This window comes from Aphelocoma coerulescens, chromosome 7, assembly GCF_041296385.1.
Source record: "Aphelocoma coerulescens isolate FSJ_1873_10779 chromosome 7, UR_Acoe_1.0, whole genome shotgun sequence".
NCBI lineage: Eukaryota > Metazoa > Chordata > Aves > Passeriformes > Corvidae > Aphelocoma > Aphelocoma coerulescens.
In genome coordinates, this window is record NC_091021.1 from 10,397,693 (window position 1) to 10,455,578 (window position 57,886).

A 57,886-nucleotide genomic window follows, 5' to 3' on the forward strand; every position below is an offset into this window, starting at 1 on the left:
TATGTGGTTTTTGGACTCTTACAGATAACTTTTGTTTGGTTGCTAAAGCAACAAGTAATCCTTTACGTGTCACCAAGCAAATAATCACATAACTTTGGGAGGCTTTTGGGGTGGATAACCATGGGGTATGGCTTGGACTTCAGACAGGACTAGGACAGGACAGGACTGCGGCTCTGCCAGGCCATACTTACGGTAGTAGTGGCGTGAATCATCCGTTTTAACAAAGGAGCGTTTCCAGAAACAATTAGGTTCGTTCAATTCAGTAATGTAAGAGTCTAAACGAAAAATGTGTGCCTCCTTAAGAAATAAAGGGAAGGTCGATTTGCTTTTAGATGCATTCTAGATACATAGCAGGCTTCTGCTAGATTCAAGCCTGATATGGAAACACCAGCTATTTTTGGAGGAAAATGTAATGAAAATTGTATGCAAATTTCTCCAAGAGAAAAATGAAACAGTCTAAAACTTATCTGAAGCATTCCTATAACTGCACTTCAGCCTTTGAATGTGCTTCCTATCAATAACCATTACAAAACATGCTGGTCTATTTTAAAATATGATTTGTTGTGAAAGACTTCACTATATTGTAGCTCTTACGTTATAAACCAAAATGTCCTCTGATGCTCGGCGTTGAGCTAGCGAGGGTTTTGATTTACACAAGGTTTGGTTTGGGGGCTTTATTTAGCTCTGTAGTTGTTGTCTAGGAATGAAGTGTGCCGTGACGAGGGGCTCCACCTCGGGAGACGTTTATCGCCGCCACAGGGTTTGGTGCCACGAGCAAGCCTGACAGGAGTTTCTGGAGTTAAATAAACGGGGGTTAATGCGCATCCCGGCCTCGAAACGTACCTCGATAGGAAGGTACGAAATGCCCCGTTGTTGCTGACGGACCCTCTCGCCAGGCGGCTGCAGAGGCGGCAGCTCAGCCCCGGCCCCGCGGGCCCGGCTCCCCCGAGCCGCCCAGCCCGGGCTCCCTCAGCCGGGACACGGCCGGCGGCCGCTCTCCCCCGGGGCTCCCTCCGGCGCTCTCCGGGCTGCGCGGCCACGGCCGAGCCGTGCGCGGAGCCGCCGCAGCGAGGGGCGGGCAGGCAGGGCCGCTACGCCACTTTCGTAGCGGTGGAGGAAATGGCTGCGCATTGGGCAGCGCGGGCTGCGGGGCCGCGTGTGCAGGGCGAGCGCGGCGTAGCCGGGTCTGTGAATAGCGCCGGCGGAGCGGCAGGAGGAGGAGGAGGAGGCGCCGCGGCGGTTTGGTACCGAGCGGAGAGGGAGATGCACACGGCACTCGAGTGAGGTAGCTATAAAACCCCATTTGTTTACATGCCCTCCCCCACAGCCGCCCGGCGCCGCGGAGCGGGTGGCGGCCGGCCCGGGCCGTGCCGGGGCGGGGGGGCGGCGGTGCGGGCGAGGAGCCGCAGCGGGGACCGACCGGCGGTAGCGGACACCACCTCGCCCGCGATGCGGAGCGGCGAGAGGGGCGCGCGGCGGCACGGCCGCCTCATCACGTGGCGGCGGGGCCCGAGGCCGCGGGGTGGGCGCAGAGGGCCGGGGGGCGGCGGGCGGGGGGGCCGCGCCTGGGCTCCCCCCGAGGCGGCGGAGCACGAGGCGCCGCCGCGGCCCTGGCGCATCCCCCCACCCCCTTTCTTCCTCTGCTCGTGAGGCGACCATGCGGCAGGTAAATCCTCCCCGCCCCCGCTCCCGGAACGGGGGGCCCGGGACGTGGCGGCGGGGCTGCGGCTGCCTTGGCTGCTCGGGCGGAGAGAGAAAGGGGGGCGGCAAGGTGCGGCGGGGGTCGGGGGGCGCGGCGGGCCCCCGTGGCCCGGCGGGTTCGAGCCGTACGGAGCTGCCCGGCGCCCGCTCTCCCACTTTCCTCTCGCAGCCTTCCTGCCGAGAGTGCGGCTTTGGGCGCGCCCCGGCCCTGCCGAGCTCCCTCGCTCTCGGTGCAGCCACGTGGAGGCCGCGGGTGCGGGTGGAAGGTGGCGGCCCTGCCCGCCCGGAGTGGGTGTGCTGAGTCCCCCGCAGGAACTGGCGATATTTGGGGGTAGTACCCTGGCGGTGGGTGATGAACAAGGCACGCAATTAAATCTTGTAGAGCTTAGGGTTGGGATTTATCGTTAACACCTGTGGAAAAATCATTCGGGCTGTAGCGTAATGTGCACGTACCCTTAAACAAGGGTAAGAGTGGAAGGGGTCAGGAGTCTTTGTCGCTGTACTATACAGACACAGAAATGGTGAGCGAAAATAATTGATTTTCTGTTCTCAGCTCTCTGTGCTGCTTGTGCTGCATCCTTTGGAAATACACACTAAATGTTGAAACTGCGGAATAAAATTGCTCTTCAAAATCTCTAGCTATCTTTGTCATTTTTGGGCCTCTCTGTAGAATTGTTCATGCCTGCTCGCTCTTAAAACTGAGCAAGAGTTGCCGAGTACAAATACTTCTGTTTTCTAGCACTCCTAACGCTGTATGTCTGTAAGTAGCAATCATAATGTGTTTTTTTTATTAAGGTAGGATCTTGTACCGTAACATCAAGGGAGCCTGTGGTAACCTCGAGCCTGATACAGAACTGAGAAATGCACACTGGAAGACCTGGTTAGTTTTCAGAGGAGCGGAAGCAGTTGTCATCTAGTTAACAAAAGTAATTCCTGGCATGTTCCAGCGGGTATGTTCTTGTATCCCCTTGGGTAGTAGTAACTGACACAGTGACATTAGAATAGAAAACTATTTCTATATTAAAAAGATACATGAGGTTTTTAAAATTCGATTTTTAACAGAGAATACACTGTGATTTTCTCCAGTGCTTTGCCTTAGATGTGTAGAGAAATAGGAATTCGGTGTGAGCTGGACTGAGGCACGCTATGCAACTCCAAAGTGAGAGACTAATGGTTACTATGTAGGCTAATAATTTGGCATGATAATGTGAGAAAATAAAGTGTAAAAGCTCTGGTTCCCAAGAACATTGACCAGTGTCACTGTAGACTTCGCCAGCTAAATTCCTGTCCTAAATTAATGGTTAAGATAGGATTGGTGGTGGTGTCCTGCAGCACTTTTAATTTTAAATTGATTTTAACTCGTACTTACAAGAAAAAAAGTATACAGCCGTGCTATCTATTTCTAAAGAATAGGGCCTAGATATATAGATAGACTGTGCATTAATTGTGTAATTTTGATGAGATTAATCGCGGCAGTTCCACATGGGCGTTACGTTAGTGTCCGTGGGTGGGTGTAGGGGGGTTATACATCGTTACCTATCTGGAATAGGCAATGTGGCTGGAGAGTCTGGCTACAGAAAAAAAGTTCTCCAAAACAATGAGCTTCGTTTCAATTAATATTTGTGTAGGTCTTTGTGCTTTCCAGGTTGGCTTACATAAAACCCGGGTTTTAAGTTTGCAGCATGTATCCAGTCGGTCATAAAATGTACAGTTACAGCAGAGTTGTGGTTTAAAGTTTTTCTAATATGCTCACAGGCTTTGTCTTAACAGATGTTTTTCCCACTGCAAGAAAATAATTTAATGAAATTGGATCATCAGGGTAATTCAGACATGTTCTAGAAAGTTTACTTGTCATGAAAAAGTACATGCTGACCATCATTAGATGGTGTGACAGAAATGTATAATATGGCAAAATTAATATATCCAACTTGGCATAGGTTTTCTTCATGGTCTTCACTAAGTCAAGCAACTGTTTACTCTTTCTATTCATAATACATTTTCTGCAAAGCAATGGCTGATTCAAGTCTGAAGAGACTTTTTAAGTAGTGCCTAGACCACATGGACTTCAAGCTTGTGTGTATATAGTCCCAAAGGAAGTGTGTTTGGACTTGTTTGCCTTGGCTGTCCAGTTTCAATGTCGTTTGATCATGATTGTGCCTATTGTAAGGACTTATTCCTGTTTCTCTCACAGTTTTTACAGAAGTGGAAGTTTTGTTTCGAATGTATGATGGGCGCTTGATAAATCAGCGATAAAGTAAATGAATTGGAGAACACTTACGTGTTTTCATCAGATGGAATTGCTGATTAAAATTACACAAGCTACTTAAAAGCTAAACTCCATGAAAGTTTTTCTGCAAGTTATGATTTGGTTTTTACTCTAGTGAAACTTGGTAGAAGAATGGTGGTATCTGTACAGACTGTTGGACAGTAGGAAGATGGACAGACATAACTGCATGTGTCAGCAATGAAAATGATACCGAACGAGAAAATCTCATTCCATTTTCTTCTCAGTTCGACAGTCAACTGCCAGAAGACTTGGTATTTCATAGCATGTTCTTTTATAGCATGTTTTCAGAATTGTCTAATGTACCTTGACTTTCTGTAACACATTTAAAAATGCCAGAAGTTTCAGAGAAGGGAAGTTTAATGGCAGTTCTGTTCCTTGGGCAAGTATGCTTTTCACAGGATTGAGTGTTATTTATGTGCAGGGTGAGTTCTGTGAATACTGAGAATTTATGCCTTTTGAAAGCAATTTCTATTCTAATGTGAAGAGAATCAGTATAACTTCCTGGTTTTCTGTGGGAGTCCAACTTAATTTAGAGAGCAATTATTTGAAACAATTTTATCCTACAAAAAGTATTATCTTTGGGGGTGGGCTACTGAAGTTACCTTAAATGAAACTTGTAATCTAATCTTGCTGATAAAGGCGTGAACTAACACTTGATGCAGAAAGAATTTGACTGCTCTTAAATAATTTTTAATTACAGCTGAGGTATTACTTGAAATACACCTAATAAGGTCTGGTAAGGAAATGTGTACCTATTAGGTAAAGCTAATAAAACCGTTTTTTTTCTAAATTTCAAAAACTGATTGATATGCTGGAAACCGTGTTCTGCCATGGTGTAACCTCCTAAAGGAAAGAAAGGTATGTGCTGCATCAGTCTGCCTATTTGTAGTGTTTTAAGTGCTATTGAATCAGTGCCATCCCTCCAGGCTTTTTGGATGTAATAAAAATCTGAGGACTAAAGTAGTTAAATGGTTGTTTGAAGTCACTTTTGTTACCTCTTGTGATAGTCCAAAGTCTGTACAGGTTTTAATACCCAGAAAGCTGGAAAGCAGCATGAAAGACTTGGAAGATGATGGTTTGCTGATGTCAGTCTCTAAAGCTTCTGAGAAGAAGGGGATGTTGGAATTACATGTAGGGTGTTGTACCCATGCTGGGGGACATGATTCATTAGACTGGAAATGTTCTCATCTTTTATCACATTGTGCTGCCTCATCTCCCTTTCCATTCCCTGGCTGCTTTTTCTGTTGCTGCAGAGGAGGAATGACTCAGCTGCTGTCTTTTCTCTCCCAGCTGTCAGTGACCCAGGAGCTTCATTCTCATCTGGCTGTCACCTTTCTGTAGCCTCATAAAGTTTGTGAGAGAAACCTGCCCCTCTTTTTGTTCTGTGTTGACAGTCACATCAGTATTAAACAAAGTAGTGTGTCTATACAAAATGTGGAATATTAACAGAGTTAAAACTCCAGAGAGAGAGAGTTTCTGGAGTGTTAAGAGGTACAGAAAGTTGTATAAGCATTCCATTTGGTGCTTAAGTGATAAAGACACACAGTTCTGAAGTCACTGAGGTAGCTAAACCAGTTTAGATTTGGGAGAGTGTGTAGTACTGGAAGGTGATGTATAACTGATCATGTCTGAAAGTCATCAATCTAAGTCGTGGTTGGTTAGATAAGGTAAAATGCATATGTGAGATAAAATGCTCTTCAGGTTAAGAATGTATGAAAGAAGTTTTATGCAGCATTTGCATAAAATTGTAAATACAACCAAGAGAGACTTTGTGCAGTGTTTCTGCATGTAGGTTATAAATGCTTTAGAAATAGTTTCTAATCACAGTTCCTAGTAAAGACCACTGTAATACAACATGAATTCCAGACAGGTGTTGTCATACAGTTTATGTATAAAGACAGAGGTCTCAAGATGACCTGATCTCTACCACATCAGTAAATTGCTCTTTAGGATGATGATTATTAATGGAAAAACAATAATACATTGAATTCTCAAAGATAACTGTAAATGATAAATTATTTACAGCTGGTGATTTGATATCTATAAATAATTCCTCTTTAACCCAGGTAATTGCTGATAATAGCATGCAAGCATACTGAGATTGGAGTATCAAAGAAAAACAAAGGAAAAATATATGTAATCTTCAAGGTATTCTCTTTCAGTAGACATTGTTCAACATTATTGTTTTTGTGGGTTTTTTTTTTATGTAATATCTTTGTTAATATTGTTTTGCATTTTAAATAGGATTGAGTAGCACTGCATCCCATCTAGGATTGTCATGGCAGCCACATGTCATTCGTACAGCTGGCAGCTGAGTTCAGTTCATCTTACAAAATAACTAATAATGCCACAAGTGTTTCTGCAAGGGGGAGTAGTGAGCCAGGTGTGCTTCTCAGTCCTGCTTTGCCACTGCAGGCACTGCTTCATTCATATCATGTACAGAGCAGTCCAGAAAAATCTGCTCTACTGTCAAGTGGAAGATTGTACTCTGTGTTTCACATGATGGTTACATTGCTTCTCAGGGCTCTGTGCAATTTCTGTAATCCATTCCTGTCAGGGAAGGTCTCTTTCCATCAGGGCTCTGCTACCTTGATAAGTACTCTCATTTAAATGCACACAGTATCATATAGGCCAAATATATATTGTCTGGTGCTGTTTGCAGAATATAGAAGCGTTTTTTTTGTGCTGACCTGAACATCAGTCTCTAGAAGACAGTGTCTCAGCCTAAAAGTACAGTTTTAAATTGTACTAGCATACATTAAAACTTAAGAATTTACTACTTAGCTGCAGTCCAAATAACGTGGTCGCCTTGCAATACTAATTTCTTATGCTAAATATAAAATACTCCTCTTTATTAGATGTCTGATACAATACATTAACAGGATAGATTTCCATCCTTGCTGTTCTGAGCTATGTTTTGAGGCAATTGTCCAGCAGAGGCATTGCATTATATTAACAAGGCCCACTTGCTCCCAGACCGTACATTCAGTAAACAAATACACAGTAGCTGCAGCAGCATGTATATATAAAATTTTGCTTTTCATTGTAGTATGCCCACAGCTAGTTATTTTTTCACTGAGTTGCTGTCTTTGTACTCCTGATAATAGATTGAGTTTTGTAAAGTGTGTAGTCTAAGTTTATGCATATGTATCTTGAAGAGTGTGATACTGAGTCCCAGAAGTTCATTTTTGGTGTCTTTAGGCAAAGATTTTTATGCTGGCTTTTGCTAACTATGTATGTTCAGTCGTAGGGAGAGGAATTTGAGGGGTTAATGCTGACTCTTAAGAGAACTGATGAAGATGAGATGCTTTAATAAGAATGCAGCAAGTATAGCAAATTATTATTCTGTTTCCATTGTATCAAACTTTGTCGTTCAGATTAATTGCAGTAAACAGTTACACTGAGCAATGTAAAATACTTACACAGTCTTGGAAGACCATACTTTGCCTTGTATTGTACTGTTGTTGAGTTCTTAAAACAGGAATAAGAAAGGCAAATTGTCACTTATTCATGGAAAATCCTGGGAGTTTCTATAAGTAAATTAATTTCCAGGAGTTTTCTCCATTACTGTAGCTTAATTGTTAACAGTAAATTGGCAAAGACAAAGGATTAGCTATATATTTATAAACAAAACATTCTCAAAGTGAAGCATCTAGAGGAGTACATTGTTCTTCACATGAAAGGAATGTATTTTAACTGTTGGAAAACCCCACATTTTTTGCTGACTTTTTGCACATATCCTATGAAAAATGTGTTACAGGAGTTCCTCGTATTCAATCAAGGAGTGATTGAATAATAGTGAAATGACAAAATTATGCCACACCTGCTCTGGAGTTTTTTATTTTGGACATGCAGTTACAGTTTGCTTCAGTTTTACTTCCCTTGACAATAAGCAATTCCAGACCCTTGACATTTCTGCCTCACATATTGCCAGTAACATTGTGTTTCCTTGCCCCTCTTCTGTTTTTAATCTTGCACTAAGGGTAATATTGGGTATTAAATACTACATTTTCATTATTTCACCTCAAACTTGTGTCCCTTCTGAGTTAATACCTTGCTAAGAAAGGTTTATAGTTCGTGGTGAGTGATTTTTGAAGCCAGTCAGTATTTGTATCAGTTTGAATGGTTGCCTCCATCACCACACAAACCTGTAATGAGTAGCCGTGTAGATCTTTCAGAATAATCTTGGTTAAAATAAATGATGGCTAGGAAGTGGTGTGACTTCTGTTGAGGTCTCGCTTGGAATGTGGTGAAAATGACAGATAACTGGTTCAGCTGGGCATTTTCTTTGTGGATTTGCCTGTTGAAATATGTACAGCTGTTTTATGTCCTTTGTCAGACTGGTTAAGTGTTACCTTTGAATCTGCCAAGATGTCTTGACAAACTCCTTTGTCTCCCACAATTACTGAACAAAGACACATTTGGGAGCCCACTTATTCAAGATGTCAGTGGTTCCAGTAGCTGCCTGCTCTCTAGGAGTAGTAGTTCTCCTGGTTTCTTCTCTTGACTGAGTAACTTTGCTAAGAGGAATTTGAGTGGCATGTTGACAGAGCACCTTATAAAAGTCTGTGATGGTAGTTCATTAACTAAATCTCTTATTTAGAAATACAGATTTGATTCAATGGTGCATGTTGTCAAGTAAAGAATTTGAAACCTCCTCATTCTAGGAATAGCCTTCACAATCAGTAAGGCACTAATTTGGCATAGCACATATAAGAAAAGTATGCTTTAGTCTCGTGTTCCAATGGACTTCCATAATTGACAGCTTTTCTAAATTTATTTTTCTATTTTTTTCAAGTGAGAGAAGTCATCGGCTTAGTAGTAGGCGTGAAATTCCTTTTTGGATTGTAGCTGTGATAGAGAGGGGTTTATTACAATGATTTAGGTATTAAACACTCATCCAAGATACGCCTTTTATGCCTTCTAACATACCACAAGTATTATAATGTAGTGCAAGGATGAAATACTTACAGTGGTGTAAGTTATAAGAACAATAAAAGTACTACAACTGGTTTTAACACTTTATTAGAAATACTGTTAGATTGTGTTTTGAAGGGAAAGTTATTCTCAAATAGGAGAAATTATTCTCAAATGGCTTTCAATAGGAAATGTGTCCACTGCTGTTTTTTCAGTGTTACTTGAGTGCATTTTGAGGTGGGCAGTTATTTTATTTGTGCTCTGTCAAAATATTCTGTTAGACTGAAGATCAACCAGATCGGTAACTGGTGTTCCCACCTAAAGCTGGGTGGCTCTTTTTTTGTGTGGACTGTGGTGTTTGTGCAGCTGCACAGTGAGCCAGATAGGAAAAGTAATCTGTCTTGAAAATAATCTCTTTTTTTTTCTTTTTCTAGGCGGTTTTTCAGCAGAATGTAGTTGTACAGCTGCACGGTGAACAGATCAGCAAACAAATGTGCTGGTATCCAAAAATGGTTTTGTGGGAATGAGAACGAGAGAGTGAAGCAGTGGGGGAGGGCAGGACTGCTGCTTTAAGTGCAACACCATCTTAAAATACTTGTTGAACTTCAGCCTTGGTTCTAACCAGAACAATTTGCTTACTTTCAGTGGAAAAATGAAATATTAAAATGCAGCTGTAACTGCTTCATCTTTTCAAGTATGTCATTCTTACAAGCACTGGTTGGTATCTTAATAGGACCTAATTGAACAGTAGAATATTGGCACAAAAGTAAATTAGCTCTGTTATCAATTCAATGCATTAATAGGTGTTTCATGGACCACATCCAATTTATATATTAAAGACTGCAAATTAGATCCTGGTGAGCAGAACTAGTACTTACAGAATTTCCAGCTATTTTGAAGTTTTTATATTCTTTTGAGCTCTGAGAAGGATCCTGTACTCAGCAATTTCTTATAAATAACTGACCCTTTGAAGAAGGCTGTCCAGGTTTTTTATGTTCAAAGTAAATGCTCCTTTCTGTATAACTGAGCTGGTAGATTGCTGCTGTATTGGTTCAAGATCATTGTACTATGCTGGGGACTTGGCTTTTCAAATACTTCACAGTTCAGATTTTTAAGAAGTATTCATGGTGTGTTCAGTTATGCATAAATGCTTTCTGTGCTCTTTAAGTCTTATCTGGTATTAACTTAGCAAATAGGGCTTGGATCAAGTAGTTAATGGTGTGTTCTTACAAAGTGCCCCTCCTACTGGGCTGTAGGTTTTCAAATGAATGAGTTTTACTGAAATCCACAAACCTGTTTCACTGCAACTGAAGAGGGAAGAAAATACAGGAGATGGGTGAGAACTTAAGTTAGAAATGTTTCATTTTAACTTTATTGATCTGTAGCATGTTTTCCTGTTTGTATGTGCAGAAGCTAATGTCAGCATAAGACTGATAAAAACAGGTTGTTACTTAGTTTAAATGGTTTTATGGCTTTTTTAAAATGTTTTTCAGTAACTACAATATATTGATTTCACATTAATTTTTCAAAAAACAACTCACCTTAAAAATGTGTGCTAGATTAATAGGATTTTGTATTCTAGTAGTTGTTAAAAATGTGAAATTTTAAAAATGGAGAGTAGGTTCATTAGGGTTTTCAGATTCCAGCCTTCTTTTTGAATCAAATACTTGTATGAAGTATTTGCACAGTTTGGGATGGGGGGAAAAGCTGCACACATCTCTCCTGCATGTACATTGGAGTGAATACCTGCAATAGAGAAAAGAAGTTAAATTTCTAGGAATTGTAAGAAAAACTGTCTTTATGTAGTCAATAACTTTATTTCAAGAAATATTTCTCTTTTTAAGAAATTGGCATTTCTCATAGAAATGTTACTCTGAGAAGTTCTTAATAGAAATTAATTACACAAGTGCTGAACTTCTTACTACCTCACAGCAAGAATGCCTTCGTTTGGTAAGGCATTCCTTGTCCTTATTTTTAGCACCTCTTGTCTCTCTGGGTTCGCTCTTGCCTTAGCTGGAGCATGTGGTGCAACTTATGAAATCTTGCTAAGGCACTTTACTCTCCATGGCATTCAAGCCTAGTAACTTAGAGGAGTCAGAGATGTTTTTTGTAGATGAGCAGAACATTCTGCAGAGAAAACAAGGATAAGAAAGTTGAACAACAAGGAGGAGAAACTGAAATTACTTGGGAAGGAGCGTGGGAAGGGAAGAAATCAGTGCATTTATATTAGAAATATTTCAGGTTATTAAAATTGTTGGGAGCAGACAAGAAAAAGGGTTAAGGGAAGAAAGTTGGGCGCTTAAAGTATTCTAGTCAGCATTGTGCACTGAAAAAATGCTGTACTGCATGGGCTGCAAATGCTGGAATAACAGATGGGGCTTTCATTTGAGTTTGAATTTTGTATGACCACATTATTTGAATCCAAGTTTGTTGTTTTAAGTAAAGCCTAACTCTTGAACTAGTTTTCTAGTCTCAGTGAAGCAGTTGGTGATAAATAAACAAAGGTGTCCCCCCAAATCATGTTCATATTCCAGGCTTTAAGGCATAAAGTGCTATATATGAAGAACAGTTGAAATAGTAAGCCCGGTGGATATATTTCAGAAATCCAAGGGAAATTGAATGAAAAAAGGATTTTAAAAGGAAGCAAAACCAAACCCAACTCTGATCACAGGTGCCTTTGCTTAAGTAGCTGAAACACTCTAGGCAGACAGTGGTTTGCATAGAGATGTGCTGAGTTTTCCACGCAGAGAAGGTATCTACGTACTGCTCAGGTGCTTTGACCTCAAGCCTCTGTGTGTGTGTGGATGGTTCAATCTCTCTGCATTTGCTGGGAATGATGTCTCACGCTGCTGAGTGGGGAGGGGATGGGGTGCACTGGGCAGCACCCCGGATGCTTTTGTGAAATGTCCTCTGGTGGGACACACTTCATCTTTGCCCCTGCAAATGTACACATTCTAATTTTGGAGCTTGGCTTGGGGTGGGGTTGTCCCGCTGCCTGAGGTGACAGGAAGGACTCCACTTGTTGCAGCTCAGGGAAAATGTAGCAGGTGCTGTTATTTCAGCCGTGCCCTTTACGGGTGCTGTAGTTTCTTACCAACCCACAGCTTGGAGTGGTTTTCTCTCCTGTCTGGCTGGGATTGCATTCCTGCCTGTCAGGAGCTTTGGAGGGGAGGAGGGGAGGCAGCAGGGAATCAAAGGAGTCAACAGAAATAGGCAAAGGCTGGCAGCAGTAATAGGCAGAATCCTTTTCAACTTTGGTGTAGCCTTGTCCTCAGGCTGCCCTTGCATATTCTCTTGAGGGGATTTGAGGGTCTTAGTGTTCCTATAATGAGATCAGCTATATAAAATTTTGTGCCACTGTAGTGTATAGAACTTGGAATTCAGCTTTCCAGTATTATACACATATGAGTACTGCCTGACAGGTTAAACGTGACAGCTATTTACAGTTGCCTAGAGAATAATGAAGCTTGTTTAAAAAGAAAGAAAGAATTAACTCTTTCTGCTTGTTCTTTTGGAAACTTTTTATTATGGGTACATTTATTTTTTTAAGTATCAGTTCCATAACAAGATTTGCAATAGAAGATACAGAATATTATACAATAGAAGATCAAAATACTTTGCTAGGGTTATTACTGTTTAAACTGAAAACAGACAAGTAATTGATTTTGAAATTTGTCTGATACTGCTCAGCTCTTGTTTTTCATCAATGAATCACAATCCTAGGTTACAAACTATTTTAACCATTAGGGCATGGAGAAAAGGTACCATTCGAAGCTAAACCACAATTATGGATGCATGACTAAAGTTTCCATGTAATATATTAGTAGTATTGTATGAGACAGTCACGTGGGAAAGATCATGAGGTTGTGAAAAGGATTATGAGCATGCTTTAGACATGAATTTCCTGGTAGAGATATTTTAGTCTGGATCATGCTTGTTTAAATGAAAATAATTTAATTTTGCTTGTTCTGGTTCTATTACCATTATGTGGCAAAGGGGGAGAAAAGGTGTCTTACCTACAAAAGTAGTATTGCTTAATATATATATTAATACATGAAAACAATATTTCAGTAAATTTTGGGGATGAATTTATCATACTGAACTACTTGAAAAAGTTTATCGCGGCCCTGAAATCAGTAACTGGAATGTAGGGGATTGAACTGGAGAGAAACCATGGTCATTCCAGACTGATGATTGAACATCAGTTGTTTATAAAAATAAACCACGAATGTACAATGAGTAGCCATTGACCTGTCTGATGTCGGTGGAATCAATTTTGATGCAGATGCCTCCATTTGACAGATATTCTTCTGGGCTTATATTTTTGCAAAGAGAGTTTTGCTTTTCTAAAAAATTCCGTAAGTGTTTGAAGCTCCTTTGAAAAGTGAATTTTCATATTTTGGATTTGTAGAGGTTAACAGGAGAAAGGTCTTCTGTGTTGACACGTCTTTTTGCCATGTGAAGTCCTAAGAAGGCAGCTCCTTCCTTTTCTTTGCCAGCCTGTTACAAGTGTAGGAGCTTCCAACAGATTTTTTGTGTGTGCGTGCAATAATGTGGTTACAAGTGTTGAAGCACAAAACAGCAAGCTGGAATTTTAGGAGAATAAGATGGACTTCAAATGTTTGTGGTTTGCTGCAGAGCACTTTCCTGGCCGATTTCACAAAGCACATTTTAGTGAGCAGCTGTGGGGGGCTTGGGAAGGACAACCAGATTTCTCCTGTCTTGTGTGAGAGTCAGTGGCACTTCAGGATGTGCTGACCAGGTCACTCGTGCCCGTGAATGTAGGGCCAGTGGCAGCTCTAGTCAAGGTGCACATCAGGAACTAAAACTGCTGGCAGTGTTAAAAGCTTAAAGCACAGCTGGCCTGTTTCTTGTTCCCTTACATCCTTGCATTTGCTGCAATGGTGAAAATGTAAAATGGTGAATTGTTTTCAATTCTGAACACATTTTTTGAAATTTTGCAGTGTCTTCTTCATAACCTGGTGTTGAATTGCAAGTATTTTACGTGTAACACTAAATTGAAAACCACATTGTCAACACTAAATTGAAAACCACATTGTCTCAATGATATAATTTCTAAAAATCAGCACTAACTGCTTTCAGCTTGACAGTTGTCAGCAATAACAGTATTTTTTGAGTTGCATAAGCAGGTTTTTTCCATATAACCCTACTTTTAAATAGATGTCCACGTAGATCTTTGAAGTCAGTAAACCAAAGTAAAAAGTACTAAAATATGAATATTTAAGCAATACATTGAAGCTGGTTAATGACAACTTGTTTTTACATTGGTAATGGCCGATTTCAAAATAGGGAATTGTGCAGTGTGTGTTGAGTGGAGGCACTTCAGCAGCACAAAAGAGAACAAATGGTATGTGGGTTTTCAGCTGTATTACCTGCCTGTCACTTCAGTGAACAGGAAAACACAGCGTTGTTATTTAAAAAGAATTTTTATTCTCTTGTAGCTTGTGTTTTATCAAGATTTTCAGTATTGTAGGTTATCATAAGCATAGATGCCTCTGAAAATATGCACAAAAATGTTCTGATATCACACTGTAAATGTTGTTAATCTTTTTCTTATCATTGCCTCCTGTAAGTATGGTTTGTAAAACAGCATCTATAAAATACACAGAGTTTGTCTCACTGTTGGATAAGAAAAGTACATTAATACAATTTCTGCAGTAAAAGTACTTCAATTGCTATTTTATTGCCAATATCTAAAAAGTTTTGTGAGTGATTCAGTTGGCATAAGTACCAAACTGGTATGCCATATAAATTGACATTGAGATTGCTTTTACAGCTAAGTGCTTCCCTTTGTGTTTCTTGTAGGAAACAGAGATGAAGGTACACATGCACACAAAATTTTGCATCATTTGTTTGCTGACATTTATTTTTCATCAGTGCAATCATTGCCATGGAGATGGACATAACAATGGTCCCAAAAAGGATCGTGTACACGACCATAATGACTATCAGATCTCAAATGAATCGTACTTCCAGAATGGAGGAACAGAATCTATGCCCAGTAAATTTTCAACATTGGAAGCAGAAAATGAACAAAAATACTACATTGAAAAGATTTTTGATCGCTATGGTGAAAATGGAAGATTATCTTTTTTTGGCCTGGAAAAACTGTTAATAAGCCTTGGTTTGGGAGAGGTAAAAGTAGTCATGATAAATCATGATGATATTGGCCACGACCACGTTTCTCACTTGTATGCTTTGGAAGTGCAGGAAGGAAAGCATTTTCATCCTCATAACCATGCTCACAGCCACTCAGATTCAGAAAACCAGACCACGGCTGGTGTGTCTGCAAAGAGGAATCATAAATGTGACACCGGGAGAGATGCAGTGGTGCCCTCAGTGAAGGAGGACGGCAAACACGTTCATAACCAAAGCCGCCGTCACCACCACCACCACTCGCGCCCGCACCGGCACGAGCACAACGGCACGCGCCACTCTCGCAATGATTCCATCACTCACAGTGACCATGCAGAGCAGAGCCACGAACCTTCCACAGAGACAAACACGACTCAGGACCAGCCAGAACGGAAACAACGGAAACAGAAGAAGAAGCAAAAGAAGATCAGCGAGACGTCGGGAGATGCCACATGGGATTATGCCCCAGAGCATGACCCTGGTGATCAGTACGAGCACAATCGTGTTCATAAACATGACCATGTCCATGATGCCTCTCACTTGCATGTGCACCACCATGACCACAGCAGTGACCGCTCTGCCAGCCACGGCCACCAGGATGGCAGTTTGGGCAGTGCCGATGGGCACCGCCACACCAGCAAGCGAGAGGCGTCTCACAAGCAGATCAGTGTGAGGAAACATGCTCTTCCTGCAGCACGTGGTCACAAGGATCATAGTGAAGATGAGCACGAGCATGAAGAGGTGAGTATGAAATGGAGAGCTGGTAAGCTGAGTTTCAGTGCTGTCACATAATAATTGAAGGTGCATACCCACAAATAACAGAGAGGCACGTTTGGGGCTGTAGTGTAATACAGGTAGCAGAGTGACAGTGCTAGAGGTCACTGCCACAGTTCTGAGCTTTATCTGTCTGCATTTCTGTGCGCCCATCACCCATCTTTTCTCAGAGACCTGTCATCATGCCTATTTATCTGCATGAAGTTGATCCTTAAAGCTTTCTGAGATACCCTGCTTACAGGTGAGGTTTTCTCCCTTCCCAGTAATCAGGAATACTGCCATCACACACACCTTTTTTGGACTTCTTTCTGAATCTGAGATCATTACCATTTTTGAAAACTGCACAGACACTCTTTCCTAAAACACCTGCATCTTTTCAGCACACCTCTGATACCTTTGTCCTAAGAGATTAAGAAGCAATTGCAGGTGTACCTTCAGTAGCACTGTGGTCGGTGGAAGCTCTTCTGTTTTGTCCCTTAGCATCCATTATTTCTGCAAGCACCATAAATCCCTTCCCCTTACAGTTAATTGCAGATGCAGGACCTTGTGATGTCATAATTTTAAACTAGAAGGATGGGGAGGGAGTGCTGAGTTCGAGGTTTCAAACTGCATTAAAAAGTGAAACTTAAAACACAGAAGGTTGGTAGGTAAACAGAAGGGTTTAAAAACCTGTTTTGGATTTACATTTTTCCACTCTTCACCTGTTGCTCTTTCTTCATTGCTTGTACTGTGCAAAGAATATGGAAACTCCTTTTCATTGACATTTATCAAAAGTTATGTAGGTGTTGGGAGACTTGAGTTTGCAGTGCAGATATTTTTACTGTTTCTTTCCCCTCATAAACCACTTAGATCAGTAAGACATGTTTTAGCACTGGTGGAATGCTTGGACCAAAGTTTCTGCTTTGTTTGTGTTCTCAAATAATATGCTGTATTTTCCATAAGTAGAAATAGATGCTTTTATATTTAATTTGTTTGTACAATTTGCTTGCAGTGCTTAAATGCTACACAGCTGTTACGGTACTATGGTCTGGAAGCCAGCTCTCTAATATCTCCTGAGCTGTTCGTGTACATGTGTCCTGCTCTGCTATACCAGATTGAGAGAAGGCTTTGCATTGTACATTATGATGAGCTGGAAGATTTTACGAAAAGTAAAAATGCATCAGTCGAGAATAATGATAAAACAGGTGCATCAGGTAGGTGTGTAACATCTGAAGCTTTCAAAATTATTTGCACTGTAAATATAAACTTCAGAGTCACAGCAGCCTGGTAGGTGGTGTGACTGCTTCTCCTTGGTAACCATGGATCAAGGAGGCACCTTTTGGGTTTGTACCTTTTCATCTTTTTAAACTATTATTTCCACTACTTTATGTTTGCTTGTGGTTTGTGTTGTTGTTTTTTGTTTGGTTTTTTTCCCCTCTATTATTGAGGCCTAACCTCTTATCGTTGGGCCTGGGCATTTTGGCCTGTATATTCTTCCAACATAACTTGAAATGCTGAATACTTGTAGTAGCAACACGGGCAAGGAACAGAATCTTTGGAGACAAAAGCACCTCTGGGGATGAGCAAGTCCACCCACAGTTTGGATTATTGCCATTATTTAATATATGTTACGTCTTTTTTTCGTAGTGGGACTGAGGTGGTCCATATGTTTATCTCAAAGTTGGAAAGTTGCAGTGTTACTCTGACATTAAATTTCTTAATAAATTTGACCTGGACCTGTTAATTTGTGAATAGAAAACAACACTTTGATAACAGTTCAATCACTGGAAAATAAGATATGAGGTGTTACCATTTTTACATTTTAGCAGTGATACAAATTTGTAGAATTGACATCCAGAATTTTTGGTGAACTTAAGAAATAAGCAAGTACAAGAGCATTTTAACTGCCATTTCTGACACTTCCCTTTTCTTATTCCAGTGTCAATTACTCTGTACTGTTTCTCTCTAAGCACATGAAAATTTTTCCATCAAAATCCTCTGTTGGCAGTTTCAATTTTTTTTGTGTGTACCTTGAGTAAAACTGAGTAGACTTCTTATCTCATTGCCATAGTTCTAAGCTAAAAGTATTTTTACTGCTGTTGAAGCAGTGACTTTAAGGGCAGAACCCATTGTTGTGATTTCATAACCGAATGTACTTTTCAAATACATGTTTGCCACTGCTATCTTTCATAAATGATAATGGTACTGTTGATGTTTAGTTGCATTAAAATATTATAAATCTAAAAAACCTTGGGTATGATGTCAGTGTTTTGAAAATAAAAGTAGTGTTACTATTGATTAGTACATAGGTGCTTATTAGCATCATTAGAAATAAAGCTTGAAGTTAACTCCATTCTCATAGATGTTAACAACTGTTGGAAGAATGCATTGCTGGTAATCTTTCTTAACAATTCTCGAGTCATTAGCGTAATTAACTTCCTACAGATAAATCTCCTCTAGTGACCCATCTCCTATCTTGTTAGCTGTTCAGAGATTGCTGTAACCCAGACAGTGTGTGTTTTGTATGACAGCAAATTGCTTTGTGGTGTGGTCTCAGTGTAGTAAGAGCTGACCCCTGCCTTATTACCAAGAGCATTGCTAGAGTAGCTCTAAGCATCTGCCAATTAAAATGTTAAAACCCTATACAAAACTGTCATGTTCCACATGCTTTGAACCAGTTTAATTAGGAAGCTTCTACAGATGAGTGCTTCATTTTAAAAGATTGCATTTTATTTCTCTGTAATGAGAAAGGGAGTTGATGAATAACTCAGCTTAGAGACTTTTAACATTTTAAGAGACTTAATTTGCAAAATTAGTGAAGCTTATTGTGAATGTTTAACATGTTTTGTGGCATCTGATACCTTGAGTATAAGTAACACCTTTGCCAGTTAGTTGTAAAAATTTGGGTTCAAACTCATTGATTTGTCTCTCAAACAGTAACCTCCAGAACAGATCAGCTTGATTAGGTAATGATAAATCATTCTTCTTGACAATTTCCTGTATTCTCTTGTATTAACTACGGCAAGATTTCAGTTGATATGATTATAATTGTTCCTTCTTATGTGAGGAAATGAATCACAAAATAATAACTCCTAATTTGAGTATGGGGAGTGTAGGAGGTGTAGGGCAAATGTCTGTAAGAGTAACTTAACCTATAGGTTGTAGGATTGTACTAAAATGAAAGCTTGTGCCCACCTGAGCTAATATAAACATTTTTAGATAGAAGTATTCCCCAAAGTTAGGAGGATGCAGTCACTTTTAAACATGAGCTTTCTGAGGTTTACTTTACTTTTAGTTAAAGTTTTCAAAAAATCATAACAGGCTAGTGTTGCTTCTGTTCATTGATACCAACCTGTGAGTTTTCCATTACCTCTGCTAGTGTGGTTTTCTAAAGGAAGGTAATTTAATTAACTGATGGCCAAAAACTTATGAAGCCATGTTGGGTTTTCTTCCTGTAATTTAAGATAGTTCTGCAACATCATCTAGGCTTATCCATAGAATTGAGCTTTCACAGTGTACCTGCTGGAAGAGGGGGCATTGTCACCACTGAGGACTCCTGGAAAGGACAGGCACACCCTGCTAGGAATGAAGCCAGTAGAAGTCACACGAGTAAACAGGAGCTGTTTGTTTAAAGATGGAGATGGCTCTGAGCTGTTGATTAGATGTATTTCAGATCAGATACAAGCTGTAACTCTGCCTGTGCAGATGCCAGTGCTCCCTGGAGCTCAGTCCAAGAGGGGCACAGATACCATATTCTAATCTCATGGGCCTTATCTTAGTCATGGTGCCATGTTTAGGTCCTGTAGCATTCACAGGAGTATTCCAGCCCCTCAGAGGTGTGTCTGCCAAATCTGCTGTGATAGATGAAACTTAAGCCTTCCCGTTTTTCTCCATGTAAGGCTGTTGATCATCTAACCTGGCACTTAGCACCAGAGTATGTCCAGGCTGGGGGCAGCCTCCTGCCCAATGGCTGTGTCATTTTTATTTGGGCTGCTTGTGCATGTGTTCTTGGTTGAGCATTGAGGGACAGGTCCACATACTCTGGGTTTCAGCAGAGCCTGTCAATCCAGGGTACGTGGCTGAAGTGCTCTGGGGATCAGTCAGTTTTGGTTATTGGGGTCCTGCTATTCCTGTTGTCCAACCTGTGTTTTTTGGTTCCTCATCTGACAGCAGACTTTGCCTTACCACCAACTCTTTTTCTCTGGTCTCATGTCTGTCAGTGCACACCTCATACTGTCTAAAGCTTTTTCCAGTCATTTCCTCCCAGTGGATGTGGCCTGTACACCTTGCATTTCAGTTGGACTGTTTCCTTTTGTGCAGTGTTGTGGAATGACAGCTACAGACTTTATAAGAATGGATATCCCAAAATAAAATTTGAAGCAGCAGATGTGAGCTTTGGTGTTGAACCAGACTGAGCCTGCAGCATCCACACTTCTGTTGGCAAATTCTAGTCAAATCTGCTCCATAGTGGGTTTGGTACAGACAGAATTCTTGGGATGTTTCACCCTGATGTTGACACTGAGCAGCTACAACATACTTGTTCCTTTTTTCTTCTCCTCTCACCCATACCCTGCCCCATTTTCCAGGATGTTTTCCCCTACTTGTGGACCCTCATAGATGCAAGGAAAGTCAAATCATGCTGTGAAATGTGGAAATGTTAGTGATTTTGAATCAGGAGTTGTTAACTTGTATTAAAGTTGGCAAGTTATATAGACGCTTTTGATTAAAAATGGAGCTAGGAAAAAACCCTGGAAGAAAATCAAAGCCTTTATGCTAAAACTTAAAGAAAACATTTTATTAGGTTGGGATGCTGACTGCAAGAGCCATGTCTCTTTGTTTATAGGATCTGTTTCTTGTGTAATTCCTTCTTTTCAATGTCATGTAGAAATTTTCACATCTTCCCTAATTACCAGGAATATGTTGGGTGTACCACATTGCATTATCACTTCTTCTGATGGCAGCAGCAGAGATTCTCAGACAAAATAAATGCTGCTATTTGGTGGTAGCAAGTTGCTTTCAGCTTTTCAAGCTCTTATTGTAGCATTCGATTTTAGAGTTCCTCTGCCAAAGGTTGAGGCTTCTCATGAATAAAAATGTATGTTTCAAAGCACTAGGTGAAATAAGTAGTGTTAAACTAAATATGTGACTCCAAACAGGGGAAGAAATATGGAATCCAGAAAAATTTTGCATCAGAACCATATTAAAAACAACTGTTAAATTCACATTAGTGCTTATAGTGCCCTAGTAAGTTAAGTAGCAGAGGTGGTTTTGTTCTGATATGAAACCTTTTGCTTTTTGTTTCATAAAGGGCTACAAAGCTAAGCCTGAAACTTAACAGTCAGGAAGAATTGCTGGGCTCTTTTTAGCTAGTTGTCTTCTCATGTCTCACTGTATTATACTGTACTGTGAGTAAGCCTGTGTATTTTTTTTTGCTGTGAACTTCAGTATTGCCTTTGTATTTTTCAGCACCTTTTGAATGAATAATCACACAACGTAGGTTAAAGGAAAGTCACCTTCTTAAGAGATTGTTGAAAGTCATTAATCAGTCTTAAAAGTTTTCCAGGTGTTGTTCTGATAATCTTTCTGTGTTCATTTCTTCCCACAGCCTGGTTTTGTGGTATCATCTCTATCACCGTCATTAGCCTGCTTTCCTTGCTAGGTGTGATCTTGGTTCCCATCATTAACCAATGGTGCTTCAAATTTCTTCTAACTTTCTTGGTAGCTCTGGCTGTAGGAACAATGAGTGGAGATGCACTGCTCCATCTCTTGCCACATGTAAGTATTGCCTCCTTAACCTTTTATTCTTAACTGTAAATGAGTCTAGAATTTTCAAACAACTGTTTGATAGTGTCAATAAATAAATGTTCACTGATGCACACATAGGTTGACTTGACTGTGAAAGACACCCTGAAACACTGTTGGAGACTTTCTGCTAAGAAAAAGAAAGAAAATGTGTTCCCCAACCCCCCCCCAAAAAAAAGGCGGGGGGGAGGGGAGGAAGTAGTTGTGTATTCATAGTTGAACTGATGTCACACTATTCTAAAACACTCATGAGCCCAACAAGAGTATTTTAAAGTTAGCAGTATTGCTGTCTCTTGTTTACTGATAGTTGTGTATCAGTACCACCTAAAAGTATTTCCTGGGGATTAACCTGCCTGGTTACTACATTTGGGGGAGAAAGTAACCTCTAATGTATTGAATCAAGCAATTGCCAAGTTCCTGGGAGGGTAAGCACCTTTTAATTTGTGATGGTGTACTGTAATTCTAAAAAGGGGAAATGTCCTAAAGTTTTGTTACCTCATTTGTTTAGCACAAAGACTAATATTTTCATGTTTTCTTTGTATAATTCTAATATACATTTTTGGTCATGGTTTTGGGGGTTTTTTTAAGTTTATATTTCAGTTTATATTCAGATCAGATATTTATATTTAAGTTTATATTCAGATCAGAATTAAGGTTGTAATTGACTGTAATGGTTTAAAAAATCATAAGGCTTGGTTGCTAATGGGAGTGTAAGAATGGTAATTCCTTGTCACATTTCTGACTGTTAGTCTCATCTTCAGCACTGTGAGAGAAAAGCTGAAGCTAGATTATTTACCTGCCTCAAAAAAAAAGAAAAATTCCCAGAGGAATTATTTTAATTGATTAGTGTAGTGAATAGTCATTTGAAAAACATACATGGCAAAATGTTTTAGTGTGAAGCAAAGCCAAAAAAGGGTGGGGGTTTCTGTTATTTTTTCTGGCCCAGTGCCACGTTGTTTCACCTGAGCTCAGTGCCATTTCAGTGTCAGATTGCCCCAGTGGAGTCACTGTTGTCTCTCCCACCAGTCCCATGGAGGCCACAACCACAGCCACCACCATGGCCAAGGCCATGTGCACGAGCACAGGCGCTCCCACCGGCACAGCCACGCACACGCGGCACACGCTGAGGGCTTTCTGGAGGAAAATGACCCAGTGCTCAAAGGGCTCTTGGCACTTGGAGGCATTTATGTTCTGTTCATCATTGAGCATTGTATAAGAATGTACAAACATTACAATAAGCAAAAGGTAGGTACTAAAATTGTTGGCTGTTTAAAAATGCATTACCTAAAGTTACCGTGTGAGTGCTGAGGAATTGTCTGCTTCACTCTGTGAACGAGTGCTGCTGCTCTGTATTCTGTCTGATGGTACGTGATGGATCCCTTTCCTACAGAAGTTGCTTTTCTCAACAAGGTAACTTGGGAAAACAGTGTAGAAATCTGATGGAGGAAGCTGCAGCTTTCTGGCCGCTGCATCTAGAGGCAGATCTAAGTAAAAGAGTTTGCAGCTCTTCCTCTAAAGCACCCTGGAGTTTTTTGCAGAAACGGGAGAAGCAGTGTGTAAGGAGCACCTGGTTATAGAGCCAGCAATCGCCAGACAATTTACAAGAAATTCAGCAGTATGCTAATATCTAACAATGCCAGTGTAACAGAGCTATCCAGGTCTTCCACATCAGAAAAATGCTAAAATTTTCAGACCTCCTGCTTTCTATAAATTGTCAGTCAAATTTTAACTTGTTTTTCTGAAAATTATTGGATTCTTAGTGCTTGGGGCATTCTGTGTTTATGATGGGGGTATAAAAGGAGAGCAGGTACCCTGGCGGGTGTGAGTGTGTATGGAAATTCAGTTTTAGCTTTTGCCTTTATCATTCAGCTTAGAGAAGAAAATTATTTTGGTGAAACTCCAACTGCTTCTCTCAAAATGACTGTGAAAACTTTTCAGGTTCTCTGTTTGCACATCAGACTTGCTGTCTGAGCTGGACAGGCAGCAAAAGATTTTCTGTGTTGGAGGAGGCATGTCTTAGATCTTCTGATAGGGATACAAACTGTCACATTGGGCATATCTTCTTTGAGATTAATTAATAATTAAATCCCCTAGGCTGCTTTGGCAAATCCTTGGGGTCTGCTGTATGGGCTGCAGATAGAGAAAAGCTTGCTGCTGTCTTAAAGGAAAATACAAGGAAGTTACAGGAATATAAAACAAAATAATGAACAAATTAGAGGAGCTGTTCTTGCTGCATGTTTGCTTTCTTGAACAAATCTTAATAGCTGCATGGGAGTATTTCTGGGCTGTGAGAGCAGTCCTTGTCAGAATGTCCCTTCTTACTAAAGTGAAATATATCTGTGTGTGTGTTTGGGCGTGAGATTCCGTGGTAGGTAGCTAAGAACTCCCACTGGGATAGGTGTTGTTGCTGAGCCTTAAAGATCAATATTCTGAAGTAACATTTTTCTGTTATGCATGGTAAGAGAGAGTAGCTTAGTCTATTTAGAAGAGAATTTTGGACAGCGTTTCAGTTCCTGTTATTTCCATCAATGTCCTATGACAAACCAAATGTTACCTGTTTTCTGTTGCAGAGTAAGCAGAAATGGTGCAAAAAAAACCAGACTGAAGAGTCACCAATTGGAAGGAAACTTTCTGATCACAAATTAAATAACAGACCAGATGCTGACTGGCTCCAGCTGAAACCCCTTGCAGGTAGGCAGTTACTGTCAGAATTCTCTCCAATTGTGAGATCCAAAGTAGGAGCAGGTTACTGGGGCATGGTGTGTGGCATGTAACCTCTTGTACAGTTTTGCTGCTATTATGCAAATTATTGTTAATAAGACTTAATAGGCTTTTCCCTATTAAATCAGTTTTTGTTTTCCTTAGATCTGAGAGCACTCTGAACATTTCCTAATACGCCATACAGATGGTTCTCAGACTTCTGAAGCAGTCATGTTTTGGGTGGCTGTGGGTCTTTGGGAGTTTGTTTGTTTGTTTGTTTTCAGGGTGTGTTTTTCAGAGCCTTGCTAGCTCAGCCCTGGCAAAAATTAGATCAAAAATGAACACCCACACAATGAATGGGGATATCTGTTCCACTTTGAAGATTCCAGCATCTGACCAGTCACAGATAAACAAAATCTGTTTCTTTCCATAAATACAACTGAGTATCCTGAATATTCCTCAAGTCTCCAAAACAACTTTTGCACACTGTTCCTTCATGACAGCCTGTGAATGCTCATGCTGTGTGTACCCAGAAGAAATGCTCTATCCCCCTTCTCACAGGGTGAGAGAAGGGCAAAAGCTTTGCTTCATAACCTTCCCATTCTGTTCCCTTGCATGGCTGCAGAATTAATTTCTTGATGAAGAACCTATACAAATTAGTATTTTTACAAATTAGGTTTATTTAATGTGATTGGTTTGTAGCAGGGAGAGTTAGGACTGCAGTCTTCTCCACTCAAACAATCTCAGATGGTATTTGGGGCACTGTCACAGAGCATGGAAGGTCTTTCAGCAGTGCAGGGATTGGAACATACATTTGAAATGTCTGCATGACAGTGGAGGCTGAGCTGTGACCTGTATGGGCATGTGCAGGCAGAGCCAGGTAGGGTTTCCTGAGCCATTCAGATCCCATCTAGAGCCCCAAGACATTATCATCATTCTGCAACTCTCCTTTGCCAATGTTGAACCATAAACTTTGTCAGTAGCACAATTGCAGGCATGAGCGTAGGCTGGGCTAAAACTGGCTTTGAGTGCTATGGATACAGTGCTGTTGCCTTGTAGTAGAGACTTTTATATATTGTACATGCAAATCAGTGAAGAAATATCTCAGTGAGGGACTTAGTTTTTGGATTGAATGCTGACAACAAGGTTACTAGACTGGGATGTGCTAAAGTAGTTGTTTTGCTTTCCCAGAGCAGTTAACCCTTAGTTCAGGGGTGCAGTGGTGGCTGTTAAACAGGAATTAACTCAGTGTCTCTCCCAACTGGTTCGATGTAGGAGCAGACGACTCGGTTCTGTCTGAAGATCGACTGAATGAAACTGAACTCACTGACTTGGATGGGCAGCTGGAGCCCCCTCCCAAAAACTTCTTGTCTGTAGAAGAGGACAACAACCTGCGCCACTCTCACAACGATGTCTCCCACGCTGCCCAAGAGCACGAGCTGCACGATTCCGAGTATGACAGCCATGGCGAAGATAAAATGATAGCTAGAAAACACAGTCACCACTGGCATCACAAACATTCCCATCATTCCCATGGCCACTGTCATTCTGGAAAAGACCTGAAAGATACTGGGATAGCTAATATTGCTTGGATGGTAATTATGGGAGATGGCATTCACAACTTTAGTGATGGCTTAGCAATCGGTAAGCAAAAGCACTGAGTATTTCTCAACAGTTTCTCCTTACCTTTAGTAACTCTGCTAATATTTGACTTATCAGTGATCACAGGTAAGGCTTCCAGTTAGCACCTGTGGTTACTGGCATTGTTCAATCTCCTGCAGAGCCGAAACTAAAAGGCTGTCAATTTTAATAGTTTCCCCTTTGTTAATATTCTGTGCTATTTCCACCAAAATTATTGTATCAGTAACAGTCACAGTCTCTGCCAGGGAGAGATTGGTGCAGATAAACCTTGGGATTTATGGAGCACAGTAACCCACATTTCTTCTTTCAGTCTTAGCTGCCTTAGAATTATAAATAAATGCCTTCCAGTCTTACTTAGAATGATATTTATGAACGATAATAGTAATACTATTTCTATTATTGTTAATACAAAGAATTATACATCACTTGTAAATAAAAACACACTGTGAGTCAGGTTACAGAAATAATATTTTAGAAGTATTACTTAGGATAATTTAATTTTTGTTTGAGCAAAATACGGTTTTGGCTCATGGTCAGTATAGATTTATTTCTAGCCAAGTGCAGAAGAAATTGAAGTGCCAAATAGATTTTATTAGATTTATTAACTCAACCTTGAGTCACACAATGCTCTAAAGGTGATTTGAATTGTAAAGTGTATTAATTTGGATATGCAAGTCTATATGGTGGTGAGAGGACTGAAGCCCACGCTTGTGATTTTTTACTAAGGTAGCTGCTTAAGAGTCTGCAGGGTTCTGAACTAATGGCAGAAGGGACACACCCATTTTGAAGGATGGGGGATAAGCTATTTATCAGGGTCTCTGGTTAACAATGGAATCTACTGCAGTTTCTCCACTTTCTTCAGACAATTTCTAAAGAAACTAAACTCCTTAAAAATTAACTTGTTGCTTCATTTTCACATTAAATGTAAGACATTTAGACAATGGCTTCTAAGGCCTAAAACAATTACCACACCTTCTGTTGAGAACTTCACAGTATTGAAAATCCATTTCTAAATATTCCTTTATCAACCCCAAACAGCTGAATCTGTGCTAAAATGTAGAATTTAAGAAAAGCATGTTCATATTTTTAATATATCAAGCTATGAGGAATCCAGAGGAAAGTTAGGTCTCCCCTCTGTCTTCAGATTATGTCTTCTCTTTCTACTTTATGCTGCCTGTTTTGACTGCTCACTGCAGGCTCTTTTTGTGCTTTTCTCTGCTACAGTACAGAAATTTAATACCAGTTTTCTCATCTCAGAATTATTTAAGGTATGAACTTAAAGTTGATTGAATTAAATTAGCTTATGCAAAAGTACTGAAAGATATATATGGCAATGTTTTTATCTTTATTGTTTTCCAGGTCTGGCTTACTAATATTGCTGATATGTCTTCTAAGAATAAGTACAAAGTGCTTGAGGGGTTATGGGTTAAATATTAGTTTGGATTTCCAAGCTGGAGAGAGCCAGACTCTTGCTCATGTGCATTCCTAACTGCCCTCATGTACTTGAGAGTTCCTAAAAATGTAAAAGTGGTGCTATTTATTAGCTTGTTGCCTTTATGTCTCAGTTTTGTCCAGTTGTGTTCTCTCCAGGGTTTGTCTTTCAGATAAATGAGTAATAAAGGCTGCAGTGGTAATGCACATCCAGGGTACTTCCAGTATTTCCCTTTTATGTAGGGACAGGACACAGACATACTGGAAAATAGTGTGCATTCTAACAGAATGGTGTCAGCTCTGCAAAGTTGATTGATTTTCTGACCTGAAAATAGTGAAATATAATTTTAATTTTTTTTTCTTTTCTTTTTTTAGGAGCAGCTTTTAGTGCCGGACTGACAGGGGGAATTAGTACATCTATAGCAGTATTTTGTCATGAGCTTCCCCATGAATTAGGTAACTAAGTCTACAAACTCTGTGCTCCATCTGTACAAAATCTTTTTCTAAAAGCTGTTGTGATACCATGATAAGCACAATGCAGTGCAGAAGCTGCAGGGGTGACCAGAACTTCAGAGGGTAAGGGAGAAATAATTGTTTTAGAGTAGGTACTGCTGTAGGATTACATTGGCAGTGTCTAGTTACAGCAGTTCTGCAAAGCTTTCTGAGAGTGTTTTAAAAATGTTCTTAGGAGCATGCATAGAGCATAGAGTTTCACACTACTCTGTGTGGCATTGTCTTACACAAAGTTAAGTCACATAAGTAAACACAGGTTTTTGTAAGTAAAATTCTGTGTGGGAACTCTTCAGAAGAGGCTTTGTACCAAATGTGGCCAAGTTCAGCAGGTGTGGCCATTTAGGGTAAAGCCTGTAGGCACTGTTACCAGTCCCCTTGATTCTTCCCCCCCTCAGTTGAAGCATTTCTTCTGGAGGTAGCTAACCATGATGAAACCTGTTGTTTTCACATTACATGAAAATTTACTGCACCAGACTTTAAAAAGAGCAGCCAGAGAGAGGAGGAATCTTCTGTTTTGCCACTGATGTGAAATTGTGCTAGATTGAACTATGCTGTACTCCCAGCTTGCTCACTTGAAGAGCTGCTGGCTCTGAATGATCAAAAGTGAGGTAAAACAAGTACTTCAAAACCCTTAGAGGTGATGAGGGAAAGCATTTTGTACAGGCTGCTCCTGAGCTATAGGTAAGCAGTGGGCATGGCTGGGGAATAATGGAGCAGATGTCCGTGGTTTGACACCAGTGTTGTACAATCATTGAGTGAAGCTGCTGCAGTATATAAAGCATTGCAGTATATATTACAGTGCTTAGAACTTGACAGCATAGCATGAGGAAATTAACTTTGTATAAAGGGTGAGTAGTTCACGGTACCTATTTTTTGGGGTTTTTTTAAATTTTGATAAGTTTTGATTCTATGTGAAGCAAATAATTTCAGGCATATGAGACATAAGAATATTACGTTAATTACCCTCATGTCTGTACATCATCTTACACTTCTCACATTCAAAAGAATTCAGTTTGAATATAGTAAAATTATAAGAGCTGATTACAAGACTGAAGCCTAGATTTTTATAGAATATCTACCTATTTTAGCAGAGCTGTCCTGATATCAGAATAAAACACATTAACCTGGCATGTCTTCAACCAAATAGCTGATTGAACATGGATGTGAAGTCATTCTTTGTGAGTATAACTTTCTAGTGCTCAAATTCATTGTCACCTTTTGTGGGGACAAATGCCTCATTATCCTCTTCCTGGATTTGCATAATGAGGTGTGGATAGCTAAGAGGAATTTTAACAGGTATTGATCAAAACTAAGCCTCTGGTTTTATGTACCATGAAGAACTTCTAGAAGTAAAGATGAGTGTGTGCCACACAGGTGTTTTCTCTGTGGCAAGAGCAGATGAGACTCCTCCATTCACCCTTCACAGTTAATCACTGCTACATTTCTGACAATCAGCATGAGGAACAGGCACCTTTAAAACATAGTTTAATCGAGGGGTTGCTGCACATAGGTACAATTCTTCCAAGGCAGTCGGTCCCTGTGGCTCAGTGGGCCTCTGAGCCCCCGCAGCAGCATTGTTACTCGGTGAGGCAGTGCCTGGAGGCCGATTGTCTCCTCGCTGGGAGCAGCGCTGAGGCCGAGCCCGCGTTGTGTTGTGTCCCACAGGTGACTTTGCGGTGCTGCTGAAGGCAGGGATGACAGTGAAGCAGGCCATCGTGTACAACCTGCTGTCGGCCATGATGGCCTACATCGGGATGTTCATCGGCACGGCCGTGGGGCAGTACGCCAACAACATCACCCTCTGGATCTTCGCCGTCACCGCCGGCATGTTCCTCTACGTGGCCCTGGTCGACATGGTACGGCTGGGTGGGGCTGGGGCTTGGGGGCATTCTGGGTGGGAAACCTGGGACTTCTGTGGGTGCTGCACTTCAGTCTGATGTTCAGGTTCACTCTTCACTGAGATTTAATCATCATATATTCAATTCGGAAAGGTTTAGTCTGAACTTTTACCGTGTGCAGCTGGTAATGCAGAGTTGGTGTGGTGAATAGCTTTTAAAAAAATTACGTGGTGGAAAAATGCTGCTGCTTCAAGAACATACAGGTGCATTATCCTTAGTGTGTGTGCACCACAGAGCCAGACCCTTCAGGAAGCAATACTGCTGTGCATTACTGCATGTTACCAGTCCATATTCAGACCTGCATTCTCTCCTCTAAGCTGCTTCAGAGCTTTATTTAGATAAGGCAATTTTTTCCCTTCTTGTCTTTCCCAGCCCAAAGGTGATGGGATCATTTTTCACTTTTGGGGTATTTTGTAATGCTCTCCACTTCATTATGGAGACTTGAATTTGTAAATACATTGTTGTTATAAAGTCACTCTGTAATCTATTCACAGGTAAGTAAGTCCTTTTCAGGGCCTGCTAAATTGTTAAATAGAATGTCTGGGTAGACTGATCCTTTGGATGTTCTGTAGTAGCCTATAATGCCTGAAATATCACTTGGTTGTAAGCTCTGTGTGTGATACTTATTTCCTGTACTTACTTTGACTGAAGATGTCATGTATAAAGGAAGGCAGTATTTTCCTTCCTTCATTCCTTTTTCTTTCCCTTGGCCATCACAGTAGTAACCAAATAGTCAAAGCCCCATGGTCTGACTCAACAAGAGCAGGAAAGCATCTGCAAGAGACACTTGAAACTGAACCAGAGTTTTGTCTTGGTGTTTGCATAATCAGCCTCCTTCTCAAAGACCTTGTTACCTGGCCCACAAGAAGAACAGATTTTGATTCCTCCCTAGCTGTGAGCAGAGGTTCACAGAGGTGCAGTTTTCTATCCATTCCTTACACCAGCCCATTGAGAATGAGCCTTTTGGTATTTTTGCATCTGACTGTCCTGAAGTTTGTCTAATTACGTGGGTTTTAATGATAAGGATATTCCTCTCCAGTACAGCCTAAACTCAAGTGTTTCAAAATCTTCAGGCTTTCCATGTTCATATATGAAATTTCATTTGGTGATATTATAAGAGTAATCATAATATCCCCCTTCCTGACACTCCTGTTTTGGTTGGAATGGGTACATTGAATAGTCCAACTTGAATAATTTCATCTTAGTGGGAAACAGATTTATCTGTTGCAGTTTTTGTTCCTTTTATCTCTAGTACTGACACTATAAGCTTTCAACTTCGAAAGGGTGTTATGTTTTTTTTTTTAATTGACAGGACCGTTCTTTATATGGTCCCTGAAATTGGTCACATCAGTAGCCAATAAAGCAAAAAGTTTAGTAATCTTTAGACATGCTGTCAAACTAAATATCCAGCAGTGTTATAGCCCATTATTGTAATGTTAGGTGAAGTCCTTTATTCTTAATGACTTGATAGTACTTTATAATGTGGAGTAGTGCTTGCTGTTGAGCTGCCTGGTCTAGTGTATATGTGATAGCCATTTAAACATTTTTCACACCAATTTCGGGGGTGGGCCATGGTTTTGTTTTTTGAGAGCTTGGGGGGTTTTTTGTTGGTTTTTTTTTTTATAGTTTAATAGTGGGTCAAATTAATTACCAGGTTTATGTATCTTTTAGAAATACAGTAATACAAGATGAGATGGGTAGTATATTTGGGTTTTTAGCATCTTTGATGTCAGGGCAGTATCTGCTGGGCAGTATTCAGGTTCTTGGAATAACCAAAACTATCCTAACCGATCTAATGAAGAGCAATAGTTTTCATTTTCTTCTGTATCATCATTTTCTGTACTAAATGGGTCTTGCAGGAATTCCTGTAAGAATTCCTTCCTTGGAAGAATTACTGTAAGAGACTTAAAGATCAAAAGTGTCTCAAACACTGTTATATCACCAAAGGACTTTGCCACTGTAGCAAACTGTGCAAAGAAGCAACTGCTGGTCTGCCACCACGGAATACCACCCCGCTGAGGATAGTCCTGACTTGAGATGAGATAAGATAAAGGTGGGACTATTGCCAATTATCTCAAGCCTAAGGAGAAGTAAGCAAGGCTAGGCGAGAGGAATGTAGCCACATGGCAAACCAGCTCAGCAGCTGTGCTGAAAATGAGCTCTGGCTGGGCCCAGCAGGGGGAGGCCACAGCCCAGTACTCCAGATGGGAGGCACCGACTCCAGGGTGGAGAGAGTCTGAGATGGGACTAATTAGCAGTGGAGGTGAGGGAACCATTTACCTGATAGAATGAGAGAACTGTGTAGCCAATGAGCATCGAGCCTTTGTCTGCTAAAATGTGTAAATGGTGAGAAGTTTTGAGTGACCTCAGGACACCCACCCCTGGGAAGCCAGGGTGAACGGGACCAGGGAGACACTGGCTGGATCCATGGGTGGTGACTATCTTCTGCTTCATCTTTCTCTCTCACTCTTTCTTTCTCCTCTCCCTCCTCTCTCTTTCCTATTTTGCTCTCTCTCTACCTCATATTTGCAGTTAAATAAAATCCTGACTCTTGACTTTGGCATATGGTCTCATATGCACCTTAATTTGGGCAGAAGCATCTCTCAATAATCAAATCTTAACATTTACTTCCTGCTTTCTTGAATTAATTTCCTTGTAAATATGTTACTTCTGTTCTACGTGGATGGCTTTGTAAAACACAACATTTAATTTTTTCATCTTCCAAGAGCACTACTATTAGTTGCTTTTGTCAGTACTCTGCCTTTTCCTCACAGGTGAGGAATATGAGGAATGTCCAGAACTTTCATAAGTTTTTATATCTGTATATAAAATTTCTCTTGAATTGCTTGTAGCTGTCATTCCCATATTTAAAAGGGATATGTATGTGAATATGTGTAAGCATCTAACATGACACATGAATGGTTAAGTTAATCAAAGTCATGTGTTTATTTGAGCATGACTTAAGTTTTTACTCAATTAAAATTAAAAGAGCAGAACTTGAAGAATATTGGGCTGCTCCTTATCTTAAGGAACTTAATGTTCAATTTAATGGATGATCCAGTAAAAGTTTAAGAAAAAAAGAAGTCCAAAGGAAAGGCATTTTTAGTTTGTTTTGTAAATACATCATGTGATTCATATTTTTATTGAATGGAGTGGTTCAGTAGAATTTAAGCTGTGTCTTAGTGTACTGGTTTTATGTCTGAACCCTGGAGTGTATATTCTTAACAATATCATCTTCTAAACTTATCCATGTATAAATGGAATAGAGTTAAAATAATTTTCTAAATTGTTTTGTATCTTTTAGCTTCCAGAAATGCTTCATGGAGATGGAGACAATGAAGAGCATGGTTACTGTCCCGTGGGGCAGTTCATTCTTCAGAATCTGGGCCTGCTTCTTGGATTTGCCATCATGCTGGTGATTGCCCTCTACGAAGACAAAATTGTGCTTGACATCCAGTTCTGACCTAATGCTGGTAATCACTGTGGTTCCAGTCTGTTGCTGTCTGGCTTTGAGTCTGCACTGTGTCTCTGTGTGCATGTTGCTCAGAGGACACGTGGTGCTTGCACTGCTTACACAAGGACAGGAGATTGCTTTCTGCCTAGAGTAGCTTCTGCTTCGGTCCAATCCCAACACAACTCCTAAACTTGAGTGAGCAATGTTTAGGAAACCCTAAATATGAGAAATAAGGGCCAAGGTCAGGGTGCTGTATAAGGGAGCTCTGCTTGCCTAAGAAAGAAAAAGTACAGGGAATGATCTTCCCATGTGGGAAAATACCATTCCGTTAGTGCACTTGGACAGAACCCAGATGTTCAGCTGAAATTCACACCTGTGCAAGGAACCCAAGGAAGCTTTTAGTGCCACATGACTCTTGAGTAGTGCATAGATGTCTCTATGTATGTATAGATCTATATAGATATACACAGATGTGCACACATACACGTGTGTGTGTATATATATATTAATCCTGTGCTGATTTTTCTGCATAGTGGTGACTTAAAGTATTCAGTGTTAGAGCAGGACATGACTGGAAACTACTGTGCTGACTTAAATTTTTGAAAAGAAACCCCAAACCTAAAGACTGTTTAAATTCTTACAAGCTGTGTTAAGCTGCCATCCATCATTCCAAAGCTCTTGTGTAAGAAGGCAGCCTGTTGCCATGTACTCTGCAAAGTGTAACTTCTGTCGAGGGTCAGTTTGATGATGTTTTTCCCAACTGAGATTTATTTGATGTTTGTTCCTTGATATTAGTAGGAAAATGCAAATTGCAGTAGAATTAGTGTTAGCTTGGGAGCATCCCTGACCTTGGAGTTACTGAGCTGTTTCTGGTTCTTTCTTACAGACGCTAAAAATGTATTGTGTGCCACTTGCAGCATAAACTACTGAAGAATTGTGGCTGTGAATTTGTGCAAACTCTTCTAACAAGAGAATCCATGTGGGAATTTCTCCATTTTTTTAAACGATTATTTTGGACTGTTTTCTTCTCTTCATGTTAAAACAAACCAAGGTGCAAGATGCTAGTTCCTGCAGCTGGACACAAAGGTTAAATTGTGCTCTGTGTATGTTGTACTGGTAGGGTATTTCTGATACTTTAACAGCGGATCAAATCTGTTCCTACAATACCTTGATATCAGATGATGTGACACCAGCCATTTCTGGCAGTAAAGAGTATGTAAGAAGATTTCTACTTCCAGTATAAAGGAGTTCATTTCTATGATATTTTTTTACAATTTTGGTATTCAAATTAGATTATTAAAAAGCAGATGTGGTAGAACCATGGTATGTGTCATTTGGAAGAATAGACTGAAAGTTTGGGCCTTAACTTGCTGGGACCACCTGTCCTAGATCAGATTGTGCTGACAGGCATATATTGCCAGACATGAGTTAGTTCTTGTACCCATCTCCTTAAAAAAAATATAAAATTATGAGTTTGTGGGGAGTGCAAGTTGATTCTGTAGTACCAGTCCTAAGCATGGTAGTAGCTTTTTTTAAAACGTCCAGTTCGTCTCTCTTCTGTGTATGCCAGGTAAAAGCTGTACTTTGACTATGTGCCGTAAGTTTTAAAGTTCCAGTCTGCTTGGTGCCAGTGTAGCTGCTAAAAACACTAATCCTGACGCCTTTAATGAGAGCCAGTGGGTATCTGCATTCCATTTCAAGTTCTTGTGTTTCCTGTGGCCCTTTACTTTGCAAGCTTCATTGGTCAGTTTAGCTTTTACTGAGAGCAGCTCATGTGTTTTAAAAGTATCAGTTGGTTGCCAGTATTTCTTCCTAATGCAGTATCAGGAAACAGTATTAAGTGTCCATTTCAAAGAAGAGTGCAGTTTCTTCAGTGAAGAAGCCAAAAGCCCAGAGTTCAGGCACGCAGCCGTTTGATGTTCTGAACTCAAGGTTTTCTTTTTTCCTCTTTAAACATGTTTACTGTAGAACCCTGATTAGCAAACACACTGTTGTTAGCTTCAGATTGCTGAATTTCTGCAGTATAAAGCTCCTGGATGACATTTTTGCATAGTGCCCATGTTAGGTCAATGAGACAAAACTTCCTGGATACCTTCTGAGGATCTGAGTTGAAACAATCTCTGTTTCTTATGTATTAAACTGACTGACTTGAGTTTTCTTTTCTGTTAATTCTGTCTAGCATAAGGGAGTCATTATGCAGCTGAACTGATGTTTTGTCAAATCATTTTTTAAGGTTTATTTCTCTTTAATTCTTTTCAAATGAAGATTTCTGTATTTCCAGTAGTATATTTACTGTTGTATTAGTTGGAATGTGGTTATAGCTTAATACACTGCCTCTGTAGGAAGATAGTTCACTTCCTTCCAAGACCATCTTCAGACAAGGGAAAAACATGGTCTTTGAAGGTAGGCACTGTATTTTTCATGGAATATAGATTGTTTACTTTTATTTTCTAGTATTTATTGCAAATGTAACAGAGCAGTGTAACAGCTGTGACTTCTGTGATGTTTCCACCAGTATTGAATTCCAGATGATTCTAATGTACACTTTTGAGTCATGTTACAGACAATCTGAATTCCATTACATTTCTACTTGGCTTCAACATTCCATTTTGCTTGAATCCAGAGTCTCATTTAACTTGTATTTGTTGGAGGGCATAAATGTTACTTGTATATTACAATGCTGTCACTGTGTGACATCCCATGTGAATTCTGATGTAAATCACATTGCACTCAATCCGCCGTGATTACGCTTAGAAAATGTTGTAGTTGCTAGATGCAGTGTGATTTTTTTTATATATTTTTTTTTCTTTCCTCTCCCCATTAACAACTGAGTCTATGGTTTAAAATGTGATAATGGTCCAATAAGATAACTTGCTGAGCTATTGGTTTTTTGTTATGACTAAATCATTTTTTAAAAAATTTTATAAAGCTGGAAATTATCAAATGCTGTTTTGTTCATTGTCAACAGTGTTGTGTTCATTTTATGTATGTTCCTTATACATAAGGAGCCTTCAGAAAATAAAAAAATTATTCAAGGAGCAGATACTTTTGTAGGGTTCTGTAAGGTTTGATTACTTTTGTGTTTTAGTATTCTGTCTCAAATGCAACATTGTAAAAAACCTTGAGTAAGACTCACTCAGCCACAGTCCTGCATTTCTGCCTTCAGAATGCTGTTTACCACTCCTTTTAGTTCAGCAGACATCACTACAAGCCCCTAAAAGAAATTCTGAAGAGGAAGGTGTCAAAATACTTTGCTTAACAGGGTTGCTTAAACAATTAAAAACCAACATAAATGCTCTGTCCAACAGACGTTACAGACTTCCAGGTCAGTCAGGTAGAGCAGTACTGAAAACAAGAATGGTGGATCAGGGGATTTCATGGAAAGTTACTGTGATCTGGCTGATCCTGTAGCTGTTGGATTGCTCAGGGAAAAGGTCCATAGCCTCTTATGGAGAAAGCTGCCATTACTGGGAAATTCTCACTCCCATCCTTCAGAAACATGGTGTTCCCAGAGCACATACAAGTTTTACTGACTGTAAACCCTCTTCACTATTGGTTCACATTCTGTGGCATTGCTGCAAGTGCCTTACTCTAAAGCAGCAGAAATCCCTCTATTACTGCAGTAAAAGTTATTAGCTTAGAACGAACAGAATCCAGTTGCCTACAGCTGTGTCTCTTTCTCTAGGCTTACAAACTGGACTAGAACTGGCCAAGGAGTTGAAAATTGTTAGAAGCTGGAGGAAGTAGGAGATACATAAACTGACTGTACAGTCACAAAATGTTTCCTCAGGAAGACAGTCAGAAAAAATATAAACCTGAAACAAAGCCTTAAAATGTTCTTAAGTGGAAAAGTAATTTCAGTAGAATGGAGATACAACACAATAAAGTACAGTAAAAACTGGTGAGGGAATGTGAACGTAGTAACATGGATACACAGTAGAAGGTTAGGGTAAGATGGTGTATGGCTTTACATACCTGTGTAAGAAGAATGTTGTCAAATAACAGTTGCGTTCCTGACTGATCCTTGGTAATATCAGCATTTTCGGTCATTCCAAAGATCTCTGGGAAGGGATTCTGTGGAAGTGTCTTTGCATATTCAATACAGCTTTGGTACTGAAAAAAGTTGGGGAAAAAATACCTCCAGACTGAAAAGATGCAGAAGCAGCCAACCAGCTCATAAGAGACCACAACCACAACAGGCTTTCCTAGTGGGATGAATAGAGTGTGTAACTAAGATGTAAAAGGCAGTACCAGGGTGGGCTGTGCTGCACAAAGTCCTGTGGTCTTGCCCTCAAATCAAGATTGGCTTTGGTTAACTAATTTCTGAAAAATTCTGGCAGCTGATGAAAATTCTGTTCAAAGGAGACACCAAGTGTAAGGGGCTGCAGCCCCTCCCTGGGCCCACTGCTCGCCAACTGTCTGAAGGTGTTCTGCTGATGACTGACACAACTCCTGTGTGATCAATTAAGCTGATTACGGTGGCCTTTCTACCTCCAGTAGATACAATGAATTTCTGTTATGCCTATTTTAAAATGCTTTTAACTGTACCTGGCTGGGCTGTGTCTTTGAGCGCTGACTCACACAGAGCAGTCAATTTAGATGACAGTAATTGGGTGGTGTTTACATAATGTCCCTTTCTCAGAAGTCACTGAAACAAGACCTGACGGAAGGTGAGATTAAGCCACCAAAGCAAACAGTGACTGAGTAAACACTGACACACATCAGTTTCAGTACAGATACTTTTTTTTTTTTTTTTTAAATAAGCTGTTGGTAATTCTCTTGTTCTGAGATACTTGCATCTCCTTCAAGAGAGGCAAAATAAACACCACTTGGCTCAAGTATATAATTGACATTTGTAATGGATTTCCAAGGAAGATAGCATGTTCAGAACACTTACAGAGACAGTCCCAGTCCTCAGTGCCTCTGGCACCATAACTGCATTCCCCAGTCACACAGTGAGGAGCACCAGCTGGCACTTCCTGCCGGAAACCAGGACAGCGATCTGAGCAGCAGCCTCACACTTCCCTGGGCAGCCGTACCAACACCACTGTAATTCACTTGGAAGGCAGCCAGAATCCTCACTGGAAAGTTTAAAAGCTGTTAATTACTTCTGCTAGTTCATGTTTGAACCATTTGATCTCCAGCCCTTCAAATACTTTTTAATAATCATCCCTCAAGTCACCCAGCCATTGCTGCTTTTGAAAAATAATAGCACCAAAAGTTTCTGTAGCAGTGCAGCTGAAACTCCCTGAATACAAGCTTATGGAAAACTTTTCCAAAATTATCTCTTGTTTGGCATCTTTCTGAAATAAATGTATGCTGTCACAAGGCCATAGCTGTGCTCCTAATTTTTAAATTTTTTTAGACAATAAAACACGCCTTAGGTCTTTAGGCTAGGAGAAACTGCGCTCCTCCTAGGTGCATAAAAACAAAAACTTATGAGTGATAACAGAAAATTATTTGAAGGAAGGCAAGAGAATTGGGATAAAGCAAAACAGTCCAAAGAAATGTTTACTACATAAAAATTATTACGTTGCAGGGGAAAAAAAAGGTTCCATCCCTGCTAGGAACTATATTTACTATTTGTTCAGAACCTTTGGTCATGTAGGAGGAGGACATCCTCGTCACAAACCAACCAACGCCCCACTTGCTTCAGGAAAGAAACACCTCCGTGAAGTGCTTCCACCACTTGCCTGTTAACCACACTAATAACCAAAGTCACTCCCGGCTGACAGTGAAAGCAGCACCCCTCTTCCTGCCCATCCCTAACTTTAACAGATTTTGGCCATGCTGGGCTGCTTAGGAAGCCGGAGCACAAAGAAGTGCCATGTATTGCTGGCAGATTCCAGAGAGGCTTCAATGGAAAACACGCACGTCTGCAAACAGGGAGGGAAACTCCCTCTGCCAGAGTTCCTCAGATGGATCCCAGCTGGTTTCACTGCAGCAGTCCAGGGGCTGGTGGTGTCCCTGTCACTGAGTAAATCAGAGACAGCCACCACGGGTGCCACTAGGATACTTTACACCTTGCCGGAGCTGCTCTTTTTCTTCGTGTCCTGCACAGTGGTGCTGTCCTTGAGCACCACTCAGACCCCAGCTTCTCCTGCTCACACACCGTGAGTCAGGGGAAACTTTTCTTGACAAACAAAGGCCTTCGGCAGGAGGTCATTAAATGGTACTGAGCATCAGTTCCAAATAGTCTCTTAAACCTCAAAGCAATTTTTTTTTTTTTAAAGCTATTTATTCATGTCTACCTAATTAATATACATTACAATTGTATGTATGAGACCATGCACCTATACATTTTTTTAACACCATTGTATTATAAAATATTGCTCACACAATATTTTAGCTTTTTTTTTTAATCCTTACCAAGAGAGATTTCTGGCCTTTACAGAAAGACATCAGGTAGAAATATTTAGTTTGGTTTTCAATTGAGACCATTTAGCTAAATATACAACCTCATTTAGATGATCTACATTAATTATAAAGAAATAATGCAAAATAATGTCAAATCTGATTGCAAACACACATCCAGTTCTATGAAAACAGTGGATAGGTTTTCTCAGGCTTACCTTTTTTTTTAAATAAACACCTAGAGAGCTTGTATTACTAATGCTATAGCAACATGTTCCAATTGATGAAGTGTGAGACAAGCAATAAAATAAAAAATAAATTTACTCCACTATTCCCAGTAATTGAAACTACTTTCCTTGTAGTGGAAGACAACTATTTAATTTCGGAGGCTTTTTCCTCCCAGATCATGTATACACATTCATCAGGGTCAGCTTTAACTGATTTACAGAGTTGCAACATTACTCACAGGATTTCTGCACTTGTTGGAAAAGTCAGGATCAGATATTGGATATCAGATATTTAATGTACTGTATAGTTTAAAATACAATTTAAATCTCTTCTTTCATGTCATGCCACCTCTTATCTATCTTCCAGTGAAAAGCTCCAACTACCCATCCATTTAATCTGGAACTATAAAATTCTGACAGTTTCAGAACACTCCTGCAAACAGTATTCTCCTGAAGGATGTAGGCAACCTACCATAAAATGCAGAATGCCTTTGCAGCTTGGTGGCTGAAGACTTGAAATGTGTCTGTCATTCTCAATAGCATGGAATTCTGACAGAATAACAGGCAGGAAATGCAAGAAATGCATCTCAGAATGTATTCTTACATGTATAATCTTACTTTCTAGTATTCTAACAGTACTTTTCTACATAAGAACTCATTTGGGCTGTTGGGAAATTTTTGTTTGTTTTAAATGCCATAATAAAAGTCAAAGGAAAAAAAAAACCATATTTCAATTCTGATGTATAAATGTCACCCAGCATTCCAAGGTCCTACATTACTATGGTGTTTTGATTAAATAATATATTACATATAATGCATATCTGAAAAAAATAGCATTTTCAGATAAGACTGCTTACATTAAACATTTAAACTATTATGGTTTTATTCCATTTTTCCATTTGAAATTACACAAACTAATTAGTTAAATAGATCATGACATCACAAGGTTATAAAATATGCCAAAATATTTAACTTACAGTTTCTTTAAAACAACAGACAAATTATTAATTCCTGAAAACAATCCATTTGCATTAATTGGTGCCTTGTGTTAAAGAGAAGCATGAGATCAATTTTAACATGTTTTGGGGCAGTTAAAAACAGGTTTTGAGTTTACTTTGGCATTTCAACTTTTAGTTAAACAAAGTTCCTTGCTTCGTACAAATACACTCACACATCCACACACAGGCATCAACTACATTAAAAAAGATATAAAAATGCCTGATCAGCAAACTTAAGAAGGGCTGCCCTGGAGTCAGCACCAGGAGAAACTATAAATATCAGTACTTGGAGGGCCCAGGTTCTGAATGATAAATTCCTGCACCACTGGTATTACCTTGGAAAAAAAAAAAAAAAGGAATGAAAGTGCCCTATTTTCATGTAACACATATTACTCTAAATATCTGAATATAAATTTCAAGGGCAGTATTCCTGCATATAAAATTAGACACCGGTACAGTCCCAGAGGAATCAGTGATGCAGCATTTGTAAATCTAGGCAAAAACTATGCCCTAACAGCTGACCTTGGAAGTCCTATGCAAATGTTCTTTAATCCCATTTCTATCACCACATCTGGACAGAAGAATGAGCTGGATTATTTTCTGCACTTACTCCATCTGTATTATGGAGAAGATCTAAGTTTTCAATTTTCACAATGCAACGCCTTTCAAAGGTGTTAAGATCTTGGCTTAGAAAGCTGCTGCATGCAGCAGTTTTAAAGATACTGGTGTTTAAACTTCCTACTGAGTTTAACTGGACTCTGTACTGAAATAAGAGACAGTTTATAAAATGAGAGCTTAATGCTTTGATCCCATAAACCCTTAGAGATATACATCTTTAAAGTATTATCATCCACTCTATCGCTGGGCATGCTCTATAATATTTTAAAATAGAATAGAATAATTAGAATATTATAAAATAACCACCTCTTCTTTAAAGAAATGCAACAGTATTTGTAAAGATGATCCTAAGAATTAATCTCTGAACATGAAATTCAAGAAACACTGAAGGATTCAAACAGCAATGTTAGTTCAACCCCTTTGGTGACAATCAGGATAATATTTTTTTAAATTTTATACAGCAAAGTTACTGTATTTGTAATTAGAGTTCCTACTTGCAGGTTTTTACATTTCAATTATAAAATCTGCAATTAGCATAGGTCCTTTCAGTTAAAAAATATATTGCATAACCAAGGACACAGAATGTGATACAAGGGGAAAAAGTTCCAGTAGCTTCATTTCTCTTGACTGTCCTGCCCATAATCTCAGCTGTGTTAGGAAGGGACTAACGCTCCTTTAGGCCCTCCCCTGCTTTCCAGGTGCAATGTGTCACCAATTACCAAGGCCTTAAATGTGAGAGCAGGAAAGAGGCTCTGGCTTACACTGACTGCAGGCTTCATAGATGGAGATACTCCTGCAAGAGCTTAGCTCAGCTTCCAAGCTGTTAACTGACTTTAGGGAGATGTATGAATATGAGAACCGTTTAAAAACCTTCACCAAGTGGCCCTTCCAGGAGAACTGCAAGTGCACTCCAGGGAATGTAAGTCTGAAAATGGTTATTTTGCCTCTGCTTTACTTTTTATGTACTGTGCCTGATTGTGAAGTCATTGTTAAGTATATTCATGTTCAAGAGGAGCCCACTAAGCCTGAAAAGTTAAATACTGTAAGTTTCCTCTGTTCTGTTCCCTGCTCAGAAATACTACAGTAGGATTAACTGTTTTTTCTGTGTTTGGGCCACTAGTCTGCCTACAGATTTTAATATAGTTATTGTTCTTGTCCCCTTATTTTTTTGTTCCTGTCATTTAAAAATTAATTTCTTGTATTATGTGCTCTTTCTAATTGCAAATATCTATTCATGACAAAACAGCCTACATTAGAGTAAACAATTATGCATATAGTAGGAGGGATGAAGTAGTGGAATAATCACTGCTTCGAATTCAGAGATGGAAATTTAAATTTAAAAATCCACCTGATTTCTACTTTGGCACACATGTGACACTGCCAGCCTGAATCTCAGATGAGTCATACTGCAAGAGTTAACTGAGAAAGTACTTGATAACTTGTACAAACTTAATTTTTGGTGTCCTGACTAGACATGACTCTAAAGTGGTAGAAAACACGACTAGTGTGTGGGATAAGGCTCTAAACTTCTAAATTGTCCCCTGCAGATGGCAAAAGCTGGCTTCATCCACTGTCCAAGTGCAAATGAACCAGATGTGGCAAAATGTTTCTTTTGCTTGTTAGAACTGGAGGGCTGGGAACCAAATGATGACCCATGGTAAGCACAGATACAAGAATGCTCTTGAAGTATCTCTCCAAACTTCTTTGGTAATTTACAGTGAGTTATTGTTGTTGTCGGTTTCCACCATGACAGTTCACAAAACTGGAGGTTTATCTTGCCCAGTAACTTTGAAATAGTTTAACTAGCTTTTCTCTGAGATCCACTAAAATCTGTTTCATGTTTTCTGTATGATACTGTTTCTGACAGCACAAGTACTAAAGAGACCTGCCTGTCCAGATCTCTTCATCTCCTGAAATGTAACTTGCATGGGTTTAACATCTGTTCTTATTCTGGGTTTATCTTGCAGGGAGAAACATGCCAAACATAGCACCTGTGACTTTTTATCCCTTCCCAAGCACTTTGATGAGCTGACAATGGAGGAGTACTACATGCTGGAGATGACACGGCTCAGAACCTTCATTGTAAGTGTTAACCACATAATCTGAAATTCAAAGCTAGAATGTAAACAAGAACTTCTCTCGCTAAGATTTCCAAGCATCAGCCAGGAATGATTGTCAAAGGCTAGAACATGACTTATTCTAAAGTAATGATTTATGTGCGTTATTGGCTAAGAAACCTGCACTTAAGCACTTCTCAGTGTAGTTTATTGTCTGGCTTTTGAAGGCAAACCTGTTTCCCTTAGATGTGTTTTTCCAACAGTTCATTACAGCAGAAAAAACAATTTGTAGGGTGCAATAATCAATGCAGAAAACTCAACAATGAGCAGCTCTATCATTTTCAGGAGGGATGAACAACATGTGAAAAGACAAAATTTGACCAGATCATTGTTTCACATATCCAGTTTTACATATAAACCTGCCTAATTAAACTTTAAAGCCCATTTCTAATGCTTTACTCCTCCTCACTCCTAGGGTTTCATGCCATAGTGTTGACATGTAAAAAAGCACACAACTGAGCTGCTCCATTGATAAAGATCAGCTGATCTTTGATATGTGAACCCTAATCCTATGGATAGTAAGACTCAAGTGAACCAAGTTCCCTGATGAGGAACAGTGAAAGGTTCTGCATATTATGTGTTGGTGGGTTTGCACAAATAAGATCCTTTGCCTTGCTAATAATGTTCTGTATTAAATATATACCTGGTGACTGTCAAGGTTAGGTATGTCAGGTCACTGTGCAACAGATTAAACTACAAAAAAATAGGATCCCTGTAGCACAGTGGGACCAGTGATATCTTAGGAGGTGGACTAAGAGTGAGGTGATGTTACTTAACTTGAACTGTGAATGATTTAGAGCAATGTTTCAAGGTATGAAAGGGGTCTTAGCAATAATATGACTTTATTTCTAAGTATAGTATATAAAAAATTTGAAGCAGCAGCAGCTTCAAGTGTAGACACTTAGCCCCCAGGATCCTGTCACCTGTAGCTGGGAAGGCTGTGCATTAGGCTCACCAGGGTATGATTGCTACTGTGAAGCACTGATCCCCAAATGCAGCCTGAGGAGGGGGATTGGAATCTGGCTGAAGTACACAGTTAAACTGCTCAGTTGAAAGGCTCAATCTCTTGCTTTGATTCAAGTGCAAGGTTGGCAGGCGCACAATAAACGCTTTTCAAGAAGAAGTCGCGGCAACAAGGCAGCGGTTCGTGGATTACTTTGGCTGCAGACCCCAGCTCCCAGCAGCGCTGCCTCTCAGGGATGAGCCAGCAGCCCAGCAGCCAGGAGGCGCAACTGCCAGGCAAAACGAGCCCAGGAGCCCAAGTGAAGTCTGATTCTAAAAGTGTCTCTTAATGTGGTGCAAACATCTCTCTCTTTATCTGAGTGTGAATCTAAAGCTGAACAGGGGTGTGAGGAAGTGTATGTAGAGAATTGCTCGCAGCCTCTCTGGATCAGAGCAATGAGTAGGGACAGTTGTGGCCTGTCTTTCACAGTGTGCTTTCTTGGTATGGCTGGGTGTGGGGAACTAAGAGTAGTCCCACCACCCTGCCTGTGTATGAAAAGTGTCTAAGCACATACTTTCATTCTGGTTTTTAGCAAGCTGAATTTTTTTTTTGGAATAAAGATTCACAACTGAGTACTTTGTGGTCTGTGTTAAAACCCCGTACCCAGGCAGACTCAAATCAGAGCAGTTCTGCTTCAAAACACTTTCCAGTGAACAAAATGGATCTGTGTGCCCCCAACAATTGGTTTCAGCACCTGCATTATCTACACCCCTGCTTACCACTAAGTTGTCTTTCTAGACCAGACAAAATTGACACAGCTAATGACATCCAGCAAAAATAGGGGGTGTACTGAATGAGGGCAGACACAAGGTGTGTAAGGCAGTCTCAAGGAAGAGCTCTGGGGATTTTGGTGTGTAACTGAAACAACAAAAGCTAAACCTTTACTATTCCATTTTTAAAAGTTTTCCATTACAATTTCAAACTCACTGGGGTTCTCTTAAAATCTTATTATTTCCTATTTTACTTTATGAGACACTGTTGTAGAATAAAAATTCATGTTTGAAAATACTTTTGATTTTTAAGATGCAGACAGACCTTTCTCAGTAAGGTGGAAGTTTTGTGCATACTTTGTCAGGTCTCAAGCAACAAATGAACAGCAGCTTTTGGAACTCCCCTGACTTGTCTTTCCACTCTGCAGGAAACTCCTCATGCTGGGCATCCTAAAAACATGTATTTCAACATTCTTTGAAGCATTTATGTATTCTCAATCTTGAGAGTAAATTAGCCCTTGACACACATCAATCCATGAAGTATTTTTTCTTAAGTTGCAGCACCGTGGTTGACATGCTTAAAGCTTTTTAAAAAAAACTCTTTAAATATATGTTACTCTAAGAAGCTTCTTGTATATCTTCAATCTTCTTCTATATCTTTTAAGGACTTAGAATTTTAAAGTTCAAGTTCTTTAGAAAGTGAAGAAGAAATGATGTGGGGGGAAACAGGAGTATCCATTTTAGCTCCCTCTTTCTGTTGGAGCTTTATTCCAGTGCCAGTCTTTAATGTTACAATGATAACATGTAATCAATGACAATTGCATTACAGTATTGCAAGGTAACTATGAGTTAGGCTGCAGCTGAATGCAGAAAGTGATGGCAGAAAAACAAGAACGAGAAAACTACAGTGAAGTAAAGCACCAGAGAGCTTGGTTTGTAAATGGCTTATGACCACCCCAGCTGCTTTGTTGTTATTGCAGCTTTCAGAGTGGGGGGCAGCAGTTGGTGTGTGGTGTGTTAACTTTGTGTTAGCCTGACAACAGAGTATTTGTGAGTACTCCCATGAGAGTATTAGAGTTACGTAGGTGATGACAAAAAATGCTTCCACCTGACAAGTAAAAGGTACAGCAGCTCTCTGCATCAGGACAGTGACAGATAATGCCATTCCTTTTGATCGGCCGTGCAAGGGTCAGTAACTGTCCTCAGCTTTGCTGTTACTGCTTATGAGATTCTTTGGCAATTAACAAATGACAGCGAGTGTCAGTGAGTCTGTAGATCTCATTTTATAGAACACCACTGACATGAAGGACTTTCTCTTTACTCCAGTTTGGCTGTGTAAATGCACACATAGCTGTCCACACCTCTTGGCTCTTTACTGCTGGAAGTACACACCTTTCACTTATTTTAGCTATAGCTTTTAAAAAGCTATAATCCCAGTATACATAATGAATCTGTCCCCTCCCTCAGTCTCTTTTTCCAATGTCATCATTTCTCTGTTCATTTTTCAAATTACTATTTCCCAAAGAAGAACTAAAGCTGATTTTTTTTTTTTTTTTTTTTTTTTTTTTTTTTTTTTTTTTTTTTTGTAAACACCCAAAGAAAGCTTAATTTTCACTATTTGCCACTTTCCTGCAGTCTGGTCAAGTGAAGGAGCTAGTGCTGCTTAGTTCCTTTAATGTCTCTCATTGTACATTTTTTGAGCATTTCCAACCAAAAATCCAGTCTTTCTGCATACTTCAGGCCATTTCTTTAATTAGAAAGGATTTCTAAAGCCTTGATGTTAACAATCTTTTTTTAAAAGGGTCTGAGAAGTCCTGGATCATTTGACTCAGTATTGGTGATAGATTTTCATCATTTAAGTAAACAGTAAGAAAAGTGGACTGGCGAAATGGACAGTGTTACCTGAATGTGAAAGTGGTTATGGTCAGCTATGGAGTGTGAGATAGAAAGAAAACTATTTCTTGTCTGAATACTTTGAACACCTCAGCCACAATAAGATGAAGTCCATTCAGGTGGTTTGAAATGCAGTGTAAAAATTTGCACTAACTACTTCAAATACTTTTTTCAAGGTAGAAACAAAGATGTGGAGAAGTTCTGTAGTTTTTTCCCAATTCCCTAGGTTACCACTCCCTCAACAGAGAGCTCCTCAGAGGATCATTCCTGTATTTCAGGCATGGTGATAATTCTGAAATCTAATTGTGATCAGTTGTAATTAAAAAGTGCAAAGCTTTTGACAGAAGATAAGAATGAGAGCAAGCTATGTTGTTTGATCTGTGTCTCCTTTTCAGTCTTGTATTTCAATCTCTTTCTGTTTACTTCCATTCAAGAAATAGATAATTTTTAATATTATTACTTTAATATTATTACTGGGTTATTATTAGCATTAAGTCCTTTCTAAGTCATAACTCCTCATCAGTTAAATGGATGTACATACAATTTATGCACAAAATACTGACACAAAAATGACTATGAGACAAAAAGTAAACTTTTTTCAAGTTACAAAAGTAACGTGGTTTGCATGAGAAAAGAATGATTAAAAGAATCTCAGCACAGAGCCTGTTGTAAAAAAATTCTGACCAGTGAAGATAGCCCAAGCCAAACAGTGCTATGTGAATGATTAAGTCACAGAGAACTTTCTGCCAGGCTGCCTACCTCTGCCTTCACTGGGTAAAATCATCAAAAGGGGCTTGCACAAAACATTCCCTGGGAATGACTGGTGTAATCCACACTGGCAGGAGGGATTCAGGTTCTGCATCTTCATATTTCTGCTGCCAGAATGGTTCTGGATCAAAGGGTGATTATTTTATTTATTGCTTACTTTAATTTAGACACACAGAGATACTATTTTACATCTCAAAAAAACCTCTGTAAGATTTAAAGTCAAAGAGTTAGGTTTATAGAACACAGACTGCCTTGGTGGAAAAGGTTGCTTCAAAGGTACATTCAAATATGATCCCAAAATATTAAGTTCTGACTTAAAGAATTACTAGCAATATCTTTAATGTAACAGTTCTGCTAAAGTTTGTCTGCCCAGACCTTTCCCTGTCCCTAACTACACTACAGATAAAAAAGCCCAATGTAGCTTTTACATGTGAGGTGATTATTGCATTAGGTCTTACAAATACTTTTATTAAAAAAGGTGACTAAATAACATCAGGAGATCCAGACTCGAAAAGGTGATTAAAGTAATTAATTAAAATAAATTCCTGACTGGATGAAAGAATGACAGAATTGCAAAGTGAAGTATTAGACATGAGAAATGTCAACACTTGTAAGGTGATACCAGACACCCAGCAGCATAAAAAAATGTTGTCAGGGAGGAGGAATAAACAAATGCCAGAAATTCTTCCCAGGTTTTAGCCAAGGAATCATTTTAAAATTAAAATAGAGTCGCACATTTATTTTCAAAATTCTCATCTTAACAGATGTTCCAGCAAGATAATGTGGATTTCCCAGCTTAGTTGTAATATAAAAGCAGAATTCAGGAGACTCAATGGTGAAGTCTCCAAGGCAAATGCAGATACTCCTGCCTGCTTAAATGTCTGTTTGATAAAAGTGGCTCTAGGACCGGATCAAGTTCTTCTCCAATATTATCTGGTAGCCCTTCAAAATAACATAAGAATTAGTAGGATCTTGTTGGTGTTTATACTGCTGATTGACTGTTCTTTATCATATATATGGATAATGTGTATTTACAGTGTGCAAACAATAAAAATATTAATTGAGCAATGGGTAGAGATAAGGAGAGTAATCAGCTGATTGAAAAATGAATCAAAGGAATGTACTTGTAATTTTTTATCTAATATAAATTTGCAAACATGCAACTAAAATGCTATTGCTATTACTGCTGCCAATGGCTGAGAGCAGTAGTTTAAGGGCTACCATTTTTAAAAAGGGAAACACCAACAAACTAAATGCCACAGAAATAATTTTCGGTGAGTAAGTCTGAACTAAATTCAATTTTCACCATAAGCACATGAGATTGTCAAAATCAAGAAAGGAATAATGGAAAATAAACAATCCATCCCTTTACTTGTAGTCCAGTTAGTAGCTTTTGAAACATAGCTGGAGCTGTACCTATGTATTTCATTAATTTATTTCTCTTTGGAAGAAACAAGATTATCTGCAATCAAGATGCTACAGTGAACATAAGAATCTTTAATGATTCCAGCCTAGCAATCTGGTATTTATACTCTTGAAAAGACAAATAAAAACAACATTACTTTTTTATATTATATATTATAATAATATTATTCTAATATGAAGAAAAGAAATGGCAATTCTCATAAAGCAATTAAATATTTAAGTTAAACAGTATTATATTGTGCTAAGAAGTATCTCAGTATAGTATCAAGTGCAACCTGGAGAGAGGGCTTCAATTACTATAGTACTCACTTGATTCAAAAAAGGGGAGAAAAAACAAATCTGTTTTCCTTGAGAACATTGGATACTCACTAGTTTCATTTTTTAGCTAATTGTGCCCCCTCCAGGTCCTTCTGTGATTTACACTTTCATTAGTCATTAATCTTCCAGGATTGCCAAACTGAATGCACTTTTCCCGTATTGTAATAAATTGAGGGTCACTGAGTTTGATTATATGCAAACTATTGGTTTTTTCCATGTTCTTTATTCATTTGTTTGTTTGATAGCTCCCTAAGGAGATATCATCAGAGGCCATCTTCTTGCATTACTGAAGGGAAAAATACAAACTTCCAAAATTGAAATAGAAGCTCTTCAAATGTTTACCTCAACGTGCTTCTTAAGGCAATTTATTCCCTTTTGTCATTACTGCAAAAGCACTTCTATACAAAATCATAGCAGGCACATAGTCAGTCTAATCTTTGATGAATTTAAGAGGAGATAGATGATTCCTAAAGTTCTTTGTCTACAAAAACCAATTTTCCTCCTTCAAAGAATGTGCATTTCTTACTTCCTAGAAAGTTTAATTGCATATACATTTTATATTTAATTCAAAATAATAATATCACTCTGAAATTTTGAAATTTTTAACAGCTTTACTACAGTTAGATGCATAAACTGAGTAAAAAAACTTGAAAACAAAGGGAATTTTCCACTAATGAAAATGGATATTGTAGAAGAAAGAAGAAGAATTTAAGAGAGGAAGTTTTGGTAGAGAAATGTACCATGAATGGCAGCAGTCTGAGATTATACAGAGGTTCCTTCTCTGTTATGGATCAGAAACTGTATTTGGGAGTGACTAAGCAGCAGCTGAAGGGGGATGCCTTTCTTCCCCCTTTTACAATGGTTTAGGAAAACACCCGAAGGGGACTCTGTCCAGCCTACCCATAAGAGACGAAAGCTTTCACAGGTAAAATGCATTCAGAGATAAATTTGTAACCCACCAGCACAGCATGGTATTAGGAAAGTTAAAGTGTGAGCTTTGTAAAATTATGAGGATTTTGAGTAATTTGATAAACAGAGATAAGGGAAAAATTGCTAACACCATAGGTCTGGAGAAGCAAACAGAGGACTGGAAACCTAAATATCTGTCAGATGAGGCAGTAGCATCAGCAGTGGTAGAGAGACAATCTCAATCTCACAGTGCATAACAGTGGTCACCAGTGGGTAAAAAATGTACTGGGAGAATTGCTGAGCTCCCAGCTTTCTAGGTGAGCCAGTCACTTCTGAGGACCCAAAGGGAGACCCAAGGGAGATGGAGCCAAGTTACATTTTAAACATCAGCTGATACCAGGTGATACAGCAATTGCAAACTGTAAACTGAACACAGGAAACCTGGATGTTAAGCAAAGTCTAGACCAGACCATATTTATGGTATTTGTTCATAATCATTTTATTCATTCTTATTTTAAAAGAGGAATTTAGCATTTGATAAATACTCAGCTAAAATCTGCATTATTTCTTTCCCTACTTCAAAGTTTCAGTCATGTATTATTTTCAGCATATGCCACATCAGACTTACTATTTGAATAATTAAAGAATAGTTCTCTAATACCAGCTAAACACATACAGTTTTCATAATCCATAAAATCCTTCTTCAGTGATGGGATTGCATAAGCAGTCACTGTGTATGTTTGCAAATTATCCTTAGATTGCTCACTAATTCTGCTTTTTAAAAAATTTGTTGTTACAAAAAGCTTGAGTTGCATTTTTTACTATTCCTATGGTCCTAATATCAAGCCATAAACTCATAACTACATGCATAATATGTACCATCAATTTGAGGTAGATTCTATCTCACCTTTCAAAATAAAATGCTATCATTATTTAGTTTTAAAATGCTAATCATCTTTCCATTAGTTCAAAAAGAATTTTGATCAAAGCTGTAAAACAGTGAAATGGAGGATGAACTGTACAAGTGTTGAATTCATTAACATCTGTCGACTGTTTAGCCTGAATGATTGAATTATTAATACAGTAATTACTTGAAAAAAGTTACATATACAATCATAATCCCGGCATACATCCTCTAATTTCAACAAGTAGTTTTGCTTCCAGAAGTACAACAAATGCCCTGTATCTGCAGTATTTCTAGTGCCAAAGTAAGTGCATTGAAGGAAAAGGGGAAATAGGGATAATATCCAAATTCTGTCTTCAAATGACAGACATTGATTTTTCTGTCTCTTATTTTTTAGCAATATTCATTAACCTGGACTCAATTTTCAAAATAAATAGATATTAAGTTTTTCATCTGAATTCAGTGGCCGGTTTTGGTGTTCAAAAAAATTCAAAGTCAGGGTCATCTTGACACCCAAAATTTCTTACAGATAAAAATCGTCTGCCATGTCAAAGTTTTTCTGTATTCTGAATGTCTGTTTATTTCACTAAGAGTTATAGGCACAAATCACAGAACCATAGAATGGCCTGGGTTGGAAGGGATCTTAAAAATCATCCAGCTCCGACCCCGCTGTCATGGACAGGGATACCTTTCACTAGACCAGGTTTCTTAGAGCCCCAACCAACCTGGCCTTGGACACTTCCAGGGATGGAGCAATAACACAACATCTGCAGCGAGTGAGCAGCTGCTGTTCTGGAACTAGTGTTGCTTTAGAGAAAAAAATCAACCAAAGGAGTCCATGTTTTGCACAGCAAAGTACTGTACAGTAGAAGAAAAGAAGAATATTCCCCACGAGACTGATAAACAAAACTTAAAAGCCTACAACAACACAGTTTCAGTTCCACTTATTAATTTTATTAAAACATAATTTTAAACTGTATTTATATTAGAAGAAAAATTAATGAAATTTAGATTATTAAAAAAACAGAGGGACAAAATCTCTGTACATATCACTTGCCTCTAGCTGGATGTAAAGACTGCTAGGTAAGCTACAACTCCTGATGGAGTAAGTGTATTCCAGTCAAGCTGATGTACTGCATTCCCAGCTCCAAAGCAGTCTTATGCCAGTGAGTTTTCTCACCCCCCAAGGCCACCATTCAATTGTTTTGCTCATTGCAGTTTTTTGCTGCATAAGTCAATGTGAGACTAGAAAAGAATTGCTGATTATATTACAAGATCATTTTAGAAACATTTTACAGTATTTAAAACATTCACAGATTTTTTTCCTATGCAGATATTTTCTTAAGTAATTTCGACAAATAGAAAGAAAACACCTTATTCTAGTGGGAATTTTTAAAGGACAAACACTGCTATCAGGACCAGCACACCAAAGTCTATTCAGTTACATTTTTATCCAAATAAAGGAAGAAAACCAGTATAAAACATCCAATTTGAAATAGCTCTGTGTGAGATACAAGAAATACTAACAGTCAAGGAAGTTATCTACAAGAGAAAAAAAAACCCTTAAAGAGATCACTGTCTCATAAAAGTAGATACATCCTTTTCTGCCAAAAAGCTCCTTATGAATCCATAACTGGCATTTGTGTTGGCAGTTTCTAACTAAGGCATCTTTCCAGGCATGTTTATAATATAACAAAAAATATGCTTCAACAGGAATTCAACCCATCTCTTTTAGAATGCTTCACTGTCTAGTACAGACACATTTCAGACATGGGATAGGAGGAAAATGATGCCAAGTCTGGCTGCAGTTACCATCCTCTCTCTCTTCTGGTAACCTTAGCAGCCAGTTTACACCACAGTAACAAACTGCTTGTGTATTTTAGCCCTCCCCTCTACTTCCAACCACACCAGAGTGCAGAAGAAACACACAAAGAGCTGACTTTAGCTACAGACAAGATTTAAGACTCCATTTCAAATTCTGATTTTATTTTTCTAAAATAAGCACAAGATGATATACCACAACTATTAAAAAAAGACCCAAAATCATCTTCTAAACGTTGCCTATTTTTGCACTTAGCTGTCAGCAACAGGATTTAGCCAAAAACAGTCCCAAAACTGCATTAGCCCAGAAGGCAGAAATAAACTTGAAAACTTTTAATATACTAATTTGCAAGTTGAGATGAATCTGAACTCTCAGTAAAGCATTGAAAATTTATCTCCTCATAAGAAAGCAGATATGAGTGAGGAGGTAGGAGGGGGATATCAGCTGGTCAATTAAAAACATCTACATTTTCTATAACTTTAAAGCATTTCTTTCCAATCCTTTACACACTTTTAACTTTAAGACCATTACACCAAAGTAGAAAGATTGTTATCTGAAAGTACAGCTTGCTCCATATATTGGCAGTTAAAAGTGAAATACCATTTGATAAAGAAAACAAATTTTAAATAACTTCTCTGGCTATCAGTAGAACAATAGTTCATCCTTTGCATCATACACCTGAGTTCCCAAGTCAGTTTTCTCTTGTTTCTTGGATTCTAGTGTCTGCTGCAGTACAGCAGATTTATCTTGAACCTCCCTCAGGTTTGTTTCTTTCTTTCACCATCCCTAGAAATTTTTAACTTTCCTTGAGCTCAATTCAACTTTAGCTTTTTGGGTGCAATGTTTGTACAACTGTAAATAAAGACAAAAAATAAATTAAACATCTGAAAGATACACCCTTCACTCCAGGGTCTTTTTAATAAATAAATAAATAAAAAGAACATGAAGATGAAGGGAAACCTCAGCAACTCAGTAGCTCATGCAATATTCTGTTTTATAACTTCTTATCTGAAGACAATTGGTTTTTACTTAATCCCCTGTTTCTGTCCTGATACTAATTTATACTGTTTCTACTTTTTTTAACTGTAATAACACACAGTGATTAAAAGCAAAGAAGGTTTATACTTCCAAAATGTGTCCCATTTGATCACAATTTAGAATTCATTATGGATTTGTGCCAGTAGAAACACACAAACAATAATGTCTTAAGTAGCTCTTAACACACACATCCAGCCAAATACGTAGACAAAATAAAAGAAAATACTAACAACTTTTCACAACCAAGGATCTATTTTCCAGTTTTGAAGATTTCACTCTTTTATACAGATATTTTTCTGAGGAGAATACTGGATGTAACATGTAACTGAAAAGATGTTCTTCATCTTGCCAAAAACAAGCATGAAAATAAGCTAAAATGTCCCTAGGACCAGCTGAAGCAGAATTTGACAAGTATTACCCTCATAATTAATGAATCCCCTCTCATATTGGTGTAAGTTGCAGCTGTCCTTTAAATCCCACCTTTCAAAATTATTTTCTAACAGTTGGTATTTGCAATGTTAGTGGCTGTTCCCAAATTGTGAAGTCCCCCAAGCATACCAATCTTTAAGCTAACAAAATACCCTCTCACATGAAGGTATGCCAAATAAAAGCCTGCCATGACTCAGCTTTCAAGGGGCACATTGACCTTAGTGCCCAGAACAGATTTACTGCTAAATTCTTGGCTCCAGATGTTTCAAATTAAAAACAGCACCAAAAATAAACACACTTTTTCAATGCATTGAATGCAATGCATACCAAAAAATATCCTTTGGGCTTGATGTGACTACCAGAAACCTCCAAGAACATTTCAGGAATGCCCCAGTTCTGTGCAACACTCTAAAAGGATGCTAGCTTTGTTGCCATCTGAAGAGAATGTTGGAATGTTGCTTCCACGCCTTCCTAGGAAAATTCACAGCTGAAAATCAGACTCTACACCTTCTTACATGAACTGATCTTTATTATTGTTTTCTTGCATAAGTATCTGATGAGTAATTTCACCTCTCTTTTGGTGTGAAATTAAACTGATAGACTGACCCCTTTAGTCAAATTTATTTTATTTTTTTAAATACATATTTACATGTCATAAAACTCCATGGTTATGACCCATTAAAAAAAACCAAAAAACCAGTTTTTGTTGGCCCAATGCTGTTAGAAACAACTGCTTGGCTGCCGAGACACTCATTTCAATGCAACCCAGATAAAGAAAAAATTACCAACTGATAGACAATAAAGAATCAAAAAAACAAAAAGACTGTTTTTTAAACTAACCATTAACTAAAATAAGATCCTACTAACAGTATTGCAGAGTAAAACTGTCTTGTCTAGCTGTTGAGAAAGCGAATGGACTTTCTAAATGGTAAACAAAAGCAATCATGACTAATAGTTGAAATTATGGTCAGTGCATGACTCCTACTTTTTTTCTTTTTTCTTTTATTTTGTATTTCACATAAAATGTCTCTTGTATGACAGGAGATCTCCTGGTGAATGTAAAACATTGTATCCTACCACTATCCAGTAAAAGCATTTCTATTTTTCCAATAAGTATTGTCAATATTGTTTTATTTGTGCATTTTAAGTCAATTAAAATCTCTAACTGAAAATTTTCATCCCTATAGCATTCTTTATCCTGCAGAATCACAATACCAAAATACAGTCTTTGAGGGAACAAATTCTAACTCTAACATTCCCTGCAAATTCAGCAAATGCACTAAGACTCAGCACAGATGAAGGAAGTCATTTTAATTAAAAACTGTTTACATCTGGCTACTGGCCATTCTAGTTAGCAATCCATAAAATGATTGTTCCGGGTATCCTCTTATCAGCAGAAATTCTCACTGTAGTGTAACAATTCCCTGTGTGAGCAAGCAAGCAGAAATTGAAAAACTGTGAACAGAAATTACCTTCTAATAGGATTGAGAGGTATCACTCACCTCCCAGTAGCACCTAAGCTGACTTAACCATTCAAAGTCACTCTCATCTTTGCCTTTTTTGCTTACTAGAGATGCAAGAACATCCCCAGCATGAACATCAAGCTCAACAAGTGTTGCTAGAGTCACCCAATTCTGCTTAGACAGCTTTCCTCACACCAAGGTGACAATATCCTCAGTCTGTCTATTATCCTGTCACAGAAAATCCTCTGGGGCCTGCAAAAAATTTTAAAATTTCAGAAATTGAAGTCATGATTATGTTTTCTTGTATTTGTTGGTTTTTTTTACTATGTTACCTTTATGTCTGTGTATTAAATAGATCCTTCTCACTATGATACCAGTACAATGTCCTTTGTTCACCAAACAATAGGGCTTTGGGATGCTTTTTTGCTTTTACAAACCCAAATATAAAACATCAATGGCACAAATCTACAAACAAAACCACATACACTACTTAATTCCTGCCACGCAGGAAATAGTCCTTGGCCTTTTACCATTTCCATTTTATTTGTTCCAATACTACCTAAGCATATATAATTAGGAAAAACATCTGAAAATTTTACTTAAAAGACCATTTTAAGTTAGATCAAAAAAAAGTTTATTCTCAGCAATAATTCTTGTGTACTATCACCTGCAAGATGCTTCCCACTGTATTTATTGAAGATTAGTTTAAAGATGCAAAACTTAACTTACAGTCTCTGTAACATATAAACTAATAAGGATAAACAAGAATTCTCTTTTCAACTGCTAATTCACCAACAGTACATGAAAAGTCATTATTTATACCTTCCCAGCAATAGCAAACATTAAGGAATTTGAGTAAAGCAACCAAGTACAACCTTAATACAATAGTTTTCCGTGATTAAAAAAAAACAAACCCAACACCTTTAAGAGTTTTTTCCTCACAAGATCTCTTGTGCTGCTCTTTGCACTGTAGGGATGTTTCTCTGTCACTGAACTAGCATATTGCTTTTCATTTTTGTTCTTGGTTTTGCGTGACTTTGCACTGCATTCACTGCGTGCTGTCAAGTCTGTGTATTGGGACCCAAACCCCAGTTCCTCTCCTTATATCAAAGGTCATATTACTTAGCAAGATCCCTTCAGCAGGAATCCTCACAGATTTAATTCCACTCAGTATAAGAAGGACTTATGCTGAAGTTTTTGCTGTTTAATCCTGAATGAGATTGCAGAGTAGAAATCCCAGCAAGAGCTAAAACATAGCAAACACCTTCTGAATTGTTTAGTTAGGACTGCCCCTAAAAAGGTAAGATAGTATATAGGTTACATCTGATATTCAGTTTTCTACTGGGGAAAATCAGGTATGTTCATTTCACCGTGAATGACTGTATGGGACTTCTGATTCTTCTGAAAAATACAGAGTATGGAAGGGTTACCAGTTTAGAAAAGAGAACTGAATTAAATTACTGTTATTAAAAGTTAGTCTTTATTCACCTATCATAAAATCTAAGAAGCAGATACCTAATACCATAACTGTCAGCGAGAAAAAAGAAAGTCCTGTGCTCAGAGAAACAATATGACAATACCATCTGCATGCATTGAGTCACAAATACTTCTATTAAATATATCCATACCAAGTAGGG

General features: G+C 38.9%; 2 protein-coding genes across 9 annotated transcripts; both read left to right on the top strand.

Moving 5' to 3' along the window:
• The first annotated feature begins 1,206 nt into the window (after positions 1–1,206).
• Positions 1,207–36,296, top strand: SLC39A10 (solute carrier family 39 member 10). 8 transcript variants are annotated; one of them, XM_069022038.1, is made up of 12 exons: positions 1,207–1,285; positions 2,497–2,651; positions 14,732–15,802; positions 16,827–17,028; positions 21,420–21,589; positions 22,643–22,861; positions 24,187–24,307; positions 25,592–25,960; positions 27,764–27,844; positions 29,567–29,757; positions 33,104–33,272; positions 34,140–36,296. In XM_069022038.1, exons 2-11 carry the CDS (start codon positions 2,640–2,642, stop codon positions 33,260–33,262), a joined length of 2,595 nt encoding a protein of 864 aa, XP_068878139.1. In that variant the 5' UTR covers positions 1,207–1,285; positions 2,497–2,639; the 3' UTR covers positions 33,263–33,272; positions 34,140–36,296. The 8 variants fall into 8 exon arrangements, with proteins under 8 accessions (XP_068878139.1, XP_068878144.1, XP_068878138.1 ...); XM_069022037.1 differs by lacking the exon at positions 1,207–1,285 and adding an exon at positions 1,319–1,666; XM_069022042.1 differs by lacking the exon at positions 1,207–1,285 and adding an exon at positions 1,319–1,666 and having other exon boundaries at positions 2,497–2,581.
• A 5,891-nt stretch (positions 36,297–42,187) lies between these two features.
• On the top strand, positions 42,188–45,142 carry LOC138113573 (baculoviral IAP repeat-containing protein 5.1-like). The gene is made up of 4 exons (XM_069022046.1): positions 42,188–42,369; positions 42,998–43,107; positions 43,418–43,532; positions 44,649–45,142. Exons 1-4 carry the CDS (start codon positions 42,232–42,234, stop codon positions 44,838–44,840), a joined length of 555 nt encoding a protein of 184 aa, XP_068878147.1. The 5' UTR covers positions 42,188–42,231; the 3' UTR covers positions 44,841–45,142.
• The last annotated feature ends 12,744 nt before the right edge of the window (positions 45,143–57,886 follow it).

Coding starts and splice junctions, on each gene's coding strand:
- LOC138113573 (XM_069022046.1), top strand. CDS start 42,232: ATGGAGATACTCCTGCAAGAGCTTAGCTCAGCTTCCAAGCTGTTAACT. Junction 42,370..42,997: donor GCAAGTGCACTCCAGGGAAT/GTAAGTCTGAAA, acceptor TGTCCCCTGCAG/ATGGCAAAAGCTGGCTTCAT. Junction 43,533..44,648: donor CACGGCTCAGAACCTTCATT/GTAAGTGTTAAC, acceptor CTTTGATTCAAG/TGCAAGGTTGGCAGGCGCAC.
- SLC39A10 (XM_069022038.1), top strand. Junction 21,590..22,642: donor TGCTCCATCTCTTGCCACAT/GTAAGTATTGCC, acceptor CTCTCCCACCAG/TCCCATGGAGGCCACAACCA. Junction 24,308..25,591: donor CCAGCTGAAACCCCTTGCAG/GTAGGCAGTTAC, acceptor GGTTCGATGTAG/GAGCAGACGACTCGGTTCTG.